The 72,089-nt window shown below is 42.3% G+C and overlaps 1 protein-coding gene and 1 long non-coding RNA gene across 2 annotated transcripts; both read right to left on the reverse strand.

Moving 5' to 3' along the window:
- Positions 1-18,439: 18,439 nt before the first annotated feature.
- GRPR (gastrin releasing peptide receptor) lies at positions 18,440-53,531 on the reverse strand. The gene is made up of 3 exons (XM_034759041.1): positions 53,113-53,531; positions 24,862-25,213; positions 18,440-19,706 (listed from the first exon to the last, which is right to left on the reverse strand). Exons 1-3 carry the CDS (start codon positions 53,529-53,531, stop codon positions 19,314-19,316), a joined length of 1,164 nt encoding a protein of 387 aa, XP_034614932.1. The 3' UTR covers positions 18,440-19,313.
- A 4,619-nt stretch (positions 53,532-58,150) lies between these two features.
- On the reverse strand, positions 58,151-63,576 carry LOC117871253. The gene is made up of 3 exons (XR_004644189.1): positions 63,503-63,576; positions 62,306-62,438; positions 58,151-60,628 (listed from the first exon to the last, which is right to left on the reverse strand). It is a non-coding gene; the product is annotated as an uncharacterized LOC117871253 (long non-coding RNA).
- Positions 63,577-72,089: the final 8,513 nt, after the last annotated feature.

Genomic DNA, 72,089 nt, shown 5'->3' on the forward strand with positions numbered 1-72,089 from the left:
ACACTGGCCTAGGCAGCAACAAAGGATCTGTTGGACTCTTGAGTGAGCCACCCCCCTTCCCTTGGTCAGTCAGGGACTTCAATGAGGTAATGTTCACCTGACCCTGAAGGGCAGGGGGGAAAGCCAAGAGGGAAGAAAGAACATGGTAAAAGGGAGAGTCGTTTGCCATGTTCTTTCCTCTCTCTCTTCCACCTCCATCTACAGACATCACCACCAAGTGTCTGAAGCGTTGATCAAAGGGGAGAGCCTGGCTGAAGGGCAACCAGCCAGCCTATGGTGAGAAGCATTTAAGTTTGTAAGGGCACTGAAACTGTTAAGATCAATTTAGAATGAGCTTTTATTTTATTTCATCTGACCAAATCTGATTTGTTATGCTTTGATTTATAATCAATTAAAATCTATCTTTTGTAGTTAATAAATTTGTTTGTTTATTCTACCTGAAGCAGTGCGTTTGGTTTGAAGTGTGTCACAGACTCCCCTTGGGATAACAAGCCTGGTACATATCAATTTCTTTGTTAAATTGATGAACTCACATAAGCTTGCAGCGTCCAGCGGGTGTAACTGGTCATTGCAAGATGGAGGTTCCTAGCGTTGTGTCTGGGACCGGAGGTATTGGCTAGTGTCATTCAGTTGCACAATCCAAGCAGTTTACACACTAGAGGCTGTGTGTGAACAGCCCAGGAGTGGGGGTTCTCACAGCAGAGCAGGGTAAGGCTGGTTCCCAGAGTGGAGGATTAGAGTGACCTAGCAAATCACTGGTCCAGATAACACAAGGGGAACATCACAGAGGTGCTCTCCCAAGGGCTCATCAGTGAACCAGAACCTGCAGTCCTGTCTTTCTTTGTGACCAATAGCAGATTATTGACCTTCTTCTGGGTCCCAAAATAAATAGGGACGGGGGGAGCATGTTTTCTCTTTTTTAGGAATGGATTCTTTTGACTTTGCCATGGCAGCGTTGTGAAAATTGCAGAAAGGTCAAAATACAATTTATTTTCTATGTTAAATGGCCTAGATCCCTCTGTTCCATGCACTGTGAGGCACTGAAGACAGCAAAACCATGAGCCGAAAGGACCCTGAACCCGAAGAAGAAGGAGAAAGTGGAGCTGCCAAGATATGTTACCATTCCCTTCACTTACAGAAACACCGGTCAGTATCTCTGTATGGATGGGACTCGAGCATATTCAAGGGCTTCTTAGTGGTGAGAAGTGGAGTTGGGGAGCAGACGTTCTGTATGGCATGTTCCCTTCAGATTTCAGCTAGCATACATGTAAATTAATGCTGTTCCAGTCAGCATCAATTTCTGCTCCATAGAGAACAGGCACGTAGGAGTGAGCTGTGCTGCCTGAGAGAAATGGACCTAAGGAGCACTACAGGTGTCAGGGGGAAGAGCCTGCAAAATGGATAGGCTCCACCTCACACTCTCTCCAGAAATCTGCCAACTTTTTCCCATTACGTGCAGAATTCAACTCAGAGTTTCTCAAGTACTTTCCCCCTCCTGCTGTTCTCTCTTTGATTATAGTTAATATCCCTAGAGATTAAATTCCGTGTGAAGCCTTGTGTAGTTTACTTTGCACAACAATTTCAATTGCACTGCTTGCAGCTCCCTCCTTTGGGGCATGGATGAGTGTGCGAGACCATTACTGAGCCACCAGGAGGGCTGCTTCTCATAATCTAACTTGGAGGAGACGACAGGCTGGAGCTGGCAAGAACTCTGTGTCCAGTACTTGTCATGCAGCACTGACCACCTGCCTATGAAATAGAATGTTTTATTAGAACGTTTCTCTCCTATGGTCCGGCTCTCCTAGCTTCCCCTGCTCATAGGAATGCTCAGCGGAGCCACTACTCCCAGATGACAAGCAGGAGTAATTTCAAAACCTTAATAACTTTAATATGGTGCCTTCAGAGAGTCAGATCTGCTGCAGCTAGCAGAAATCCTTCACAGTTCCACTGAAGGCAGCGGCATTATGCCAGTTTACACCAGCTGACCCATAATTTGCATTCACTGAATTGCGCTGATGCAGCTCTACCCCCTGCCACTGCAGAGGCTGCGCAAGCCAATTTGCTACCCTCAGCAACGCTTCAGTGTGCTACCCCCCATTCCACTCAATGTGGTCCAGCTATCTCCGCCAGGCCAAATGCGAGCTAGTGGCATTGCAACCTGCTGCACAGGGTCTCAGCCCCATGCAGCTTTCGCCCAACTGCCTCTCCGGCATGGCTGAGGAGTGGCTGGGCCAAATCTGCTGCCCAGAAATCTGCCAGCCGAGGTTAACATTATTTTGTTGTTACGTCACTGATCAATTAGAGAACATGCTTGTTTAAAGTTGTGCAATGCTCCCTTATAACATTGGTTGGCAGCTGCCTGCTTTGTCCACTGCTTGCAGAAAGAGCAGCCCATTGGAGCTAGCTGGTGGGTGCTTGGAACCAGGGTGGACTGGCAGCCCCCCATCAGCTCCCCGCTCCCCTAAGTTCCCTGTGCGACAGCCGCCCAGCAGGCTGTCAATTGCCTGCAGGCAGTTCAGCTGTCCTTCCCCTCACTGCCATGTGCTGCTCCTGCTCTTTGCCTTGGAGCTGCTCCCGGGAGCCTCCTGCTTGCTGTGCAGGGAGTGGGGGGGAAGAGGGGTGTTGATGTCAGGGTATTCCCCTCCCCCCACTCCTGCCCCCTGCTCCTGTACCCCATCTCCACAAAGCAGTGGGGGAGAAGGGGGAACAGGGCTCAGGACTGAAGGAGCTTGCTGGTAGCAGCTGCTGTCTCAACAGGGAGGAGGGATAGCTGAGTGGTTTGAGCATTGGTCTGCTAAACCTGGGGTTGTAAGCTCAATCCTTGAGGGGACTGTTTAGGGATCTGGGTCAGAAATCTGACTGGGGATTTTGTCTTGCTTTAAGCAAGGGGTTACTGTATTTCCTAGTAATCATTATTGTAAAAAGAATAGAAACAGAGCACATTCTCAATACATTTGAAGATTAAAATCTTGTACTGTCCTAGGATGAGGTGCTATTGAATTGTGGATGGGTAGTGAGTTTTTCTAATGGTATTTATAGCAAAGCGTGTGTTCATAGAAGCACTGAAAACATTTTAATGTTTTCAATTTGTTTTGATTGTTCCTTTCAGAATTCTGATCTCTCCATCAGGTTTTCCGGTATTAGCTGCTGTTTTAAAGAAATCATTACTGCCTCTGATAAAGAAAACTGTTTATACCCCTTCTAAATTGGATTATCTTGTATCAATACAGTAAGATCTATTATGTTGAAGAAACTACTTAACTTTCCTACTAATTCACAGTTATTGCTGCCCCTAGCTATCTCAATAACTAATTTTGTAATTATTTTGCCATGGCGATGCACACTAATGAAGTAGTTATGGAGAGATAATTAACACGTCTCTGAAAACTCCAACCATCACTCAGCACTGGTTTGACGGAGCACAGCTTATTGCTAGATTTTGCAAGAAACTATGGGTCTGATCCAAAAGGGATTTTTTCATTAGCTACAATGGGTTTTGGATCAGGCTTCTATGGTCTGATTCAATTCCCTTTGAAGCTGTTGAGAAGATTCCTATTGATTTCAGTGGGAGCTGGATTCAGGCTTAAATGGAGAAAACCTCATTGGAAAATAAGTCACCCATGTAAAAAGGATCCCTTGTTAGTATGGAGAATTTTGCCAGGATGTAAAATGTATTGCATGTAAAATGTAGTAGCTTGTAGGCTCTTCCATGGGCTTCTGCACCAAGTAAAACATTAAAAATACGGCAGTCATTCCAACGTACAGCAGAATGTAAACATTGCAATCAATTTGCCAAATCAGAGGTTGCTAGAGACCTTGTTATAGGATTCATTCTAGCTCATCCTGCATGGATAAAAAACACAGCACTGTGTCATGTATGGTGAATTAAACCTTACTTCATGGATGTTAGAGCCATTTTCATTGATGTTTTGCAAAGACATTAATTCCATTGTCTGATTTCCCAAAGGGTGGGTGGGACTAGAGAAAAGTATGTTTTGCTTTTGCTGGCCCTCCATCTGTGAGACTGGAACGTTGACTCGACCCTTCCATCATTTGCCATTAGTAACGACTGAACCCAAGATCCGATAAACAAAAACAGAACACAAGTGATTAACTCCCACTTCTGCCTGAACCACAGAGTTCACTGATGATTAGTACACCTGCAGAGATGTCAGCACAGCAGATAATTAAGATAATGAACAGCAATCCTAAATGTTTTTCTTACAATTATATCAGTCAAGGATTCCAGCTCATTATCCTGGCTCAGGTCCTCGCTTCTGCTGCAGCATACTGCATTCCAGCCTCATCTCCTGCATCCACGTGGATACATTTTACCTATGAAGTATAGATTAAAATTTTATTTAATGAAATCTTTATGTCTGGGGAGCTAAAATCTCCCGCAGACTTTCCAGAATAAAATGAAACCTATGTAGTTTTTAACCAATCAAAAAGAGTAGCAAGCCAAAAATATAATTTGTCTCTGGAGAGATTCAAAATGACATGATGAAGAGTTCTGGAAAGACACAGGAGACGGATGTACAATAGGTGTGCCGTTCAAATCTGAGTAATGAGCAACTCAGAAATCCTTGGTGAGTTTTATTTACGCAGACATGTCGGAAGGCGGTACCCAGTGCTTGTGACATGCATGAATGTTTTTTTCTCATCTCACGGTCTCACAATAGATACATGGCAGCATGCCTTATCACAGTTATCCATTTAATCTAGTGGAAATAGCAAGCATTGGAGTTTACACACTAAGAACAGTTATGCAAAGTGCAATGAGAGATCAGTTAATTAAGGTTGAAATAGACCTGTATTATCATAGGAATTTTAGCCTACACACAGTGCTGGCTCTAACAGGATTTATCTATAAGTCTTAGATGGATGCGTTCATTAGTTAAGGGATCTTTCAAAAGTGCCCCTCACTGCTCCATTGTGTCTGCTAAGCAGCTCAGTGAGAGGCCGGCACCTTTGCAAATGGGTTGGGTCCTTTGGCATGTGCCGAGGTAGGCTAGGATTAGCCATTGCCTATTCATCTTGGAGTGCTATGCTGCAAGCAGGACAGAAGAAGTAGCATGCAAATGGGAAAAGTTATGTGGCAAAGCAGATAAGTGCACCTGGGGAACTAAATAGTGAGCCTCTAGATGCAATATGGACATATACTACAAAGCCAGGTCATGGGCAAAATGCATATTGAGAGGCACGTAAAGGACATTAGAAAGGCAGAACTGTAGCTAACCAGTGTAAATGGTCAAGTGTAGACTATACAACAGAGTAGCTAAGCAGGAGTTCTGCCCCCCTGCTCAATAAACATGAACAAAAAGACACAAATACACACCACACATTTGTTGAAAAGGACAGAGATTTGAACCTGGGAACACATATTACACTAGAACCTCAGAGTTACGAATGGAGATCGTTAATAATTCTGGAGATCGTTCATAACTCTGAAGTGTTTGTAACTCTGAACAAAATGTTATGATTGTTCTTGCAAAAGTTCACAACTGAACACTGACTTAATACAGCTTTGAAACTTTATTATGAAGAAGACAAATGCTGCTTTTAACCATCTTAATGCAAATGAAACAAGCACAGAAACAGTTTCCTTACCTGGTCAAATCTTATTTTTAACTTTCCCTTTATTTTTTTAGTGGTTTACGTTTAACACAGTACTGTACTGTATTTGCTTTTTTTTGGTTTCTCCTGCCTCATTGCATACTTCTGGTTCCAAATGAGGTGTGTGGTTGATTGATCAGTTAATAACAGGTTCTACTGTTGTGAGCTGGCTAGAGAGCCTAGTCACAAAGAGGAAGCTGCAGCTCCTGGAGCAAGAGAGTGGCTGCAGCATGAGAAAGAGGAGGATGGGGGTGGAGGAGGGAAGAGACTGCAAGGGGAGGTGTTAGACCAGGAAGACACATAATCCTCAGAACAGCCAGGAGGAGGCACCACCTGTGGTGAGTGAGTACCCCATGACACCGCTACTTTCCCTTCTTCACTTTTCTTCTTAAGACCCATTTTTTTATGTAGCACCTACAAGAAATCAGCCAACGACTGACTGATGATAGACTGACAAGCAGCCAGGGAGAGCTGATATTTTAATTTTAAGATAAACTTTCAAATGATTTGGAGCGATCAAGCTGTACACACATGGAATCTCTTGATCTTATTGTGCTCATTTTCCCTTGGCTGTTCCCTGCCATTATTTGTTATTCACTTGTTTCAAATTAGATTGGAAGCTCTACGTGGCAGGGACAATTTCTACTTGTGTGTTTGGACAGCTCAGAGCACAATGGGGCCCTGCTCTACAAAGTAAGCATAAAATAATAAAATTAATAATAAGTACATTGGTACATTATAGGCTCCTGGGCCCAGCTCTTCAAAGGTATTTAGGTGCCTAACTGTCACTAAAATCAAAGGGATTTAAGTATCAGAGGGGTAGCCGTGTTAGTCTGAATCTGTAAAATGCAACAGAGGGTCCTGTGGCACCTTTGAGACTAACAGAAGTACTGGGAGCATAAGCTTTCGTGGGTAAGAACCTCACTTCTTCAGATGCAAGTAATGGAAATCTCCAGAGGCAGGTATATATCAGTGTGGAGTTAACGAGGTTAGTTCAATCAGGGAGGGTGAGTTGCTCTGCTAGCAGTTGAGGTGTGAACACCAAGGGAGGAGAAACTGTTTCTGTAGTTGGATAGCCATTCACAGTCTTTGTTTAATCCTGATCTGATGGTGTCAAATTTGCAAATGAACTGGAGCTCAGCAGTTTCTCTTTGGAGTCTGGTCCTGAAGTTTTTTTGCTGTAAGATGGCTACCTTAACATCTGCTATTGTGTGGCCAGGGAGGTTGAAGTGTTCTCCTACAGGTTTTTGTATATTGCCATTCCTGATATCTGACTTGTGTCCATTTATCCTCTTGCGTAGTGACTGTCCAGTTTGGCCAATGTACATAGCAGAGGGGCATTGCTGGCATATGATGGCATATATAACATTGGTGGACGTGCAGGTGAATGAGCCGGTGATGTTGTAGCTGATCTGGTTAGGTCCAGTGATGGTGTTGCTGGTGTAGATATGTGGGCAGAGTTGGCATCGAGGTTTGTTGCATGGGTTGGTTCCTGAGTTAGAGTTGTTATGGTGCGGTGCGTGGTTGCTGGTGAGAATATGCTTAAGGTTGGCAGGTTGTCTGTGGGCGAGGACTGGCCTGCCTCCCAAGGGATTTAGGCTCCTAAATGCCTTTGAGGATCTGGGCCCTAACCTGTTGCCAAGTGTGGGCCCAGCTCCAATTGACTCTATTGGGAAAAGGATCAGAGCCTACGTGAGCAATGCAATAACAGTGGTTAGTGCTTCCGTTTATGTTTTTACTCAGATTTTTGCTTGCGCCATTTTACGTTGAACTGAAAAATAATTAAGTGCATTGTTCTTTCCCAAAGTCTTTTAATCACTGGTCTGCTGCTGCAGCCCTGGTCTTGACAAGAAGGTGATTGATGGGTTATTTTAAATGAGATTAGATTTAGTTATTGTTGAAGGTTTTTTTCATTAGCTCTTTTTAAGAGTGAATGTTCCTTACCTATTGACAATTGAAATGTGCTGGTACACTGCAACCTGCTGTAATGACACTCATTTAGTCATTGCCATGTAAGACTACTATGTTGGTCAAAAGAAAGTACTATTTATAAGTCAGTCTTTGTGCAATTTTATTATAAACCCTATTTGGAAAGATTAAAATAACATCTTTCTGGGCTGAAAAATTGAATGTAGAGAAAATTTCTAGTGATATCTGTTAAAACTGATTTAATCATTTTGGCTAGAAACAGCTAATTTCCTGTATTTTGAAAAAATAATTATTTTAACTAAAATGTTACTGGATAATGGGGGTCAGCTCATGTCTATGCATCTAATCTATTTTAGGTATTTCTAGATTGCCTGTCACCACAATGTCTAAGTGCTAAATCCAGTGGTTTTGTTTGGTACAGGAAGATGTTAGTGGAATTTGCTTTTTGCTCCTCTCATGTTCTTGGAAGCTTTGTTTCCGTAAGGAGCTTATTTTATTTTTGTGTGCCAGGGCTTTTTTCCAAAGGTTTTTACTTTCAATGGATGAAAGACCCAATTCCAGTTTTACTGGAGTTGCTCATGGGATTTCAATAGTTTTAGACACAGTCTCTGTTAATAAATTCATATTTTTGTGGAGGAAAATAATCTCTCTAGGTAGAAGCCCAGTTCTGCAAACTGTCCAGTGCTCTCCTCTCAGTTCACACAGAATTCAGCAGAAGTTGAGGGGACATAGTACTTTACAGGACCATGCCTTATACTAAGGGGGATTTAGGAAAACATAAGGATCCGATCTAGATCATATACATGAAATAGAATTGATTAACTAGCCTGAAGCATCGTAGTATAACTCCTAGGAAAAAATTAATGCAGCCATTATTAAAGTAGCCATGAATCAGGGCCCTGTTAGTACTAATTAATCAAGAGCTTAATGCAAACCGTGTTGAAAAATAAATATAATTAGATCTAGACTCTACTTAGTATTTGTTTTAAGCTTTTGGCAGAAATCTAATCCGAGGAGCTGCTAGATTGACATTTTAAATATCAAATCCAATCCCATCAACTAAAATCATAATATATCCCAAATTTTGTTGCAGAAAATACCTATATTTAACAAATTATTTTAGCTTTGAATCCAGGCCTTGGTACCTGGAAAGAGTTCACAACACCTATCATACTGAAATAAATGCATGTGTACTTCTAACTAATGTTAACTGAACTCCAACATATTCACCAGTAGATCAGCTGCACATCAGTGTTCAGTAATGCTTAGTGAATAAGGTATTAAGTGTTCTGCTTTTAGTGTCAATTCCCTAACTTCTGTGCATTTCTAATGTCACAAAGTAATTTAACCTGACCTCAGGCAATTCTTATTTTATTTATTATCTATATAGATACATTAATTCCAGAACAATTTACCTATGTTATGGCTCAAAGACTTTTTGTGAGATTGTTCGTCAGTCTAATTTTATCTGCTGTAATCTATCAGCAGGGCCGGCTCCAGGCACCAGCCTGGCAAGCAGGTGCTTGGGGTGGCCACTCCGGAGAGGGGCGGCACGTCCAGCTATTCGGCGGCAATTCGGCGAACGGTCCCTCACTCCCGCTCGGAACAAAGGACCTCCCGCCGAATTGCCGCCGCAGATCGTGATCGCGACTTTTTTTTTTTTTTTTTTGGCTGCTTGGTGTGGCCAAAACCCTGGAGCCGGCCCTGTCTATCAGGACCTTTCTAATGGACCAATCATCGCAGTATCTAGGGGCCAGCTTTCAATGACTCCAATAGATGTTAGGTACCTAGATGCTTTTAAAAATCCCACTAGGCACCTATCTGCACCTTTAGGCATCTAAATATCTGTTTAAAAATCTAGCCCTAGGTGACTGGGTGAAAATATCTGTTCATTTAATTCCAAGTAGATAGTTGTTCACCAAAACACCGTCATAATGACACAACTTTTGCTTGTCTCAGTTGAAAGGAACAGGATGGAATAAGCTTAGAATCTGATCTTCCCCTACAGTTCTAAAGATCGACCGTCTTAAAGTGTTGTGCTATGAGTAAGCTTGCAACACCTCTGTGCAGACATTAAGTGTTCCATGGAGTAAAAGGAGCTTTCCCTTTTGTGCAATCCACTGAATGAAATTTGCATTTAAAAAGATACTGGAATCTGTGACTATCAAGTTTCATATTCCCTCACATCACACACACATTGAAATATCTTAGTTTGGGTGCATATGCTGTCTGAAAACTCCACTCCAAATATAGTACTCTTCTTACCTATTATAGCACTTATTAATCTGAAAGTACCCCTGATTTGTATCAAAATGCAGTGCAGGGAGAGTAGCAAAACAGCGCACACAACAGTAATGCTCACCGTTCAAAGGTAAAAAATTAGGCAAACTAGTTAGTATGAATACTGCATTGAAGAGAATTCCTTCAATAAACAGACCTGGTATCTGGATACTGTATATGATACAAATGGAATTACTAGGTTAGAAATGGAACAAAGAGTATGAGCTGGAATATAAACATGAATCAAACCATGTCAAAGAGAAGGGACTGAAATATGCAGGATTTGAACGAACAGTATTGTTACTTTGATATTCTACTGCCATACAGCTTCCTTCACTCTTTATTTCTGAGTCCAGTTGACAGTGTTGTTTTGTATCAGGTGTGGGAAATGTTTAGTGAAGGACATTATTGCATCCTGGATCATAAATGCTCCACGGGGACTCTTTTAAACACAATCTGCCATTGAGACTACAAAAGCCGAAATTGCTATGCAATGGATGGTCAGTCAAAGCAGAATAAAAGTTAAACCAAGGCTGATCAATTTCTTTCAGTAGACCTGATCCAAAGCCCACTGCAGTCAATGTAAAGACTCCCATCGGTATAGCTGCTGACAATTTCCCTGACATAGAATCATGCCTTGTCCATTAATCAATCAGACTAATTCAGTTGAACTCTGTAACTGATAATCGTGGAAATTCAATTGTTCTAATGAATGCCATTCTTCTGGCTACAGATGCCGGCCACAGCTGTCAGAGATTTAGCAGCCAACTGGTCCTCACCTAAGGAACACTTTCCTGCTTAGTTTTAATAATTCTTAAAACAGCATATTATTTTTACTGCCAGCAAAGTAAAACATTAAGGGCCAGATCCTCGGCTGCTATAAATCAGCATCATAGATAAAATGGACAAATGGACCAAATTCACCCCCGATGTAAGAACTCCCAGTGACAAAGAAAAGCTCAAGGATTTTATGTGACACCACCTTTAAGTTCCACATTTGATCAATACTGGAAAAGCTGCTGAAATGCTTGACAGCTGATGCAAATTGAACAGAATACACACTTAGCAAACAGGAGATTTGTTCTAAACCAAGAAGATACATTTTTATTTCATCGGTCATGCTTTATTAGCTACAGGGATGCTGTTCAGTCAAAACTTCATGTCATTCAATATTTATCTTTTGATAGTGCATTTGATTTGAGTCCACATTTATGTATAGGCTGTTCATGAGCATTTAAAAGCACATTGAAAACTAGAAAATATTTCAGAAACGTACAAATGAAACTAAGGACACATACTTTAGCATTTTAAGTTTTTCCTATAAATTGGCTTCTGAGTCTTAATGCAAGTTTTCATTTTATAAGAAAAATAATTGATCAACAGATTTCACATCTAAACTACACAGCATTCTGGAAAAGAGAAAGCAATGCATGTTTCAAATAAAATAAACTTCATTATCTCTGTACATAATAACTAAAATAGGTAATCCTAGCCAGATGGTTTAATAATGCATATATTACTTTATAAGGCAATACATATTCAGAGTAGATATTAAAATCATACACACCTGGAGATTGGTACAGGTTTTGTTCAGCACTTGTACATCTAAACTCAGAAAATAACATGAAGGAAGGTTGTATCTTTGAACCACCTAAGTGTGAAGTGTTAATAAATCCAGTCTAGAAGGACTAACTGATCACCACCACCATAATACTTCTGTAGAAACACAAATACTAAATGGTCTTTTTAAGAGACAATTTTAAAGTGCATGGATTGCCATCCTTCCTGAAGAGATTCCAAACTAATTCTATATTGTAAACAAGTGGTCCCAAATGCACATCCAGAGCACTTATAGTAACACATTTATTTTTCCTCTATGGGTGGGAAGGTGGCTCTGGATTACTGTTGGAGCCCTGCTTTCAATCACCATCTCAAGGCCCTGCCTTGTGTCCACTAGATGAAATCCTCTTTGAAGCTTATTGGTGCTGCTTATAAATGGGACAGAGGGGATGCATTGCTGTTGAACTATGTGAGGAACCCTCCCCCCCCCCCTCCAACACAATCTCTACACCTCAACTAAAATACCAAGCTTTTGCAGCAATCCCAGTTCCTGCCTGTATCAGGAGTAGGACACCCAGACTGAGAATAAATTCAGATTTACCACAGTGCAGAACATTCCCTATAGGCCACCAACCTGGTCCAGCCTCCTTTGTCCATGCACAACTAATATACACCGGATTAAGGGCCATATTTAGCCACTGGCCTGAGGCAAGATGTTGCAGCCCGCTTTTCACCCCAGCTTTTGGTGCAGAGGGCAAAGATATAAGCACTGTGGGGCTGAGGTAGGCATGTAACTCACCAGAGTTGTCTAGCCTCATGTTTCTGATCCCCTCAATGTGTCTGTAGGAATAATGAGTGCTCACTCCAGAGTTCTCCCCTACCCAACCTTTCTTTAGGTGGCTGCAGCCCTGGCAGACCGGGGGTGGGTCCATAAGCCTTCCACTCGAGGGCCATAGCAAAGGAGTTGCCTCTTTGAGCACAGGCTGAACCTGACAGGCCCTCACATAGACAGCTGAAGGGTGAGGGAAGCTCCTTGCTCAATCCCTCCTCCTCACACCTGGTTAAGGGGCAGTCACAAACTGGCCACAACATGGCTTTAGGAAAGTTACAAGGCATAGCTGGCTTTGTGGTTAACAAATTCATTTTACACATGTGGTCTCTGAACTTTGATGGTGGCCTTTGAGATCAATGGTAATCTTAGGCAAGTGATTTCACCTGTCGGTGCCTCAGTTTTACCAAGTGTAAAATGAGAACAATGAAAACTTCCTTTGTGCTCTAAGGAGAAATAGTGCTTCATAAGAGCTGAATATTCTGATCATTCTTAGGGCTTATCTACACAGTTGGAAAAGGCGCACTACATGAGGGGTGATTTCTAAAGCTCCTTAACATGTTGCACATTCATTGGTCTGTATAAACCCTGCTGGTATGCACTAAAGGCTCCTTAGTACGCTTTAATGTAGTCCACTAAAGTGCACTAGGGAATCTTTAGTGCGCACCTGCAGGATCTACACAGACCAATTAATGCACATCATGTTAATGAGCTTTAGAAATCACATCCCCATTGTGCACATTACCCCACTGTGTAGACACGCCATCAGTCTGCCTCTCGGTGCATGGATTTCTCACATTCACTTTCCAGTAAAAAGCAACAATAAGAGAAAACACGTCCCTGTAACTGAATGCTTATGTCCAGTGATGGTCTGGTTATCAATAGCCCTCTTATCTGCCTCCAGGGGGAAAAGTGCTCACAAATATACAAAATTCATTCAAATCAATATACTGTGCGGGCCCTAGAGTCTGACTTGTCTTGCAAACAAACAGCAACACTTCTCAGCAAGAGGATATTCATCATTAATTAGCCTGAAGTATAATTAATTCATTTATACTAAAATAGATTTAATCCATAATTCCACAGGAATTCTACCATCATGGCTCCACTTATTGTAAATATTCAAGCAAACTAATCACATGCATTATATAAAGTAGCTATTTCCAGAAACAAGCAACTATATACTTTAAAATAATGAGAGGTTTTGAATGTGATTTTATTAAAAAAGTCTCTTTGCTAACTGTGGCACAACACAGACTTATAATTCCCAGTGAACTAATCATTATGAAATGTAACATAGAAAGATTAACACTGATCTATCAAATTGTTCTACAAATGGTGGTATATGTTCTGATTCAATACAGTATCATTTCTAAGGTCCTGATCCTGCAAACACTTGTGCATGTGCCTTAAGTTAAACGTGTGAACACCTTTGTAGAATTGGGGGCTTAAAACGATACTAAATTTCTATATCTCAGATTCCACATCTAGTTCTAGTAATTTAAAGGCCAGGTGTTTTCTGTTAGTATGATTGGCACTGATTAATGTAACTGAGGCTGGTCAGTCTTATAAATCCCGGGCCAGCTCAGTTATATTGACATGACAGAAAGCAAAATCTGGTCTAGAGTATATAGCCCTGAACCAGCCTTAATTACATTTGTGTGACTAGTACTGGTGTAACCAAAAGCAGAAACTGACCCATAAACCAAAATACAAATACTTGGCCAACCACATCCTCACAGTAATGGCAAATTGTGTATTTTTCTGATTCTAAATACAGATTTAAATGACCCTCAAATCAACTACCTTTTTAACTGCAATCTCTTATGGCTCTCTTGGCTAAGTAATAAGTAAATCTCTCTTGGCTAAATAATATGTGTTTTATCATGAGAGATTATATACAGTGGTACCATTAGAAACTGGATGAAGTGGAGGGTTTATCACAGATACTGCCGTAGAGGTGCGGTAAGCATTCAATTTTTAAATGATGTCCTCTGTATATTCATCTGCATCCCAGAACAGTTGCCTCTTTTCTCTTGACCATTACTATATATGGGTTAAACAACGTTTTAAAAAATTATATAGGCACATTTTATGTGGCTCCACAGAACCTGTACTCTAAGCCTCACTGTGATAATGATGGATAACACTGGCAATAATAACAAAACATTCAACATTCAATGGCTTGCTTATTGCTCAGATAGGCAGTAATGAATTTCATGCCTTTAGAGGCCAAACCTGAGCTAGATTGAAAGACAGTTTTTTCTCATGGAATAAACACGGATTTTCTGCTCTAAAATGGGATTTTTTTGTCAGAGGGACAGAGGCACAAGCAATAATGGAAGTATCTTTTGCCAAATCATGCATGGAAAATGTCATCTTTCTATTCTTTGGCCGTAGCTTGACTTCCATGCTGATCAAATTAATTATGAAAAATGCCTATATGTTTATCAATATGCCATATTTCCTGTTTCCTTGCTAGGTTAAAAAACTTCCTTTAAATGAAAAATTAGAAGTCACTGCTCAGAGTAAATGGCAATCTTTTCTGCTCAAAATAAATATTTGGGTTCAACAATATCACATTTATATTCCACCATATGCTTGTTTAGTTATTGTTGCCATGCAGCATAAATATTTGAGGGTCTATAATTACATATTTGACCTAATACAATATTTAGAAACACTGGGTTACATTGCACTATTGGTGCAGAGCTGCATGGTGAATGAGAGAGCTGGATTTGTATCTTTCAATTGCAGAGGTTTTCTTGACTTTTTAGATTGTTTCTGGTGTTTTTCTTATGAACAATTCTAAAAGAATAATTCTAAGCCAATGCAATTTTAAGCTGAAATCCTGGCCCTGGCCCCACTGAAGTCAAAGGCAAAACTCCTCTGCTGTGTAAAGCATTACAGTCTGATTAAGCAATAGTTCGGCCTGATGTATGCTATTTAGTGCTGATTGTTTCTAAAGTCCCATTTGTTTTTAAAAAAGCAAAACAAAAAACAAAAACAAATTTCCTGAGACTACATCTTGGGCCAAATCCATGGTCTTACTGAAATCAACAGTAAAATTGCTATTGATTTCAATGAGATCAGGATTCAAACCTTTGTAGTTCTGTGACAAATTGCATCATGTTTTTGAAACTGGTGTAATGAGACAAGTAATAGACTATAAAAAGTACAACCCCAAATATTTCATCGTCCTTAAAAACAAACAAACAAACCCTCTCAAAGTCTGTGTCCTTCCTGATGTCCTAGGTTGTGTTTTTCTGCTACTTTAGTGAAGTGATGGGCCAAAAACAAATGCCAGTTTCAGACTGGCAAGAAGGCTGCAGAGAAAATTTGTTCTTTGTCTGCTATATAAAAAAAATTCTTTGCAAATTTCCAAGAAAACACATTTGAGAAATCTGTCTGGGCCAGCCCAATTCAATTCTTTGCGATCTGAAAATTTTCCATCAAAGCTTTTTTCAATGGAAAACTGGATTTTTGACTAAAGGAGACTATTTTGAGGAAAATAGATGCTTTCTGAAATATTTTTGGCGGAAAATCAAAGACTGATTTTTTTTCTACCAAACCTTTTCAGTTTTTAGCCAAAATATTTTGGTTTTCGGTTGCAAAAAAACAAACACTTTTTAAGGTTTTCAGATTTTTGATGAAAAGTTGAAATTTTCAGCAGAAACACACACACACACACACCTTTGACCAGCTTTAGAAGTGAAGAACAAAATTGAGTCATCAGGAGAATACAGTAACAGACTGTCATACATGAATTTGTAACTAGAAAGAACTCTCTTCTTTCTCTGTACTATCCCATCTATCTGGTGCACCAAAATTAGCGCCTTTGCTTTTGAAGAACAAACTGTTAGCTGCTATTTGCATTTTGAGGAAAGCACTTTTAAAATCAGAACAGCAAATCTCTCCACTGCCGCCCTCATAGATCTCAGTACTTGTACTTGCAGTAGAAAGGTGAAAACTAACAATAGTCAGTTAGTACCAGACTCTAATGGGTTATTCACATTAAGGGCTTGTCTACACTTACCGGGCGATCGACGCGTGGCGATCGATGCATCGGCAGTCAATTTAGCGTGTCTAGTGAAGGCCTGCTAAATCGACCCCAGATCACTCTCCCGTCGACTCCTGTTCTCCACCTGAATGAGAAACGCAAGGGGAATCGATGGGAGAGCGTCTCTAGTCGACATCGCAGTAAGCAGATCTAAGGACATCAACTTTAGCTACGTTATTCACATAGCTGAAGTTGCATAACTTAGATCGATCTCCCTCCGTAGTGTAGACAAGTAGTACCCTGATCTACAAGTAGGTCCATCTGATGTCAGTGGGACTACTTATGCTGCAAAGTACTACTCAACATCAGTTAAGCCCTAAACAGTTTAATCATCATGTTTACTAATTCACATTGGTTGAATTTACTTAATTACTAGAGCAGTGGTGGGCAACCTGCAGCCCATGGGCCGCACTCACTCCATCAGGGTAATCCGCTGGCGGGCCACAAGACAGTGTTTACATTGACTGTCCACAGGCATGGCTGCCCACGGCTCCCAGTGGCCAGGAACAGCAAACCAGAGTCACTGTGAGCTGTGGGTGGCCTTGCCTGTGGATGGTTATCCCATCAGGGTAAACCGCTGGCAGACCGTGAGATGGTGTTTACATTGACCATCCACAGGCATGGCCACCCGCAGCTCCCAGTGGCTCTGGTTTGCTGCAGCCCGCGGGCCACAGGTTGCCCACCATTGTACTAGAGCATGGAAAATATTCATTGCAAAATCCAAAACCACATATATTCCTCTCATTTGGGATTTTCTGAACTGCTTGAAATGCAACCCAAAGTATCTCAAAGGCTCCCAAACCTGGGTCCAATCTCATGAGTAGGGCCCTACAAATTCACGGTTCATTTTAGTCAATTTCATAGTCATAGGATTTTAAAAATAATACATTTCATGATTTCAGCTATTTAAATCTGAAATTTCACAGTGTTGTAATTGTAGGAGTCCTACAACCCAAAAAGGAGTTGGGGGGGAGGGGTCGCAAGGTTATTGTAGGGAGGGTTGAGGTACTGCTACCCTTACTTCTGTGCTGCTACTAGCGGCAGTGCTGCCTTCGGAGCAGGGCAGCTGGAGAGTGGCGGCTGCTGGTCAGGAGCCACCGCCAGCAGCAGCGCAGAAGTAAGGATGACATGGTATGCTATTGCCACCCTTACTTCTGCACTGCTGCTAGTGGGGAGCTGCCTTCAGAGCTGGCTGCCCAGCCAATAGCTGCCATTCTCTGGCTGCCCAGCTCTGAAGGCAGTGCAGAAATAAGGGTGGCAATACCATGACCCCCCTAAGCTAACCTTGTGACCTCTCTACAACTCCCTTTTGGGTCAGGACCCTCAAATTGAGCAACACTGATCTCTCCTGTGAAATAGGTATAGTATAGGGTAAAAGCAAACAAAAGACCAGATTTCACGGGGGGAGATCAGATTTCGTGGTCTGTGATGCGTTTTTCATGGCCATGAATTTGGTAGGCCCCTAGTCATGAAACCCTAGTCATGAGATCCCAGGACAATTTATGGTTTCACATCTAAACCAGGCAAACTAGTTTCTACAGCTGTGAATGCTGAGTTAATATAACCCACTAACTAAAATGCAGAGGACACACACTCACGTAGACTGAAACAGAAGGAAACCAACAGAAGGAAACCAACCCGTGAACTGCTGAACATCCAATGTCTGCCCTTGGAGGCAGGCAGGCACCTCCTACTGAATTCAGTGGGCACTGGGAGGTTTTGGTCTGATTATATCCCAACTAATACATTATATTTTTGCATTTTCAATACAAATTTACCACCAAGTTTTGCTGGTTTCATTCTCTCTTTGTCTTTGATACCCCCCGCCCCAACAAGGTGCACCATTAACTCAGCATTCACTGTTCCAAGGGTCAAATTCTGCTCTCATTTGCACCAGTTTGCTTTAAGAGGTTTATAACTGTACAGCTCGATCCGTATCACAGTTATTTCAATGGGAATTGGATTTTGCCTTATGTTAAAGCAGGATTTGGAATCTGCAGTGACTGTGGCACATTATCTTCCTATTCTGAGAATAATGGATGCCATGGTGCCACAACCACTAGGCAGAGGAAAATACTGAAGGCCTGATTCTCCACCAGTTTTATGATTTCAGTGGAGATACAGGTATAAAGCTGCTGTAATTGGTTTGAGGCCAGGCCCTGAGTTTTTAATGGCATTCACTGTACACCCCCATATTACAATACATCCCCATGAAGAACTTCTGTGCTTCATTTGACATTTGTTGTTCATGTTTAATCAAACACAACTAAAATTCTGTATTACACATTTAATAATGTAACTCCCCATTATTTTGCACCCCAAAGAGAAGAGCAGAGTAGTCAGTAACTCTCAAAGTGCTGTGCTTTTTCCTCTGCAATATGGCAAAATGCACACACTCAAACTGTAAACATCTTCTAACTCACATTTATTCAAATATTACTGCTTTCACATTGATAGTGTACAAGATACTACTCATTTCAGATGGGGCCAGCACACCCCAGTAAACACTGTTAAAATCTTTTTACACTATGAATACTGTATTCAAAACATTTATAAATATTTGACAGTTCTAGGAAATGATCAACACTTAACTTTTTTAAAAAGGGTCACTCTCATTTAGATGAGTTTACTTCAGCCAAAAAACAAGACAGAAAAACCAAAAACCCATGAAGCTGTTTCTGCAAACAATGGGACAAATCTTGAATCCCTTAGACTGTTTTTATGTGACTGTGGTTGGAGTCTGCCTGAGTCAGAACTGAGGCAAAACTATGGACCTCAAGATTTGACTCCAAGCCAATGAAGGCCTGATCTTATAGGGGCTGAGTGCACTCAACTCTTGTTAAATCGGTGGACAATAAAGGCATTCAGCACATCACATGAGTTCACTACGACAGTGTCAGGCCCTAAAGTACCTGGAAGTTCTTGTATGCAGTTGCTTTCTCTATACATGTATGGTACTCACTATCCCCGCAAAGCAGAGCAGGCAGCCATGCTATCTACACTGCGCAACCATTTCCAAAGCTGTCTCTGCCATGTACCCTATACACAGCCTTCGTTACAGATGTGGTTGCCATTGATGAGGCTGAACGTGGCCACTGAATGGTTGGTGCTCTTGAGGGAAGTCATTCGAGTGGTACTTCTGCCCATGCTTTGGGACCTGATGAGGAGACGGGTTCTGCAGCACAACAGCTGGTTGTTGAACTGTTTCCTAAAACTTTTGCTGAGCAAGTAGAGCGCGAAAGGGTTTACGCAAGAGTTAGCAAAGGCCAGGATTCGAGCACAGATGCTGGTGATGAAGTGCAGCACTGAGGTGTCTACCTCTGAATAATGGTAGGACCGGTATAAATAGATGATGTGATTTGGAAGCCAGCAGAAAGCAAAGAGGCACACAAACACCAGCACTGTCTTGGCCAGACGCTTCCGTGAATCGATCTGAAAAGAAAAAAGAGAAAAGTAGATAAGCAAATGTTCCTCACTTTGGCAACAGATGGGAAATTGGAAGCTAATTACTTTTCCTGTCACAAGGGAGTGGATGGGGAGGGGGGAATGAGGCAGTGAATGCAGGGGAGTCTGGACTGGATGGGACTTTAGCTGAGCGAGTCAGCTGCCCAAAAAGTAACAACTAAATTATCTCCTCTATCCTAAAGATAAAACTCAGGTCAACTAATGCTCAGTGACTGAGTATCACTAACCCCAGCATGATCTATAGAAGCCCAAGAATCAGCAACTTATTAGCCATGGTAGGGGCTACCTAGCACACTGCACAGAGTGCAAATGTTACCACTTGGGGCCACGTGGTATACATACACATATATAATGCCAGCAGGCGGGATCATTGTTTCTCCTTCATAGAGTCTTCTTCCCCAGCTCCTGTAGCCTTCCTTTCTCCTCCTCCAGGCTTTTTGTATATTTCCTTATTTAAACCCCTCCTACTCACCTGAGTTTCTTTGTTCTATGCTTGGTAACTTTTCTCCAGAAAAACCCTCCCCTCAGAGAAGATGGATAAAAATGGCTTTCCCCTAAGTTACAGTCACCCTTTAGGTTAACTTTTGTATGCTCAAACAACCATCATTAATGTTAAGTATTCCCCATTGTCCTTCATCTAGTGAGTACCAGCTCCATGTTCTGTCAGCATTGATGGATCCACATACATATAGGCTTTCTGGGACACAGAAATGTCATGATACAATTTAATAATATTATCCACCATTTGTAAATTGCACAGACAGAACCCACAACTTGTCACAGGGCCCATCTCAGAAATGACTGTCCCAATCTTCCAGCTCAGACCATGATGGGAGAAGGCCGAGGTGCGATGAAAGGACAAATGCCCTGAGGCCTGGCCTACACTAGGAAAAGCTGTATTTTTACCATATGATAGTTAACGTGTTACACAGACAGGGCAAGCTGTGGTTTTACATTGATTTAGAGAGTGAAGATGAACCTTAAGGGGAAATCCTGAGGGGGACCCTAGGGTTCACCTCAAGAAGCTAAATCGAAGTAAAGCTACAACCTGCCCAGTCTGCACTAGGGTGATACAATGTGTTCTCTCGCTCTCTCTCATTGTACAAACATATCTATCTTCCTAGAGTAGACAAGACCTTAGGGACCCACCATCCAAAAGAGGAAGACACAGCTGCTCCACCCAGGGAACCTCTAGACAGTATTGCATCATGGGAGAGGCAATGCCTCCTGGAACTTGCTGGCACAGACAATGCACTACCACTTGCCTTAAGAGGCTGCTGTGTGCACACTGCTTTGTGGGCATGTCCTACCTCCTCCCCACCCTGCTTAGAGTGGCTCTTGCCGCTAGCTCCACTTGCTCTGCATGTAAGTCTTGAAGTTGTGAACACCACTTGTGGCCACCCCGCTCTTCCATATTCGTGCAGCAGCTGGGCACATGCAGGCCCTTGCAGAGTAATGGGCTCGGTTCTGATTGCTTCAGTTGAGAAGGGTGAGAGCTCAAACTGTGGGTATGCCTACATAGCAAAAGCTGTGCATGGGCTCAATTATCCATGCCTGACTCCAGCTGGCGTAGGCAACAATATCAATGAAGACAGCACAGCATGGGCTAGCAAGCTGGTTACATACCCGGGGTCCATGCTGGGCTCTCACTACCTGCTCTCAAATTGTTGCTGAGGTGTCCTCACTGCTTTTGTTACCTGCTAGCTTGGATAGACTAGTGGTCCCCAATCTTTCTAGACTACTGTACCCTTTTCAGGCATCTGATTTGTCTTGCGTACCCCCAAGTTTCATCACACTTTAAAACTACTTGCTTACAAAATCAGACATAAAAATACAAAAGTATCACAGCACACTATTACTGAAAAATTGTTTACTTTCTCATTTTGCCATATAATTCTAAAATAAATCAATTAGAATATAGATATTGTACTTACATTTCAGTGTATAGCATACAGAGCAGTATAAACAAGTCATTGTCTGTATGAAATTTTAGTTTGTACTGACTTCACCAATGCTTTTTATGTAGCCTGTTGTAAAACTAGACAAATATCTAGATGAGTTGATGTACCCCCTGGAAGTCCTCTGCGTACCCCCAAGGGCAGGGGAGGGCAAACTTTTTGGCCCTAGGGCCACATCTGGGTGAAATTGTATGCAGGGCCATGAATGTAGGGCTGGGGCAGGGGGTTGGAGTGCGAGAGGGAGTGCAGGTTGTAGGGGAAGAGGGCGCGGTGTGCAGGAAGGGGCTCAGGGCAGGGAGTTGGGGTGCAGGAGGGGTGTGGAGTACAGGGTGCAGCGGGGGCTCAGGGCAGGGAGTTGGGGTGCAGGAGGGGTGCAGAGTAGAGGGTGCGGTGGGGGCTCAGGGCAGGGGGTTGGGATGCAGGAGGGGTGCGGCAGGGGGTTGGGGTGGAGGGTGCAGAGTGCAGGGTGAAGGAGGTGTTTGGGGTGCTGGCTCCGGCCCAGCACCGCTTATCTCAAGTGGCTCCATGGTGGCAGTGGTGTGCAGTGGGGCTAAGTCAGGCTCCCTGCCTGCCCTGGCCCTGCGCTGCTCCTGGAAGTAGCCAGCATGTCCGGCATTGGCTCCTGGGGGTGGGGTGGGGCAGGTGCTCTGCCGCGTGCTGCCTTTGCCTGCAGGTACACCCCCAAAGCTCCCATTGGCCGTGGTTCCCCGTTCCTAGCCAATGGGATCTGCGGAGGGCGGTGCCTGCAGGTGAGGGCAGCACACGGAGCCCTCTGCCCCCTAACTCAGGGACGTGGTGCCGGCCGCTTCCAGGACCGGGATGGGGCCAGGGCAGGCAGGGAGCCTGCCTTAGCTCCGCTGTGCCACGGGGCTGGTAATCCCATGGGCCAGATTGAAAGCCCTGATGGGCCAGATCTGGCCCACGGGCCGTAGTTTGCCCTCCCCTGCCCAATGGTATACGTACCCCTGGTTGAGAAACACTGGTATAGACTAGCCCGTGCACAGTTTTTGCTGAGTAGTCATATTCAGAATCCCAGCTCTCATCCTCGTAAAATTGAAGGAGAGTTAGATAGGTCTCATTTGAGGTATAAATGTTTAGAAAGTGTATCAAAGTCTGATCAGCCACTCCTTTTCAGACCCCTTATGTATAGCACTGAACAATCATTATGTACTGTTTGCCACTACTTGAGGCAAGATTTGAGACTTTTTGTGCTCTGTTCCAATGTGGCAAATGCTATATTCTCATTACTCACATGGAAGATTTGAGTCAGATAGTCAAATCCCAAAGCACTATAAGTAAATTGAGAATTAAGCTGGTCACAAAAAGCAGATCTTTTCCCATGATAGAAGCAAGCACGAAGCAGGCAACAGAACATTGGCATAGCACGTCATGACTTTATTTTGTGTTCCTTTAATTGCATAAGCTGAAAATTAGCTATTGAATTCAGAAAAGATTGACATGTACCAGATGACAGTCAAATGTCCCCAAAGATCTAACTGTAAATTAAACCCTGTGGGATAAATCTCTCCATGAGTGAACTGTACATATATATTTTAATGTATCTTTAATTTGATACTGAAGCTATTGTGGCCCACATCTGCACTGGGAAGAAAGGAAACAATGCAATAAAGAAATCAATATCACTTATCTAAGACAGAGACCTATCACTATTGAATGCACTGCAGGAGTGAAATCATTGACTGACTGCTGGAGCAGACTTACTTTTTGCTATCTTTATAATGCTGTATACGAACCTTTAGGGGAAAGGACAGACGAGAAGTGACTCTTCATACTTCTAGTGCACTTTAGTGGGTAATCAAATCAGTCATCAAACAGGCAGAAAGGTGGGAGTGGTGGGAGAAAGACTTATAAACATTCAAAGCACGAAGCACGAATGTAAGAGAAGTTCTTTTTAATATGCTGAAAGCACATCTTTCCACCCATGTGGTGCTACCTGATAACTAGTGATGGGAAAAATTTCTAAAGGTTCAAGAAATTCAGTTCAGATATGTTACTGACAGAGGGTAAAGTCATTGTTTGTACAACTGACCGCACTCAGGCTACCAGCAGACTTAGAGCCTAAAACATAAAAGCGTGGGCCTCTACTGATTGAGCTAAAGTAGCACGGGCTTACCTACATGAGAAAGTTGCACCAGCTCAATTTAAGATGAGGATTTAAACTGATTTATTTAAACTGGTGCAAACCCCTGTATTGACACTTATTTCAGTTTAATCATGGCTTACGTTAGTTTACTTGAAATAAAGCAGGAATCAGTTTAAGGCAGACTGAAATAATCCACATGTAAACTGAAATAGGAAAGTCCACACGGGGGTTGTACTAATTTAAAACAGTTTAAAAGCAATTCAAGTTAAAGAAGTGTAACTTTCTCATTTAGACAAGATCTAAGGGTAGCAGCATACTGGAGCTGGAAGGGTATTTCCAGCTCGAGGAGACATACCTGTGCTTGCTCTGATCAACCTAGTGTGCTAAAAATAGGAGTGGAGCCACACTGGTGCAAGCAACTAGTCCCCCAAGTACATGTCAAGGGTTTCAGACAGGATTGTTCTTGGGGCAGCTAGCCCAGCTCACTGTTTGTGCCCCCATGGATACTGTTATTTTTAGTCCTCTATCTTGATCAAAGCTATGAAGGGTATGTCTACCTGAGCTGGTCGTCCATCTCCAGTATAAACATACCTTAAGTGGATACCTTAGCTGGAAGCAATAGTAGATTCACACATTTCCAGCCACTAAATGGAAACAGAGATCCACACTCTCCCAGTGTAAGGGTACGTCCAGACTACCTGCCGTATCGGCGGGTAGCGATAGATTTATCTGGGATCGATATATCGCGTCTCGTTAAGACGCAATATATCGATTCCCGAATGCACTCCCTGTCGACTCCGGAACTCCACCGGAGCAAGCAGCAGTAGTGGAGTCGATGGGAGAGCCGCGGCCGTCAATCCCGCGCTGTGAGGACGGGAGGTAAGTCGGAATAAGATATGTCGACTTCAGCTACGGTATTCCCATAGCTGAAGTTGCGTATCTTACATCGACACCCCCCCTAGTGTAGACCAGGCCTAAGTTTCTCTATACATGGTACAAACTTCATGTCATTCCAACATCCACGAGGGTAATGTACTTTCAAATAAAAATAAATTCATACCTGTTTCTGAACATGTATGTTTCCTTCCACAGGTATGTTGTAAGCACTCCGGATCAAATTTTTAGCAATGAAGTAGTAATACACTGAAATGACCGATAGAGGAATGATGTAAAAGATCAGAAATGATGCCATTGAATGAATTTTTGGATGTAGCCCATCAGAATGTGGGTAAGGGGCACAGCTGATGAATGTTTTGTTAGTGTCTCTGTCATAGAAAGGGTGCAAGTCAGAAAACACAACTTCAGGAATGGCAAGCAGCATGGATAAAATCCAGATCATAGCAGCTTTCATACAAATCTTCATCAGCGCATGAGGGGCTTGGATATCCATTGGCCTCACTATCGCTTTATACCTAAGAGCAAAGAGAAAGAATTGTTAATAACTATGACGTTGAACAATCAGTCATACTGAGTCATACTGGGTCAAATTTATCTTTGTCCAATCTTTCACTGATTTCCCTTTTCATTTCCAAAAATCCCAACAACGGTTTTCAACTGGTGCTGGTTGAAGTTTTTAACATTTCTGAAATTTTGCAATCAGCTCAACTTGTCACCAGTTAATTCAATTTCAGGTGTACTGATTTTGAACATGTACGGAGATATTCTGAAATCCATGTATGTGTACAAATGGCATTAAGAGAAAGTAAAATAAATGAGTGTACTTTTAAAGCATAAACACCATGATACTACTACTGCAAGTATAAAACTTCATTCAGTATTGTTCAAGGAAACTAGACTAGATATTGCTTAAAGAGTTTGTAAAAGCTGCTGGTGACTTCTTTTGGAGTTGAGGGTACACAGCACTTCTGAAACTCAGACCTTGTGTTTTCAAAATTGTAACAGACATTCTACTTCTTTTAATTACTTAGGTGTGATCTAGGACACAATTTCCATTTGTCCATAATTAATTGTATCTAGATTAAATAGAATGTGGTGATTTATAGAAGACAAGTTATGAAGAAAGAAATTGTATGCTACATTATGTAAATATGCAAAACAGCTTTTGTGTTTCTGTACACTTTTTCCTTCCAGAATTTCAAACTTTTTTAAAAGTGTGAATTTCCAATTCAGCACACAAGCAAAATATATTTGAAGCTCATATGTAGAATGAAAAACCCATATAACAAAATAGCCACATGTAAAAAGAACTCCAGATTGAAATCGGTGCATTTAAAAATTCACAGTTCATAAATATATTTAAAGTATAAATTAGAAGTAAGAGATGACATTTAGGAAATAATATCTATAGGTTTTATACAGTATTATTCTATTAATCAGACTCATGATAATGGAATTTATATTCCATTCTATACTTAAAATCTAGATATTTTTATTTGCCCAATCCCCTTTTAAAAGATTATATGGAAAATGAATCCTTACGGAGCTAGGGGCTAAGTGGTCATCATAGAATAAAACATAAATGGCGACTCACTTTCTCATAACTGTTCTTCGAGGTGTGTTGTATATGTCCATTACACTTTAGGTGCCTGTGTATCACATGCACTGGTGCTGGAGAGTTTTCCTTACTGGTACCCATATGAGTGGCTCTGCCCACTGATGGGCTCCTCATACTCTGAAGCAAGGCTATAATGGGTGGAGTTGCTCCCTCCCCCCTTCAGTTCCTTCACACCGGAACCGATAGTAGGCTCTGATGCATCAGGAAAGGAGGGTGGGTCGTGTAATGGACACATGCCTACAAACATCCTGAAGAACAACAATTATGAGAAGATGAGTAACCATTTTTTTCTTCAAGTGCTTGCATATGCCTGTTATACTTTAGGTAACTCTCAAGATATTACCCCAAGAGGCAGGGCAGGGAGTCTCATCAGAAGAGGGACTGCTTCCCAACATTGGCATGCTCCTATGATGCAGCATACAGTGTTTGGTGAGTGTATGAATTGAAGACCATGTCGCTGCTCTACAGATGCCCATAACTGGGATTGTGCCACAAATGCTGCTGAGTTCGAATGAGCTCTTGTTGAGTGCACTGTGCGTTTCTCAGGAGGCATTGCTCCATGATAGCACATTGTAATGCAGCTGGTGATCCATTTCGAGTGTCTGAGTTGTAATGGGGTGGTCTTTCATATGTTCAATAAAAGAGGCAAAGCTGGGAAGAGACACCAAAAGGCTTTGTTCTGTCTAGGTAAAATGCCAATGTTTGCTGAATGTCCAAAGTACGGAGCCTCCGCTTGTCTTTATGTGTATGTGGTTCAGGAAGGAAACTGGCAGGTGAATAAACCGATTCAAATGGAAATTGGCCACCACCTTTGAGAGGAACCTGGGGTATATTCTCAGCTGAACCTTGTCTTTGTAGAAAACCGTGGATGGTGGATCTGTGACAAATGCATTCTGTTCTCTCATCCTTGTGACAGAGGTAATGGCCTCTAAGAAGGCTACCTGTGCTGACAGATTCTAAATGAGTATGATGGTAAAGGCTCACAAGGAGGGTCAATAAGCGCAGAAAACAGCAGATTTAAATCCCAAGAAGGTGTTGGGTCTCTACAATCTATCAAGACCCTAAAGGAACCTGGTAGTGATTGGGCAAGTGAAAACAGTCTAATCATCTGTGCAAGAGTGAAATGCCAAGATAGCTGACAGATGCTCCCTGATGGAGCTAAGGGCTAGATCTGACTCCTAAAGGTACACAAAATGGTCCAGAATTATGGGAGGTGGCCCAGATGGAAATACACTTCCATTTACTCAAGTAAGTAGCTCTTGTGGATGGCTTTCTGCTATTAAGGAGCACTTTCTGACCTGCTACTGAGCAATGTGACTCCTCTGTATTCAGCCACTGATGAACCATGCCATAACGTGTAGCACCCTGTGTCAGGAGATCTCTGGCTATTGGTAACAATAAAGGTTCATGAGTGGACAATTTGCAGAACTCTGTGTGCCACATCTGTCTCAGCCAGGCTGGAGCTATAAGGATCATCTTGCCCTGATCTTGCTTGAGCTTGAGAATCAGGGAGCTCTTTGTTCCATGGAAACAGGAAAGTGTCTGACATTGATCCTGAGGTGTGTCCCGCTCTGAAACAGAAGTGGGGATACTTCCTGTTCTGTCAAGTTGCAACCAGATCTACAGATGGGAAACCCCCTACACTGAATACCATGCTAGAACATTTGTGTTGAGGGACCATTCATTGTCCAAACTGAAGGACCTGCTCATACAATCCGCCAGGCTATTTCGAACCCTTGGCAGTGTGTTGCCTAGAGACTGACCAAGCTCTGAATGCACCAGTTCTACAACTTGGCTGCCTCCTGACAAGGCTGTCTGACCTGGTGCCCCCTTGCTTGTTCAGCTAAAATGCCACTGTGGTAGTGGTGTTCAGCCCCTGGATAGTCTTGCCTCAAATGTGAGGCAGGAACTGCTGAATGTACAGAATATTGAGCTCAATTTGAGGACTTCTATGTGTAATCTGGCCTCGTGGATAGTCCACAAACTCTGGGCTCAAAGGTTGCCCAGATGCACTTCCCAACCCATAGCTGAGACATCAATTACCAGTCATGGTAGGGAGAGGGTGGAGGATGAGAGAATGGAACTCCCCTGCACAAATTGTCTTGACTCATCCACCAGGTCAGAGATGATAGTATGCTATCCAGGATGCACACTAGCTTGTCTGGATGATGAATATGAGGGTGATAAACCTACTTGAGCCATACCTGCAAAGCTCTGATGTACAGCCTGGTGTGTGGGGTGACATACTACCACATGACCTGAGTCTGGGAGAATTCTTCACAGTGGTCTGAGGACGGTTTTTGAGGGATGCACAGAGATCTGATATAGTGTGAAATCTGGAAAGAGGCAGGAAAGCCTTGGCCAAGGTCAAATCCAGGACTGCCCTGATGAGCTCTAGCATCTGAATATGCACTAAAGATTGCTCGGTTTCAGGCCCAGGATACTGAGAAGACAGAGCGTCTGACAAACAGTGGCCTATACCTGAATCGTCGGAATGGAATCTGATATTTATGTGCCATTCTTTTTGGCCACGAGCAGAATGGAGGAAGGTATTTGCCAAATTGTTTTGCCCAATTGTGACACTTATGGACAGGGACCACCTTCCCTGCTGTTGTGGGATGGAGAATATCAAAAAGTTTGTGAGTATTCTCTTCCACAATCTCCAGTTGAATCCCCAAGGAGATTGCCCAGGAGCTCCTGGTGTACCTTAAGGTAATCCGGTACCAGGGAGAATGTTTCCAGTACCAGGGCCTCATCAGGAGATGAGGATGATGCCTGCCAGGAAGGTAAAGCTTGACAATTTCCAAGATTGCTTATGTGGTACCAGGGCAGATTGTTGCTCCAGAACCAGTTCAGGCAAGTCCTGAGTTTTGAAAGTCCAAAGGCTGATCAGTACTGACCATGACTGGTTTGTTGGTATGGGCTGGAGAAAGCTCCCTCCTGAAAGTTCTATTTGTACAGGGGAGTGGTGAAGTAGATCTAGCTGCAGGAGGCATCCCCGAGGGCAACCAGTGAAGCCACTGCGGGCACTGGGCCCCAAGAATGCCTGACCAAAGTGGCCCAATCCCTGGCTGAAGCCCTCTCAGAATCCCAGTGGTGAGTATGGGAACAGGACTGAGCTCTAGACTGTCAGTACAGGGATATCCTACTCTACCTCAAATTCCAGTGAGGAATCTGAGTAATCTAATAGCCAGGGTGGTGCATGGCCAGGATGGGATTCTTGGTGATTCATCTGGATCTGCGTCAAGCATGCGGTACCAGAGGAAGCATAGACAGCTTCCCAGCTACCAGCAGCATGCAGTGTAGAGAAACTGGTACTGAACCAGACAAGTGAGTAAGTACTGGGCCTGAGGACGGTGGTGCCCAACTAGAGTACTCTGGTACCGATGGCTGCACTGAGCCCTGACAAGGGTCCTGGGCCCAGAGCAAGGGTGAAGGTGGTACTGACAGGCACAACAAGCCTCTGGCTGTAGCACAGGCCACTGGGTATTGGAATAGACATGGGCTACTGACCTGCTGGAATAAGGGATGATGGAGCCATTGCAGATGATGTGGTAGCCAGTCTCAACAGTCCCCGAGAGGACACTGGAGTTGATGGCTCAGGTGTGTCCATGTGAGTTGGAACTGGAGAGTGCAAAGCTGAAGGGTGCACTTTACCACAGGTACTGGACCAACCTTCTGTAGAGGAGTCCCATCTTCTGGACTTTGAAGAACTGGATACCAATTTCTTCCTAAGCTTCTGAGTCTGGGGCTGTTCCAGAGTCCTGGGACTCAAAGAAGATGGTCCGGGTGGTGGGGATCTCCTCTGGCTCTGGTCTGCTGCCAGGGCTGGGGAAGCAATATGGGAAGGAATCGCCAAGGAACAACCTTTCAATGACTGAAGGGTTCGGATGCTGGTCTAAGGGTGACCTCCAAAAGGATATAATGAGACATTCCTCTCTGCTTTTTTGACCTGATATTAAAATCATGACAATGGAGAATCTATCTCCAAAGTGAGCATCACCCAAGCACTTGCGGTAGCGTGAATGAGGGTCACTAATAGGCATAGCCTCTCTGCAGCTCAGACAAGGTTTAGACCCCAGGGACCTTGGCATAGGCTCCCTCTGTACTGGGAGGGGCCCAGAGGCCCTCCTGACAGAAAAAAACAAAGTAGAATTAAAAAAATTAAAAGTAAAGAAGCAACATATGATTTTTTTTGAATGTCAAACAATGGGAAAAAAAACCCACTACATCAAAGAGAACTTTGTTTGTGAGGAACCCCAGTGCTCTGACCATGGATGGTAAGAAGGAACAGAAGGAAGGGCAGGGTGACGCTGCCCTTTATACCCTCATTTCAGAGCACAAGGAGCATGCCAGTGGGTGGGGCACCCCCATGTGTATCACTAGGGAAAACTCTCCAGCACATTGTGTATGACATGCATACACTTACAGTTTCATGTAGAAATGCAAGCACTCAAAGCAGAATTGTTCTATATAGGAAGCTATTCTATACATGAGGTAATACAAGCCTGTATTCATATTGTTATATGTCAGGCTTGTAGTAGTTAATTGGTGCATTGTGCTACGACTACACCATTCGTAATGTGATGCAGAGTATGTTACGATATTTGTGTGGTCTGTGAGCACAAAGTTTTTAGAGAATGAAATAGCATGACTTCTCATTTGATTTTGAGCTTGAATCAGCTCTTCCACCCCCCGCCCTCCTCACTTTCTCCCTCCACTTCTCTTTAGAGATTTCTGCTGAGGATGTTTAATCAATCATGTGGTTTATAATTAATTAAAAAACCTCTTGTCTCCATCTCAAGATCTGCCTCAGGATATCTGTGACTTCAATGGCAATTAGTTCTGCTCTTCTACTTAGTCATTTTTATATGAGGGGTCAAATGGTATTTCAGGCATGGTAGGGATTTGTCTAATGTCCACCTGCTAGATTATGAATTTATCTTTTCCTCCCTCTGTCAGTAGCAAATATATCAACTTTTTTCCAACTAACCGAGAGGCTGGCATGTGCAGTCCCTTGTGATGCGTATTATTAATGATTGTACTGAATGGCACATACTGCAGAGCTCATGCTACTCCCCTGCAGGCAAAACTCATCCCCTCAGGCTTTGTCATCATCGCCAGGACATTTTATTGTGTTTGCAGACAGTTGTGAAAAATCAAGTTAAGCTTACACCAGGCGAAACACAATTTTCCCGATGCACAAGCAGATCAGCTATGATCAGCATCACATCGACTGACCACAATAACATTCATTTTGTAATAAAGGCCAACCTCTTGTGGCATAACTGGTAGCAGCATTTGGATGCAATTTCTACCCCTAAAAGACAAATTCAGTGAAGTTTCTTGAAGGCTTTTTCTAAATCTTTCATTGTCACTCAGCATTATAGCATCCTGTTTGTTGGGCCACCTGTTCAACAGGTAAACATTCTTCAGAGCTGAGTACTAGGTTCAAAATGGTCTCTACCCAAAAATATCTGCAGACACATCCACATTGACTGCTGTGCAGCCAGTGATATACTGCCCCAAAGCACTTTTATACAATATTGAATGTCCAGAAATAATACTGAAAACCACGGTCGGGCTCCTTTTGTCCCTAACTTAATGCACAATTAAGCCAACGGGAGGCTGCCTGCTGAAATCAGTGGGAAGACATTGGATCAGACCCATGGATGGGTAAAAGTACAGGAATCAACGTATTTGCTTCCCGTGGCTACTAATACCACATATTTTGGGGGATGTAGTAGAAAGAGAGCGCCTGAGACATGATTAGCATGGAGCAGTCTTCTCTGTGCCTGCTGCGGATCAGCTCTCTGGCAGCACAAGCACTGCCTACCAGTCTCCACAGGCCTTGCCTTCTCTGGACAGGTAGCAATAGGCACACACCAACCTCTGAGTCCTCAGAACATTCCCTGCAATGCTCCGCCCCTTATCCACTGGACACTCGCCTAATTATCAGGTCAGCATGTTCCCAAAGTCACAATACACCCAGGATCGCCAGGTTTATTGTAAAACAAAATCATAACATGCTTTCTTTCTAGAGACTAAACCTAATTAACAGGTTAGGTTAACCTCCTGTCTAAAGAAGTTTCTCCCCTAAAGGTCTCTCCAGCTGAGTTGAGATCAATGTTCCCTCTAATTTTTTACATCCATGTGCAGAATGACTTTTGTTATGTGTACCAATATGGAGGTGATATGTGGCGGGGGTGGGGCTGAGGGGTTCGGAGTGTAGGAGGGGGCTCAGGGCTGGGGCAGAGGGTTGGGGTGCCGGGGGTGAGGGCTTTGGCAGGGGGGTGAGCGCTTTGGAGTGAGGCCAGGGATGAGGGGTTTGGGGTGCAGCGGGGGGCTCAGGGCTAGGGCAGAAGATTCCTGTAACCCACATGCACCCCCTCTGTGCCCCTTGCCAGTTGGCACTAAGAAATTCCTGGGTCACAGTAGTCTCATTCGCTTCAAATAGAACTTCAGTGGTAATACTGACAGCTAGCCATGAGCTTAAGTACCCTGCTGAAGCAGGGCCTAACTGAAGCTCTTAAGACAATGTGCTCTCTGCTATCCATGCAGTGAAACTAAGGGCCTGTCATCAAACACACACACACTCTCTCTCTCTCTCTCAGGGCCTGATCCTGCCATTATATACATACATACACAAGCACACAAACCCCCTAAACTCAATGGCAGCTTGAAGTGTCCATCGTACAGCACCATTCAGCTCTCAGTAACAAACCTAGCCACCACCTTGCTGGCGCTGCTACCCTAATTTACTCTCAAATTCAATATCCCTAATTATTGTGTGATACTGACATTTTTCAATTGAAAAACGCCTAAAGAAATTCCCACAAAGGATTAAAAAGCAAGAGATGATTCATGGGCTGTAATAAAGGCCAACATTTAGAAAGGAGAACATGCCTTTTGAAGACTCAATCACATAAAATTTGATGCTAGTCGAGAACCACTGTCAGTGCCAAGCACTCCAAGTTGTCAATTTGCACAGAGGAAAAAGCCTGGATTGCTGATTCAGTTGGAACTATGAATGAGACTGACCTGTGCTACTGTTCAGACTTTGAACTGTTCTGTACCCATTGTACGTATAAAACAGAGAATCACAGAGATGCCACTAATGACCTCATATGCAGGATGCCTGCCTGAGTTCTATGTGTCTTGGATCCTATTCTCTGCCAGGACAAAGAAATCATAGATGAGGTTTTAAACAAAATCAATTACTCTTTTAAAACCCATTCTTAAGGCACCATACGTAGTCTAAGCCGGGAAAGCAGTAAAAACATAGGGCTGGATGCTCAGCCAGTGCTGCAGCAGTACACAGCTGCCCTAAAGCCAGCTCAGCCAGCCATTTCCCAATTCCCCCTCCCTAGGGCACCTCATTGGGTGGCAAAGAGCTGCTACAACAGCTTCAACACTAATCCTTTTATCTGGACTTTTCAAAGGGGGCCTGGCCAGAATGTCCCTACCTGTGGCAATCTTTGGCTGCTAGAACAGCCCGGGAGGGTCACAGGCAGCCAGCATAGTTCAGAACACGGCTACTAAAATCTGTGCCAGGGGACTGGCCTAGTGTTGAAGTGACTAGCCACTGGGAAGATCCAAATGATCCATCTTCTCCTGTGAGCTGCATCCATCTTCTCCTGTGAGCTCTCCCCAGCCCACTGCCTCTAAATGCCAATAAACTTCTGTCCAACTGAATTATGTACGATGAAATTTTCTCAAATTTGAACAAGGCAAGAATCTGGCTAATGAAACCTGACCCAGTGTAGTCCCTGCCGTAGCCTTAGAAGCAGGATAATAGCTACACGTACAATACTCCGTCGTGTTTCACCGAGAGCACTTCCTAGTCTCACCCCTTTTCATGAGCAGTGGCTAACTGACTTCCTCCAATGCGCCGTCTGATTGATTTAAATTTTGCTCTTGTGAATTTGTTATAACTGCCAGAATTAAAAACCATGGCCGAGATGAATAGAAGACAGGCTGTTGAGGACACTACACTACTTAGATCTCTCTAAGTATGTGTCTCCTCACTAGAGTTGCCAGTTTTGATTGGACATATTCCTGGAGGTTTCATATAATGACATAATCTTTAATTAAAGATGAATCTTTAATTCCTGAAGACTTCAGGACTCCTGGAGGGTTGGCAACCCTAGTAGTCTTGACTGAATCCCAGCAGGCCTCTGTTTACGTGGATCTGGCTGGATCTGTATTGTGATCATTGGATAATTATTTCCTGCTGCTACAATCATTGAAACCACTCTACCTTTCTAATAAATGCCACAGACAAGGGATATATATGGTTAGGTGTTTTCCTACTGAGGTTAATATGTCATGGAAAATGTTGGGAAATTGTATTATTATTCCTATATATAATAATACTACCAATAATAATACCACCATTAATGTACTTTACAGCTTCAGCTACACAAACATTAGTTAGTGCCATACAAACAGCACTAATGCCACATCTACAAACATAAACAGACTAATATTTGTACCATAAGAAAAAAGAACTGCACACCTATTCTCTAAAAGCACTCGTTATAACAAATCTCCACACCAGCTGGAGTAAATTGGCTTAGCTCCATTGTGCTCCTCTACAAAGTTAAGACAATTTACACCGGCCGAGGATCTGCCCCCCGTGTATTATTGCTCAGTCACCCCTAACTGTAGAGATTTGAGGGGCAGGTTTTATTCCACAGCAGAGAGTGGGACATTCTGTCCCTGCTACAGCAGTCTAAGTCCCTACTGTTTTTTTCCTCACTACTTACAGCTGAGGAGCTACCTATGACTGTTGCATCCACTGCAAAATAACTTAAAATGACTAAATCTGGGGAAAGATGTGATGTTTTTCCTCAAGGTTTAAATCCATTTAGCCATATTTGTCTCTTTTTCTGTCATTTGTTTAAAGGGAGGTAGTTCTGCACTATGTGAGGAAGCTGGTGCTCCAGGCAGCCTTATCTTTCTTTTCTGTTTCATGCCTCTTTTGAATTGATGACTCATATTCTCTTTTTTTTTCTCCCTCTTTCAGGTCATCAGTTGAAGCAAGTGTAGAAGAAGTGTGCTTTACTGTGAGGCCCTTTGATGGGGGTCCCTGTGGTATTTCTGATTGTCACACTCCCCTGGAGGAGTTGATGTTGATGGGGCAGACAATGGAGCTGGGTGAATAACTGACTTTTTCAGTTTTCTGGCAGTTCTGAAAAAAAAATCTGTTTTGCCCTGAACTGAAACCGACATTTTTCCGAATTTTGGGTAAATCAAAAGTTTAAAAAAATTGTTTTGGGTCAAATGAAACATTTTGGTTTTGGTCGGTTTTCACCTCTTTAAACAGAGGCAAAGGAAATGAAGGGCTAGTGTTACAAAAAGCCGAGGCGTTCCCCTCCTTATATCTAATAGTCCAGCGGTCAGGGCACTTACTCAGAATGTGGGGGAGACCAGGTCAAATGCCTCTTTCTGGAACAGGGATCTGAACACAGCTCTTCCCCCTCCCAGGTGTACACTCTAGCCAATGAGCTATTGGGCATAAGGGGACCACTACTACCTTCTCCTTGGTTTTTGTGAAGCTAGCTCCAAACAATCAAAATGTTTTATTTTCGCTAATGTTGAAAGAAAAATTCATTTCAACCCAGCCAATTTGCTGAAATGGATATGAACTTGTGAAATGTTTCCATTGATCTGAAAATGCATTTTTGGGGGGCAAAAACTAAATTTTGTCCAAAATATTTTGGCTCAGCTCTCACAGAGAATGATTGCCCACTGATCTAGAAGTGGAAATTTTGGGCTACGTGCACAGAATGATAGAACAAACCATGGGAACCCTTGACTAAACAATGTCAGCTCTTTGAAGAGTCTGGCTGTCTCATCTCTGAGAAGCTGAAGTCACCTGAGTCCATCTTAAACTACCCAAAGTCACTGTCCCTTGGGACACTGCTCTCCATTTCTGAGTGTGCAGATAACTAAAGGTGTAATTTTGTAGTGCAATTATTTTTGTTCACAATTTAGGTCTGAATTTCTTATTTGTGGATGGAACCAAAGACTTAGACTTCCAAACAACCTAAATTGTGGGTACAAATGAGCCTGGCAACAAAAGGGGACTTACAACTATTTACACACCGACTTCCAAAATTGAGGCCTGGGTAGGCCCTAGTTTAAAAACTCAGAGTGCATAGGAGCCATACAGCCATTCCAAAGCCTCCTTCCCAATATAGATGTATAAGATATCATGGATTCACAAATATCAAATTACCCATAGCCCTGGGTTATCTCCATAAACAACTGAACAGCTTCCCTGATAAACATGACTTGTCATGAAGCTTTATATGAATTTAAAAAGCACATATTTCCCAAAGTTAGTAGTTTCCAATAAAGGACATGCAATGGAAGGTGAGCCAGATGTTCAACAGTATATCTCAGAATGATGCCTATTTAGTGTACTAAAAACGCATTTTACTGATCAGAAGTCACACCAACTTTCAATTTGACAATCAGACGGAGATCTTCCTCTAACATGCACTGACTTGGTGGCAACCAGAAGAATTTTCTCATTCTGCTTATTCAAAGGGCAGTATCTAAGATTGCATCTGCCCTCTGATATGATAGGCTTTCGGAGATCTATCTCAGGAAATTATCGTTACTCAGAATAGATGATCAGAACATGTAGTATACTGTCCCCTAGCCTGCTGCATTTCACAGCCCCCTTCCAGAACCTCTGTTCCACCTACTTCCTGCACCAGTCCCCTATCAGCCATGCATAGTAATGTCCCCCTTCTCAGGCATTACATATCTGCCTTACTAAGTGTGACCGCTAGGTCACACTGCACTTGTTCCAACACTCCACCAGATTTTGGGTACATGTGCCCTTACAGACTCCTGGTCTCTTGTCTCCCAATGCCTCCAGAGACCTTTGGTTTTTCCATCAGAGCACCGCTCCACTGGCCTTTCCCCTCTCACCACAGACAGGGTTGAAGCCTTGCTCCAATATGGCAGGGTTCTGAGGCTCTGCATGCATCTTGGGGAGAGACAGGAGGAGAAAACTCTGCATCACATCTGCTAGATCATTCCTCTGGGCTGGGTCTGTAGGAAGGTGTTAGAACAAGGCCCAAATATTATCAACTAAAAAGACTCCTATTGCTGCTAGGTTTTGGACCATCTATAAAACAAAACCTTAGACCATCCTCTACAATTTATAAATTGGACAGAAAACTCAGGTACATTAGTGGGGAAAAAGTCCGGACTCCTGGGCAAAATGTTCACTACAAAATTCCAGAAAATTTGCCTGGCCTCTGTTTTAATACAAACTCAACATTCAGACTACACCAGATTTGCTGTATACTTTGTGAACTTTTCAGGCTGAGTTGGAGCCAATTTCATGCTAGTGTCAGGTTTTGCATTGAAATCATGAGTCTTTTTATTTTTTAATGTTGACTCACACAGTTTGAGTTTTACTTTGAGATGCTGGGTTCATTTCATCCTGAAATGTAAAGAAAAAACTCAGGTGGTAGGGTATTAATTCAGGGTGAACTGAAGTGTTCTCAAATGTTGAGGTGAATTTCTGAGAAGTGAAACTGCTGAGTTCTGCACAGATCTAGAAAACAAACTCCCATAAAGTATCTAGTGTGTCCTGCTGTAATGAAGCAAAAAACAACTTTTATTACTGTCTTCCCATATTTGAGCTCCCAGTTGAAAAGAACAGAAAAACATGAACAATTTAAAAAAATCAACTGTTCCAAAGGTCAAAAAGGCTCAAGTTCAATGTATTTATAAAATTTCACCTGAACTGATTCGTCTGTCCCTTTTGTCAAACATAATATGTGCACCCCAGTCTGAGCTCTGGCAAATAAAGGGAAAATTTGAAAATTATTAAAGATATGTAACTATAGTTTTCTATTGTCACAGTGCAAGAGTTCCCCAGACAACATGAAAGGTAACATATTGGCATGATTCCAGCTACCTTAATTAATATATAAAAGCCCTTAAGCCTTGGGGAAAGAAGTTTAATCTTATTACATGTGTGAATTATTATATTAAACAAACATAAGAAGGAGTCCTGTTGATAGTAAAGTAGCATTTCATAGGAGAAATTATAAAGAAATCTGACTGGACATCTGCAGCAGCAGTGAGCAGAACAATGCCATAAACCTTGGGTTTTGTGGTTTTTTTCTTTTTTTTTCAGGAATGAGCAGTATGAATATTTATACATCTGTAGATAAGTAAATCAGCAAATCTATTAAATCGATATATTTCCACACAAGGTTGCTGGACTGTGCAACTCACCAAGACACTCCTGACAGCTGCCCAGCCATTCATAGTGGGCCTGTTTTATAAATAAATGGAGCTATCCCATCTCCTAGAACTGGAAGGGACCTTGAAAGGTCATCAAGTCCAGCCCCCTGCCTTCACTAGCAGGACCAAGTACTGATTTTGCCCCAGATCCCTAAGTGGACCCCTCAAGGATTGAACTTACAACCCTGGGTTTAGCAGGCCAATGCTCAAACCACTGAGCTATCCCTCCCCCAAAATGGAGCTTTGCTTCAGATTGTGGTTATGATGTTTGATTCTGGGGTGGACTTTTGTTGTTGAAATCCATATTTGAAGCTTGTTGATTTTAATAAATTGTACATCTATATTGGGAAACGCGAATACATAGGCAGCTAGTGTTTGGAATGTCAATCACTTCCTCTTCCTTTTCCAGTAACTTGACATTTCAATGGCAGAATTAGCATAGTAGGTACTTCTTGAAACTTGAATGCAAATCCTACTCCTCACTTGTGCCCATTACAAAATCACCATACAATCTGGATGAATTGCAATTTCAGTTTAGGAATGGCTCAGCAAAAGGGATTAGAGAAGAATTACATTCCATTGGTATTTTGGGAAGGAGAGCTTAATAGTGACTGTTTAACAGTGACTGCACTATTCCTGGCTAACATCATTGCTATAGATCCTTCCTGAAATCTATCCCAAATTAATTTAAAAAATAGAAAACAAAACTGTAGAAGAAGTGACATAGTTTATTGCACAGAAATAATGGCAGCTCTAGGGACAGTCTATTCCTTGGCAAACAGTTCAATAGTTCTCTACCAGGGGCATCATTTCAGATTTTGGTAGGGGGGGCAACTCTAACTGTGATTCCAGCGGCTACTTCCTAATAACTTAGAAACTAGCTGACAGGATCACAGTATCTAATTCCTACATAAAGAAAGAAAATTTAATAAATATTAGACCCACTCAGCTCTAATACTAACATGTTCTGACATCTTGTTTCAAGTCACTTAAGGGACACTGGTTAGGTTTAAAATTTTAATGTATATTCTTACTTTGTTATTAACTTGAATACAACAATTGAAACAATTGTAGAAAAATCTCCATTACTTTCTATCATTTCTTTGCAGTTCACCAAGCTTGGAATAGATCATTTAACTTTTGGAAACATCCTGCTAGGGCAAGGCCCCATGAGTTTATATTGCAACTGCCTGGGGCTCTATGGGTTTTACTCCACTACAAATAATAGACAAGATACTGACTTTAAACAGGAGTGAAACTGACACTTTCAAGTCACTTTCACAGTATGGCCAATGCCAAATGTTCAAAAATCATTAATCAGGCTCACCAAAAATCAAGAGATTGGCTTTAAAACCTGAGATTATGTAAAAATAATCAATTTGATGTTTTTTTTTATTTCCCTTCTACTTTTTGAGCTTTCAGGTTGCACTAGGGTAACATTTTGAAGCTTTTTCTATAGCCACAAGGGCTAGAAACTTCATTTTTCTTTAAGAATGGAGGCTGAAATCATCACATCTCCACTTAACTCCAGAAGCTGGGGCTGTAAGGAAAATAATAATTATCATGAGACTCATGAAAAAATCATGAGAGTTGGCAACACTGCTTTCACTTCTGTTTAAAGGCTAGTTACTTTCCAGAAGGCTCTTAAACACAACACTACAGTGGTTGAGATGCAGTTCTCACAGGAGAATATTTAAAACCAAACATCAAGAACATTCCATATTTTAAAGTTGAGAAAAAAATTGAGACTTGTGAGGCATCTCAGGACCACTGCAGGCAGGAAAGGAAAATAAACAGGCACAGGAGCTCTGGGCAGCTCTTCCTCTTGAAAGAAAGTTGGAGGGTCAAATCTTCTAGTCCTTAATCAAGTAAAACTATTGCCATCAGTGCCTCCACTCATAGAGATTAACACGTGCTCAATAACTATACATTTCAGACTTAAATATCTGAGCCATCTTATCCAGAGTTACGTATCTTATATGCATTGGCTCAGGGGCTACATTTTCTGGCATATGCTGAAAAGTGCTGAGCACACAGATGGTGCTCAGCGAATAATACAAATCATGACAATAATCGTCGACTTTATGGACTCTGTGATGCAATTTCTGTTCTTTGTTCTGGAATTGGCCTGGATACAGCTGAAACCCTAAGAATTTGAGGCGTAAACACATCTGATATTCATATGACACTTTCTCATTCCTTTCTTTTCTCAAACTCAGAACAAAAAATGACAAAACAAAATGGTTTTCAGTTAAAATGTAAAATTGCACAGCAGCCATTGCTCTACAACCCAGCCTAGGGCAGAACCTGCCACCCCTTGGGGGTTGTGATCTCCTTTCATCTGACTCTTGTTCTCTTTCTTTCTTCAACCTTCCTGACCTCTGTGCTGCTTTTCATGGTGTCAACCATGACAGCCTTCCAAATTGCTTGGGACTGATTGCTGGGGTCTCAGAGAACTGGCCTTCTTGGTTTTGCTCCCATCTATCAGTCTTCTTTTTTTACAGCCTACAGCAGAAAGCTAGGCTGGTCCAGTGGATAGGGAGCTACATAGGTGCCAACTCCATGGGTGCTCTGGGGCTGGAGCACCCACAGAAAAAAAATAGCGGGTGCTCAGCGCCCACCAGTCACCTGCCAATCAGCTGTTCAGTGGCAGGTGAGAGGTGCTGGGGGGTAGGGCCAGAGCAGAGATGGGAAGAGGTGGAGTGAGGGTGGGGCCTTGGGGGAAAGGGTGGGGTGAGGATGGAGCACCCTCCTCCCCCCGGAAAGAAGAAAGTCAGCACTTGTGGGGAGTTAGCCTTGAGAGACTTGAGTTGGGGTCTACTTCTCCCAGGGACTTCCTGTATGACCTCAGGCTGGTGCCTTAGGGATAGAGTTTCAAAGGTTTTTAGGCACCCAAAATGAAGCTAAACATCTAGTGGGGTTTACAAAGCACCTAACCTGCTAGGTGCTTTTGAAAATCCCATTAGGTGCCTAAATACTTTTGAAAATCTGGGCCTTAGTCTCTCTGTGCCTCAGTGGCTCATTTGAACAATAGGGATAACAGCACTGTTCTACCTTAGAGGGGCTGTGAGGAGAAATAGGTTAGACATTGTGAAGCATTCAGACCCTATGGTGATGGGACCACATATGTACCACAGGTAGAGGGGAACTTCTCTATACACTGCTAGCTGTTCTCTGAGTTTTGGCCCCTTCTTTTCACCTACACCCCTCAAATCTCCCTCTTTTCTGAATGTAACCTTGGTGCAGAGGGCTTGGCTGCATTTCTTCGAAGTCCCCTGCACTTTGTCTTCAAAATCTTCCACCCACTGTAGAGGGATTCCTGTTTTACAGGCTCATCTAAGGTCTTCCAGATCCTTAATTTAATTACCAGCCCTTTCTTATCTTAATCACCCTACCTGTTTGTAAACAAAATACTGACTCCCTGCCCCAGGGACACAAGCTGGGAGCAGCACCTCTCCTCTGCAAATTCACATTCCACATACATGCAGTGCTGTTGTTAAGAGTTCTGCCTGGGAGCACACTACTTGTACGAAACTCGGGGTTGGGGTGGGGTGACAGAAGCCCCTCCCTGTCCCCCCTACATGGTGCCCCTCTTCTTTACTTGTGATTATCAATCAAAAGTCCTCGTGTGAAAAAGAAGAAGAAGAAGAAGAGAAAAGAGCTTTTTGTTCAGCTAACAGCCTAATTAAGCCTGAAGAATCTTTTTTACTAGTGATGATAAATGAGAAGGAAAATACAGGTTAATTTAAAATCCCAGACTGAGTTTGCAAGGATCACATTTAGAAAGAGCCCATCATTTTACTTGTAAAATAAGCACATCTGATATGGAATCAGTGAAAAGCAGCCCAATGGAACCCCCATAATACCATTTTTAAAGTCACTTTTCAGCGAGAAAACACAATTTAAAACAATGGTGCCCATCCATTGTTCAGAATGTGTCAATATGTTTGATGCAAGTTCATTTTTCATGATTGCATGCTTATGATTTTCTGCTAAACTCTGTTCTATTTCAGGTAGGTTCTTATGCCTCCCTCATCACAGTAGTATCTAAGGCTCTCATCCACAAGTCTCACTTTTAGGTTCCTAAATCTAAGTTTACGGTTCCAGTGTGAGCAACAAAACTCCCACTGAACTGTGTAGGTGCCTACACTCACTCAGCACTTAAGTTTTCATGGGTAAAAGCTCCCTCAGCACCAAACTTTCTGCCTCTGTGCATGTGACCTGGTGCCTCACTCTAGGCGTCTGGATGCCTACCTCCTGCCTAAGCCCCAGAGTTATGTTATCCATGAACTGGGGGAAGATAGGTGCTCATCTACCTACCTCCTGTGCTTTAGGTGTGCTCAGAGGCTACCCGCTGGATTGGGTCTCATTCAAAATCTGTCTGGAAAAGGCAGAATCCCATTCACAATCCAGCTGGAGGAGGTGGTGCCCATCTTGTAACTTTTAGCCCAGTGGTTAGAGCCATCTCTGGGAATGCGGGAGATCCAGATTCAGTTCCCCCCATCTCTGGAAGTGGGGTAAGAAAGGATTTGAACAAGGGGGTCTCCAACCTCTGAAGGGAGTGCTCTAACCACTGAACTACAAGATATTCCGATGTGGGAGCTCCCTCAGTCTCTTCTTTTGAAGCTGTTCTGCTGGATAAATAATGAAAGAGTGATTGGCGCAGAGGGACTGGACCCTATGTGGGTGCTCTAACCACAAAGCTATGGAATCACTCACTCTCTCGCTCCCACTCTTTCTGGCCCATAGACTACTGTAAGTATTTATCCACAGTGGAACAGTTGTCTTGTGTAGTGCGAAGCAGCCACCTAAGTCATTCCTACAAGAAACTACTTAGGTGCTGAAACTGTCAGACTCTAGGAGAGGGGTTCTGCTTTATGGAACACTAAGCAGAGAAAGGCACCTCCCTGCAGCCTGGACGTAGGCACATCACTCTGAGAGAGGCGCAGGGTTTAGGACACACCCTTTCTCTTGGCATCTCCCATTGGATAGGTAGCTCCTTGCTTTGTATGCTGGCTTCTGTGGATCACATTCTACAGTGCCTCTCTCTCCCCATTTGTTGTATAGGGAGCCTAGCTCAGACTTGTGGGTCATAGTGTTGTCCCTGTGATTTTCTAGGTGCTGTGCTGCTGAGCATTGCAATGCCTCCATCTTTTTGTGGATCCAGGCATAAGTGCCTTCCAGTAATAAATTGATGGCCATGACTAATATCTGTCACAAACACTTGTTCCCTTTACAGAAAGCTCACCCTCCCAATTCACTTACATCCTATTTTTCTGTTTTATCCCTTGCTGTGTTCCATCTCATATATAGATTGTGAGATCCCTCGGACAGAAACAGAGCTCTTTTTTGTTAATTGTCTGGACAGTGCCTAGCGAAATGGAGCAAGGGTTCCTGACTCTGTTACAGTAATGCCTAACAACATCAAATACTAAATAATAACCCACCTATACCCCACTGTTGCTTAAATATTGACACACACTGGCCCATTAGCACTAATTCTGCCCTCCGATTTTCATCCATAGGTCCCATTGACTGAAAAGGGACTTGTATGTGTTTCTGATAATGGAATTCGCTCCACCATGTTTAAGCCATCTGGTGTAACTGGAAGTGTAATCAAAATATTAAGAAAGTTCATGCTGTTTGCACTGTTTTTCTTGGTGCAGGTGGACAAGGGAGCTGAGCTAATGCAAACTCAGGCTGTTATAAGGGTTTGTATTGTGTTGACACAGTGGAAAGCAAAACAGGATGTAAAATTTTGTACATCAAGCAAAAGAGATATGCATATCTACATGTATACCGTGCATGCAGCACAATAAGAACTATTCAAAAGCAATCATGAGGAAACAATTCATTAAGGGCCCTATGCAACTTCCACTGTAGTCAATGGAGACTTTCCATTGAATTAAATGGGTGTTGGATCAAACCCAAGCCATTCAGCCCATTCAGATTTTCTTATCTGAACTGGAAGTATTAACATTCAGGTTCAGAGCTCTCGTATCTGAATCCAGAAAGTAATTGTGAGGGAACCATTCAGTAAATTTTCATAGGCTTGAACAGGCAATCTTTTGTTTTTCCGGAAAATGGTTTACTCAGCCCTTACTCAAAAGCTTCCCGTTACTACACAGAAAATTATAGCACAACAAGCAGATTATCTGAAAACAGTACTTTAGTGCCCTGGAAGCAATACATAACTTATGAAGTGTTATTGCTAGATTGCCTGGAATACATTCACAACCCAGATGCACATTGAAGTTTTACAACCCATGCTAAATATGATTTCAAGCTTTTGTCAGCCACAAAAAATCACACCTTTAAAACAATAGCATGGAAATCCAATCTGGGTAGAAAAGCAAGCCACATTGTGGTTTTATTTCACTGTGGCATGTTTTATTTAATCCCACTATAGACATTATAGTCCGCTAGTAATAAAATTGGACAGCTGAACAGATCTACAGGCATTATCTTTTCTTCTGGGATTATATATATAGTTACAAAAGTGTGCTGTATGTCTACAGGGAACAGGAGAGGTTAATTCAACAGGTAAGGAGACTGGCTTCTCTAATTTTAAGTCCTTGGAAATATCTTCCCAAAGGGTTTGGATTTCTTTTCCTTCCATGGCTTTCTTAGGATCAATACACTGCAATAACAGTACATAGGAGAAGCATACATTATTTGTATAGTCACACTTACTGTAAGGGACACAACATAGTCTAAGCACAGGACAGAGAGTCAGTTGTGTCTGAGTTTTAATTCCATTTCTGCAGCTGTCCAAGACAATACAAAGTCAAATGTTAGGGCCAATGTTTTCAAAATTGGCCTCAATTTTTGAGTACCCAACTTTAGACACCTCAAGCCTGATTTTCAAAGCCCTGAACTACTGCAGCTACCACTGTCTTCAACTGTTGTTTACAGTTGAGGTCTAGATCCACACAGGGATTTAGGTGCCTAACTACCATTTTAGGCACCTAAGTCCAAAATTTCGATCCTCAAAATTCCCACTCAGCTGCCTCCTAACCCAGGAGGCAGCTGTACTCCCATCACTGCCTGAGTTTCTACCAGAAAAGTCCCCTAGGTACTTACATGTCTGCCAGTGTGACAGCTACATGCCCAAGTGCATGCCCAAGTCCCAGCAGGCTCCTAAAACTAGCCATTTCCCCACCTATCTTGCCTGCAGAGCCCAATCTGGGAGGACTGCTCAGGGGCCACCATAGAGCATGCCTACCAGATCAGACACACCCCACCACAAAATACACATGTTGTTCAGCTCTCGGCTCTGAATCAGGCAGAGTAGGGACTTGAACCCAGGTCTCTTAGAGCCTGGAATAAAGTCCAACCACTAGGCTATTGCGGGGGGAAGGAGGGGGTCTACCTCCACATTTTTTGTGAAAAAGGGCTGGTATGGCTTAGGCACCTAACTTCAGGAGAGGGCTCACAGCTGTAAATCCCAAGCAAAGAAAGCTGCCCAAGTACTTTTGAGGGATGGGGCTTAGGCCACACCCCTCACCTTCCTATTGGTTAGCTTAGACAGCTCCCCACTTAGTATGCTGGGTTTTGTGAATTCGGAGTCTTAGGTGCCTAACTCTCCCATGGATTGTATACAGAACCTGGGCACCTAACTCAGGGCTGTGGATTCCACTAGGTGTCAGGGCACCTAATGTTAGACATTGCAGTGGTGACCCTGAGTCCCATTTGTGATCTAGCCCCTCACTGTATGCTCATAACTCCTGCACATAAGTTTATCAAATGCTGTTGTATTCTATAACTATGCAGCTTTCTGCAAGAGCTGAGTGGCACACAACCCTGCAGTCTGCCAGTATTAACACCTTGATAATCTAGAAGAGTGTTTTTCAACCTGTGGTCTGTGGACCCCTGGGGGACCGCAGACTATGTCTAAGATTCCCAAAGGGATCCACACCTACATTTGAAATTGTCCTACAATGCTAACAATAAATATGCCATTTGCAAACTCACTGCAACTACATTTCTTCCTCCTGTGTTTTGTGAAAACAAGATTATGTTGGGAAGAGGACAGGCTTGTAACTCACTGCATGAAAACTTTGACCTTTGTTTTAACAATCTCTGTGAAAAATTGAGAGTGAGTGTTCAGTGCATGACAGCCCAGCTCATTTAAATAAAAAAAACGTCAAATGCCTGTCAGCCTCATGCTCTGAGGGAAAACTCAGTTACAAACCAACAGAGAAATCTCCAGTGACAGGGACAATTAAATGAATTGGCTTTTTTCTTAGTTCACAAAGCATCACCTACACAGCCAGTTTTGACTTTTCTGGATGGGTTAGTTAGTGTCAGATGTGTGTGCTTTCGCCACATAGCTGTGTCCAGCATACACCCAAGCAGACAAAGTCGGTCCTTGTGTGGGAATTAATAAACACTACCACAAAAACTCCTGTCCTTTGTCAGGATAGAACAATACCCAGATGAACAGCCTTCCTCCAGCAGGGTTTACCCATAAACTTTAGAAAACATACACACTCTCTCTTCAAGGACTCATCAAGCCTCTCTCCCACCACACAGCCACTACTTATTTTCCTGTTCTTTCATATCCAGCAATGGTGCCTGATAGGCCATGGAGCACAGCTTCAAATAAAATACCCCACACCCTTTAGCACTTTCCTATCTACCTCCACACCCCTGAAGAGCTCACAGGAAGCCAGCAGCCACCCAGGTGGATACAAAGCCAAACTGCACAGGATACAACCTTCCTTGCTCATACCCAACACAGCTGAGCAGATGTATGCACAATGTAGCCAACCTGAAAACACATTCATATTATTGTTACCTCTTCCTTGTGCCCCCTCCCTCACTTGTTGTCTCATTCAAATGTTGTGTCTTTTCTTTAAACAGTCTATGCACTAAAGAATTTATTGTTGGTTTGTACAGACCTAGCACAATGGGGATGCGACCCTGATTGGGGCCTCTGGGCTTTACTGGAACATACAGTAAATAAACATTCAAGAGTCAGTAGCATGCCCCATCGCATCCAGCAAAACAGCTTTCCCACATCCTATAATTTAACTGATTCCTGTCTACTATGATCACACTATTATTCACAGGTTGGGCTTAAGAGTTTAGCGAATAGTTTGTGAGATGATTCTTTAGGGCAGCGGTTCTCAACCGGGGCTCCACGACCCACTGGGAGACCACGAGCTCTTTCAGGGGGTCCACCAAGCAGGGCTGCTTAGAATTCTGAGCCCTGGTTGCTGACGCTCGGAGTCCTGAGCCCCAGCACCCTGTGGGGTGGAAGCCCCGAGCCCCAACCTGCAGCGCTAAAACCCAGAGTCCCAAGCCCCAGCACCCTGTGGGTCTGAAGCCCAGAGCCCCGTCACCCTGAGCCCTGACAGAAGTCGCCCCACAGGGCAGAAGCCCCAAGCCCCAGCGCCCCACGGGGCAGAATCCTTGAGCCCAGAGACCCAAGCCCAGCAGAAGCTCCCCACAGGACAGATACCCAGACCCTCCGACCCCATGGGGATAAAGTCCCAAGCCCCCCTCCTTGCAGACCTAAGGCCCTGAGCCCCCCCCAGCCCGATGGGGCATAAGCCCCCCTTCCCAAAGCTGAAGCCCAGAGCCCTCCCCCAACTGGATCGTGGAGTTTTTATAGCATGTTGGGGGCCTCCAAAAGAAAAAGGTTGAGAACCCCTGTTTTAGGGTACATCCACTTTTAACCAATCAATGGGCGGGTTAGAGGCTTTTCAGCCCCCATCCTAGTCTCCTACTGTAGGAGAAATAGAGCTCAGAAGTTTGTCCTGGTGCTTGTGTATAGCTGCTAACAATGACAGAAGTTTTGTAAGTGATAGTTCAATTGTCTAAATAAGTTATAGGTTCCTGCAGGGCAAATCATTGGAGGGGTTTGTGTGTATATTAGTGAAGTTTAGCATTCAGACAGTAGTTTGCAAACACTCTGTGTGGTGGGATGGTGGTCATATCCCTATTGTACAGATGGGAAAACTACAACAGAAAGATTAAGTGACTTAATTATGTCAATAGAGGAAGTTCACCTCAGGTCTACGATTAGAAAGCAAGAATTCATTGCTCCTAATTCTGTGCTTATTCCTCTAGAACATTCTGTTTCTAAGGGTATGTCTACAATACCCGCTGAAGTTGCGTAACTTAGATTGATTCCCGCCCCTCCCCCCCGCAAGTCTAGACCAGGCCTTATACTACTGAACTGCGTCTCTTTGTGGTCTGAGATCACAACTGGTGGCTCAACAGAGAAGTTCTGTTCATTCTGTCTAGGGAACGCTAAACAAACAGCTTAAAGATCACAAACTTCATACCATTGTCCCAGTGAACTCATTCTTCCTTATGACAGGCTCAAAGGGAAGAATAAGTGTAAAGAAAATGTCCTGTAAAGGAAATACAAATGTCTCCAAGCCCGTCGAAATGACCTTTCAGGGTAAGATCACCTCATTGAAAGCTCATGATGAGTGGCATCTTTTTGAGTAGGTTGTTTCTTAAAGATTCCAGATCTGACTGGAGACCGGTTGAACGGATTTTTCAACAGCATGGAAAGACATGAGAGCGATCACATGAGGCAATGAAACCACAGATTAATTGATGTTAAAATTAACTTCAGAAAACCAGAGCAGTATGAACATTTGCCCATAAAATACAAACTTTAATTTTTCATTAATGAAAAAAAGTTAGGAAAAGTCACATTTCATTGCTGCAGTTTCCATCATTCTGACTGTCATTAAATAGTCATTTCACTTTGCACTTAGCAAAAAAATCAGAGTGTGTGTGTATGTGTGCAGGGCTGTCTAGGTTAAAGAGTTATTTATTGTCATGTGCTGCAGTAAGCTTGTCATGGACTCTGCTAATTGGGATGCTCTCTTCCTCTGAGCACAGGGTATGTTAAATTGACTTGAATCAACTCATTGAATTATTTTATCTTGAGCTTAAAAATTGCATTCCTTGTACGTTGTATTTTCATTAAACTTTTCCTGGCTGATAAATTCAGTGCATTTGGCAATTAAAAGAAAATCACTAGAGTAAATAAATATATAAAGTTCCCTGTGGCACTCAGTTTGTTTATGTTTTCTGTAGCTCTTCTGGTTTGTCTACCAGAAGCAACTTAAAATAGTGTGGTGACTCAGTGGTTAAAGTGTCATTATGGTCAAACATCTGGGTTTTCCTATTTATTTCTTCTCCCTGATTTCCATACCAAATTAGCTCAATGTAAATACCAGAGCAAGATTGCAGGGAGCAGTTCCCCAGAAAAATCTACAAAGTCACTTCACCCTCCTCTCTCCAATCTCCTTAAAACTCACTTCTGCCATGATGCCTACACAATGGGGTGCTGCAACTACTGTTTATTATACTATCATACTCATCTCACTGCTACCTTGTGAATCCTACCCCCAATCTGTTTGTTGATTCTACCTATTGTTTCTCACCTTGTGCTTAGATTGTAAGATACAACTATAAGCTGTTCGGGCATGGGACTCTATTTTTATTATATGTTCTTACAGCAGCTAATACAATGGCGCTCTGATCCCTAATTGGGGCCTCTAGGCACCACTTCAATAAACAATAACAATAGTATTTTTTCTGTCAACACACTGTGCCACTTTGCTAACGGTGCCTGAGGCACACTAGAATTGAGTTTACTCTTATGCAGAAGATGAATGGGAAAAAAAGCTTGTGATGCTATGATAAGCCCCCTCCACTGGAGACATACAAATGGGCTGTGCAGATATTCACGCTCTCCTGGGCTCCACGGCTTTGGTATAATGGGGCAGTGGGGTTCAGATACTCCTGAGCAAACCCTTAGTGACCATCAGATGCCCTACTGGGCCCCTCAGACGTGGTTCCCTTTAGTGTGCATGGCATGCCCTGCTGGGATCCTTGGGCTATGAACCTCCTTGGTGGGGCTCAGATGCCCAGCTGAGTTCTGTGGACTAAGCTCACTTTTAATGGGGCTTGGATGCCACTCAAAGTAGATTAAGCAGCTCCTCAGAAATATGACCCTCCTTGTCCCTCCTCACATACTTTGATCAACACTGAAATAGTAAACAATGAACTTGTAACCACTGGGTTTAAGTGTCAACACTTTACTGAGAAGAATGACAAAGTTCATACACATTAAAGCTACCATCTCAGCCTGGCTGCTGATTCAGGCAGAGATCACTGCATTGGTTTACAGGTAGTTCACACTTGCATGGCTTTCTTTGTACCCATGAGGGTTAAAGTCTAGAGAGATTTTTTTTAATGATTCTGTAAGTTTTCATTGGATTCTGGAACATAAGCTGACAGTCTCCAGAAAATAAACATTATCGTACCAAGCACCTGGAAACTGGCCAATGGGACCCCCTGTTCTTTTGCATCTATATTGTCCCAGCAGCACTGACAATAACCAAAATAAAAATCTTAGTGAACTAAACAGAAAAGACCCTTAAAGGAACAGTTCCAGTGTGATGCACGGGATTTAAGTTTCTTCACTCTAATTAAGGTTAATAGCTGTTTCATGGATACAGCCTCATACAGTGAGTTCAAAATCTACCTCAGAGAGTAGGCAGATTGTGCCAGAAAGAAGGGTGCCTTAGTTCCTTAAGTCATTTTCCAAAAATGACATTTTAGTGTGGTGCATTTTTCAACTATTAGCGCAGCATGATGGGCAAATGGTTTTGGGTTCAAATGGGGCTGAAATTAAGAGTTTCAGTCTCTGGAAAACAGCTTGCTACAGCTGCAGTTTTCTGTTCAGCTCCCTTGTTCGAGCAGTAGCTTGTGTTCACAGATTGTTCAGTAAAAGCATCTGCACTGTTTGCTTTTACTGGCATGTGATCAGGTAGCAACAAATCTTTCCCTTGGTGTAATTTGTTCTTTACAGTGAACTCTTCTTTTCCCGGCATGTTTTGAGTGATTTATATTAAGCCCATAGAAAGGATTTTCAATGGTTTCTAGAGAAAGAAATACTATCATTACAGATCCCTGCTTTTCGGTAACCTCTCAAGTGAACTGTGCTAGGTGAAGAGCCCACTTGCCTGTCACACAGAAATGAAGAGCACAGGTGGATAAGATCCTGTTCTGGTGCATTTGTATAGCTTTGCTCGTTTTCTAGCCTCTCTTACAGCAAATTGACTGCAAAGTATTGGCTTCATTAAGGTGTATTCTTTATCTAGGGCTGACACTGATAATGGTGTCTTTATATGTGCACTAATATTCAGTCGTTGAATCACTGTGACTACAAAACTGTATTCCATTCCCACTGACATCAAACCACTCTCTGAAGTGTCATGGACTGGTCTTTATTTTTTTGTTTTAAAGCCATATCTAGGAGTCAGTGAAAATATTTGAAGTGATTTTTGAAGGAAAACCCAACCAGACTGACACATGGTTAATTCTATCTATGCAGAGAAGCTTATATTTGATTTCCTTATGAACAGGAAAATACTATCCACAATGTCTTTCTGTGCAGAACAAAACTGACACCATTTTTCTTACTGGAAGAGTTGGTGCCTTTGTGAGGTTTCAGAACTTAAAGCAGGTCTAGAACTATTCAGAACTTAAAGCAGGTGTAGTAACTAATCTGTTACTTCAATTCTACAGCACAGAGTGCAAATAAGACATTCTGGGCTGTTTGAAATAGGCATGCATTTATGTAAGAGCTGTACTGCAAGTGAATTCTTGTAATTTAGCAGAAAAGTAGGCTGTATCCTTAGAAGTAATATTACAATTCAAATGTCTGTTGACTTTTGAAGACTAAAGTTTGTAAAATTGATTCAAAAAACCTTACATGAATCTAAAATGGCTTGATTCCTACACCCACGGCAGTTTTAAGAAGTCAAATGTATATATATATTAGAATGTTATCGCTAAATTGAACACTAACTGGAAAAACATGTTTGCCAGAAATTATAGCACAGATCAGTTTTGGTTAGTTAATGGCAAATCAGTGAACCAGGGCAAATCTTTTGGGGGCAGGATCTCTGAAAATCAGGCCACTTAGGTGTCTGATATGGATTTAGGTCCCTAACGTCAGGCACCTAATTTTGGATATTTTGAACGTACATGATAAACTGTTGCCTCAGATGAAATCAGCTGTGTGAAAGCTGAGCCATCAGAGAGAAATGGTTTCACCGATAGTAAATTGCTACTTCAGTGTCTTCACGCTTCTTGAAATATGACCTGGTGAAGACCTGTGACTAAATCATCTTATTTAAAAAACTTGTAATACTGCCTTAGGACAAATTATCCTTCACTAATGGATACTTTTCTCGCCAGGCTTTAACTTTATCTTCATCTTCTATCATTTTTCTTTGCATTAAAAAAACTGACATTGTTAACGAATCTGTACAAAGACTCAGTGTAGCCTCAGAAAACTTCCCCACTAACATTTGTGTTTGGAGGCATGAACACCAGAAATAAACTGCAATTGCATTAATCTACTATATTAGATTGGCAACAATAGATATTTTACCTATCTGCATTTGTACCTTATATAGCCTGTGGGTCCATAAAAGTCTAGATCACATTTCAGGCTTTCAGTAGGAGGCTCACCTGTCTGCTGAGAGAGCTGTAAGTGTGAAGACTGACACCCCCACTGAAGTGAGTTGTATAAAGGGGATAAGTTTACATCCAACTCGACCAAAGAGCCATTCATCAGCTAGATACCTGCTGGCATCCACAGGGACACAGGTCACTAAGAGGAGTAGATCTCCTAAAGCCAGACTGGAGATGAACAAATTAGGAACATTTCTCATGGACTTCACAGTACAAAAGATCTTAATTAAAGTGATATTGCCAATAAGTCCTATCAAAATGATGATTCCATAAATAGTTGGAATGGCATACAGGAAACCTGGGTAGAACCAATCATCACTCGGGATGGAAAGATTTGCACTTTGATTGATGGAGATGTTGCAAAGAATAAAGTTATCCACTTTCAAGTCTAGAAGAAAATGCTCTTCAGAAGCCATTATCTGAATTCGGTTCTACTGGAAGATAATTTTCTTGTTCAAAAATCCTCACATAAAGCTTCTTGAGTTGAGTTTTCTTGCTGTATGTGTCTTTTAAAGAGACAGAAGAGACTGAAAGTCATATATCACTGTGTAATTTTTTTTTTTAAAGTCACTGAACAGAACTATTTCCATAATCTGGAATCAGTTTGATCCTGGAACTTTTCTCCCTCTCGTTCATTTGGCTTGCGAATAAGTAGTACTCAGTTCTAAAAGGCCATTTACCAAATTAAGAGACAAATAGACACATGGCATTTTCAGAATCCAGGCTAGTTAAATTCTCAGCATCAGCACACTGCTCCTGAGCAGAGTTCAGTCTGAATTACATGAACTACATTTTGCAAAACTTTTGATTGTGGCTGTCAAACTGCATTTCCCAGTCTCTTCCGGTTCTCAGAACCTGCAGCTGTAGGCTGGGTTTAAACGTGAGGGAAGGGAACAGCTCTTTTAAAGACTCTGATCCTATAGGCAGGAACCTCTGGACGTCAACACGCTCCCTGCTTTGCAGGAGGATAGCAAGCTTGCTTAAATGATTACAGTAATAGTATGGAAGCTGCAGGCTTCTGCTGGAGAATGCCAGCCACCTGCTGGACAATTTAATCACTGCTTGATCACAAAAGAAGCTGCTGTTAACTCTTTAAACCAATAAAACGGTGTTATTGTTACCTCTTGTTTTTTTCAGTATTATAAGCGAAAAGAGCTTCATTGTTTCATTTAATTCACTCTTGGATGTGGTTCAGGGAATGCCTTAAAAACACTCTTTTATTAGCCTGCAAATACCCTGGTTTGCCCCGCAATTATACCTTTGCAACTGAGAGTGCTGGCATTCTAACATTCCATCTGCTTCAATAAAATAAAATAAAATCATCCCCCGGGACAACTCCACTGAACTTGACCAATTAAGACAAAATCAATATTATAGTTAGCCTCGTTTATGAAAACTAAGCAACTGCCATAAACCAAGGAGCCTGAAATCTGCACATTATTGGAAACATCGCTATAATTCAGGAATTCCATGCCAACTATGGGAAGTGGTAAATTTTACTATTTAATTCGGGAATTTCTATTTATAAGGTTTCAGAGTAGCAGCTGTGTTAGTCTGTATCCGCAAAAAGAACAGGAGTACTTGTGGCACCTTAGAGACTAACAAATTTATTAGAGCATAAGCTTTCGTGGACTCCACGAAAAAAAGAAAGAGCATGGAGCCATCTTCTCTATCAGACTCTATGTTGCCTTCTCTACTGTTTGAATACACTTTGATTTGAGGGGTAATCCTCAGAAGAATCCACGTCAGAGGGTGACTGGACTACAAAACTGAGAAGCAAAAATAAAAAAGTTTCCAAGGCATCTCTCTTTCTCGTTCACCTAAGAAGACAAAGGAACCAGCCCTTTGACCCTGAGGGAGATCCTGTCCTGAGACTTTGGTCAGCTATGTTGCTGAGAACCTGTGGTAAAGATTTTACCTTGAATCAAGTCTAACTTGTTAAGTTTTCGCTACTAGAAAGTGTTTTATCTTTATTAGTCTAGTGACCAGTTCTGACTTTAATACCTTGTACTTGTACTCACTTAAAATCTATCTCTTTGCAGTTAAATAAACTTGTTTTATTTTTAATCTAAACTAATCCAGTGTTGTGGTTAAACTGGGCTGTGTGGTAACTCCAGTTAAAGTAGCAAACTGTTGAATATCGACCCTTTACAGGGGCAGTGGACCTCTACTATCCAAACTGTCCAGGAGAGGGCTGGACAGTGCAAAACACACATTTTGGGGGAAATCAGAACTGGGAGTGGGTTGGGGTCACCCTGCAAGTAATAACCAAGGCTGCAGGAAGCCAGAATGTGGCTGGTGTTTGCTGACAGGCTCCTGGGATCAGAGATGCTGGACCAGGACTATAGCTATACACAGACACTCAGGGTGTGACCTGCATGCTGTCAGGCTGTTTGTGAGTGGCCCAGGTTGAGAGCTACAGAGCAAAGCATTGTGTGGCACCCAAGGTTATGGGGCACGTGGTGATACAGTCCCCGACTGGTCTGGATTGCACCCTGGTAATTTTGCGAGTAAAACAATAAGCTACCAATTACCAGAAATATTCACAAGAAGGGATGGGTGAATCAAATAATACATTTACTAAAAAGCATAAATACTGACCAATAGACTGAGCTGAATATTTCCAAATATCATTGGACAAACTTTAATTGCCAGATACTCAAGAGTTGCATGCTAAAATGGGGTTAAGGGTCAGAGGGAGCATTGTAGCCTATCGGTAACTGGGTTTTGACTCAACCATGTGATCTACGTAAGCACTCGATGCTAGCTTTGCTGATATCCATTCAGGCCCCAATTCAGCAATGAACTTAAATACATGCTTCACTTTAACCAGGACTACTTACGTGATTAAAGTTAAGCACATGAATGACTGCTTTGTCAAAGCGGGGCCCCAGTGCTTACTGGAAGAGAGTAGGAAAAGAAATAAATTTCACTGTTTCCATTTGAAACAAAAAGGTATGACCAAAGTTTAAGTTTACTCTTAAGAACATACCATGCATTTGGCTCAGAAAAATGGAGACACACACACATGCACGCGTGTGTGCGCGCACACACACACACACACACACACACAGTCTATCAGCCTCTGTTGTTAGTTACTGTAGCAGCCTTTGTTTCCTTTGAGGGTAATGGGGAGCCAAATCATGGGAGTCCAACAGAAATAGGATCATGTGGCTATGTAGAAAAGAAGAGAGGCTCTAATAGTAGCACCTACTACATGGAAGAGGGGACATTGCTGGAGAAAAGAAGAATGGACAACAGCCATGCAACATGGTATGTTTTCAATGGCTACAAGAGGTTGTTAGAAAGCCTTATGCATGGTTTGTCAAAAGGAAAAGATGAAGATTAGAAATGGAGATCCAGAGAATGGCAAGTTCAAGAGACAAAGCAAGAGAAGGAAAAGCTAAATACTGTGAAGCTTGAAACAGTATTTATGTTACAAAAATGTTGAGTTGTTGATGTGACAGGTTGGATCACAGAACCCCCCTTGGGAACTGCCACCTGATGTGCCCAGACTACTTCTACCCCTGCTTTCCCTGCCAGCTCAGGACTCTAGCACCCTGTCTTGCTGAGCCAGACACGCCTGTCGGCTCCAACAAAGACCCAGGGTCTGAATTACTTGCCCCAAAGCTGCAGGCTTCACTGAAAGCAGCTAACAGAAGTGTTCCTGTCTTTAACACTCAGATACCCAATTCCCAATGGGGTCTAAAACCAAATAAATCCGTTTTACTCTGTATAAAGCTTATTACACAGGGTAAATTCATAAATTGTTCGCCCTCTATAACACTGGTAGAGAGATATGCACAGTTGTTTGCTCCCCCAGGTATTAATACATACTCTGAGTTAATTAATAAGTAAAAAGTGATTTTATTAAATACAGAAAGTAGGATTTAAGTGGTTCCAAGTAGTAACAAACAAAACAAAGTAAGTCACCAAGCAAAATAAAATAAAACGTGCAAATCTATGTCTAATCAAACTGAATAGAGATAATCTCACCCTCAGAGATGCTTCAGTAAGTTTTTTCCTCAGATTGGACACTTTCCAGGCCTAGGCACAATTCTTTCCCCTGGTACAGCTCTTGTTCCAGCTCAGGTGGTAGTAGGGGATTCTTCATGATGGCTCCTCTATCCTTCTTTGTTCTGTTCCACCCCTTTATACATCTTTTGCATAAGCTGGGAATCCTTTGTCCCTCTCTGGGTTCCCACCCCCTCCTTCTCAATGGAAAGACACCAGGTTAAAGATGGATTCCAGTTCAGGTGACATGATCACATGTCACTGCAAGACTTCATTGCCCACTTGCCAGCACACACGTATACAGGAAGACTTACAGGTAAAACACAGCCATCTGCAGACAATGGTCCTGGTTAATGGGAGTCATCAAGATTCCAAACCACCATTAATGGCCCACACTTTGCATAATTACAATAGGCCCTCAGAGTTATATTTCATATTTCTAGTTTCAGACACAAGAGTGGTACATTTATACAAATAGGATGATCACACTCAGTAGATTATAAGCTTTGTAATGATACCTTACAAGAGACCTTTTGCATGAAGCATATTCCAGTTACATTATATTCACTCATTAGCATATTTTTTATAAAACCATATGGACTGCAACGTCACAGTTGACATCAAACTTAGTTTGCCATTTCAGTGCACCAATGCATAGAACATTCACTGATAGACCTTATCTAAATATCAACATCTGGCCTTTGTAAATTCAGCAACAATAATTTTGAAAAAATGAAGACATTTCCCAGAGGTCTTTTCATTCTTAACATAAATTGTACATGGTTGGGATATTTCCTTCATCACTAACAACACTCACTCACTATAGTATTTACTCACCATGGGCAGGAAAGGGATTGCACATTTATACAATAGCTAGCTCCTAGATAGTACTTTTCATCTATAGATGTCAAGTCTCTTTACAAAGGAAGGGAAGTACCATTACCTCTGTTATACAGATGGGGAAACTCAGGCACAGAAAAGTGAAGTGACTTGCACAAAGTTACCCAGCAGGCCATTGGCAGAGCTGGGAATAGAATCTGGGTCTCCTGCGTCCTAACCCTGTTCCTATCAACTGCATTACAGTGTCTCTCCATTGGATAATGAGACTAGCCAAAGTCACATACAGGACTTTTTTTTAAAAAGGGTCATAAAGCCAACCACTAATAGACAGCTATAAGGAACAAACCCCTCCTTATTCCATGAATGGCCACAATGGGCCAGACTGTCAGGAGAGCTCAGAGCCAGATAGTCAAGAGCTCAGTGTATAGAATTTTCAGAAGTGTCTAAATCCCATTGAAAGGCAGCGGGACATAGAAACCTAATTCACTTAAGTCCTTTAAAAAACTTCCACAAATGGAGACAGATTTTCATATGAGCTCAGCAGTCCCACTGGGACAGCTAGGGCCAGCACAACAGCCCTGGCAGAGCCCCATGATGGATGGTCACCAGACTCATAATCATACCAACCGTTGGATCATATGTGCATCCAAGCCAACTGGGTCTGGGCAGAGTTCAAGCACTATCTCTGGCTCTAGGTCTCTAGAGCATACTCCCGAGTGCCATCTCTCTGTCTGAAATCCTTCCTTGGGACACAACACTCTGCAGTCCAATTGTCTTAAGCCCCAAGACCAGTGGTGAATCTCCCAAGCCTCACCAGTTGCTCAGGCACGCTCCCCCAGAGCTCCACCCTTGTAGGCACTATGGGTTATAGTTTAACTCTTCAGAGATGCACAGCAGGTAAAGCAGGGAACACGGGCTTTGCACAGGGAGTTCTTAAACAAACACATACTTCACTTTTAGACAGCACAAGAAAGTTACAGATCTAGGCAAGACAATAGAACCTGAATGCAAATCCTCAGTCCTCCCAGCTCCTGAGAGTCCCTGGGTCGTGGTCAGTGTCTCTTTGGTAAGGCAAAGCTCCCTTCTCTCCTCCCACCCAACCCTCTAGCTAGCTCTTGTGTTTCTGGATTGGGATGGCTGACCTTACTCAGAGAGCACGTCTCTTTTTAAAAGCAGTCTGAGACACCTTGACTGTTGCTCCTTTATGCTGGGATTTTTCATGCACCAGTGTGGGACTGCTGGCAGAGAGCCCTTACAAGTCACTGCTTCTGCGGACAGAAATTCAATTGTTCTACTAGGGTAGAGCTATTCAATTGTTGATGGTCGTTGATGGCCAGCTCCCCAGGTATCGTCTGTTCTGTTCACTATGTGCCAGATGGCTGAGTAAATTCACAGTGAGTGTTACAACCATAAATCATATTTCACATACAAAAAAGATTTCATGAGTTGACAGAGACAGAGATATTCCCCAAACTGTCACAGCCAGATTTTCAAAAAGAGCTCAATATCCAACATGCTGAGCTCTTTTGAAAATGTGGCCTCCTGGGATTTCTCACACCTTCCTCTGGGACATAAGATGGAAGCCTACACTAGATGGACTATTGGTCAGAGCCAGTATGTGATGCCTGTGTTCTTAGCCATGAGCCACTGGTACTGGAGTGTAAGCCAGAGTCCATATACATAGAAAGCCAGGCATTTGGGGTTTGTCCTCTGTTAATCCTGTGGATCCTAGATTCTGTTTATTTTACACTGTTTCTTCTCCTAGAACCTTATCACTCAAGCCCTAGTTTCCAGAGGGGACAGTGATGAAAAGACCCCTGAAAGTCCAGAATCTGTGAACTATTTTCACATATGTTCTTCCCTTGCATGTCTTTTTACACAGGAAGGGAAGGATCTGAGCCTAGATGTATAGGAAGTAGGGGAGAGCAGCGTTGGTGAGGGTCAGGAAAACACACACATCAGATGGGCTCGCTAACTCACAAGGAGCATGCTTGAGACCTTGCACTTTAATCAATTCAATCCTGCTACTGCTCTTGGTCATAGACAGAGTAGCAAAATTTAACAATTGTTGGCTGCTGGTGTCAGATTTAAATCTGAATGTATTTAACTGAAGATGCTACCAGCCAAGCCCAGTACAGTGTGACACGTAGCATATATGTTCTAATGTTACGGGGCTCAGGCCAGTAAAAACAATCTCTAGGCTCTTTGGAACCAGGACTTTCCCCTCTTAAGTCTTTGCAGTGCCTAGCACAATGGAGACATGAAATTGACTGGGGCATGTAGTGACTACCTCCATGCTAATTAACAATATTAATAAGTGAGGAGGGAAAACTGGTGTGTGTGTGGGGGTCACCTGAAGTATTGTTTCACTTGCTAGCTTTGTTAATGGCAGCCGGGTGTGTGCTCTTTTGAGCGCAGAAGACAAGAAGAAGCTGTTAAATATAACAAGGTCAGAGCAGCATCAATCCAGGTGAGACGGCAGAGACTGCATTTCAAGTAGCACTATCTCTCCTCCATGTCCCTGGCATGCAGAGGGCGTGCACAGGGCACACGATTCCTTGAGATGGCACAGCCTGCTCCTCCTCCTGCACGGTCAGCTCTGTGGCTCATTAAAGATCATGGCCTCAGGTTTTCTCTGTCCCGTCTCACCTTCTTCAGCCTGGAGCACAAGGACACAGAAGTCAGAGTGATTCCTCTGCCTTGTCAAACAGAGGCTATGTCTGAACTGGAGTGCATACTCAATTACTTGACTGTGTACTTGCTCACACATGTTCCCCATACCCACACTGCATGTCCACATATGGTGTACTGGATATGGGTATAATGTGGAGGACACTGTACTCCAACTACACATTGATCAGCACCCAGGTGTGGTCAGCAGACCAGGCGGCTGCTCTCAGAGCAGGATACACGTTCCCCTGTATTGATCAAAAGAGTGCAGCAGAAAGCTGTTCTGACTTTCGCTACTACCGGTGAAAAATGCGGGGACTGGGAAGTTTATAGCCTGGGTAAGAGTCAGGCAGAAAAGGGTTCAGTGCATTGTGGGAATGCGGGTTGCAGGACTATTGCAACTTGAGATTTGGTACATAAACTTTGCTCCTGATCACAGTTCACGCTGGCATGAGCACGGGGCCGTGCCACAGCCTGAGGCGTGTTCTGACCCACACACATCCCCTCCCAGCTTACTCACTCTGTAACTTCGGAGACATGCTTTCAGGATTTAGATGTGGACAATGGGGAGTTTATAGCACACCCCTGCTTACGGGCACATGGACAGTTACTAGTGTAGATGTTGCCAGAGACTGTGGGGTGTTCAGTGAGAACATAGGAGCAGGCTGAGCTCTGTCCAGTCTCTGGTGGTGCTGATGCCTTTGTTGTCAGATATTTGTCCCTTCCATGAGATTGCAGAGTACTCCTGTGGGTGCCAGTTTTGCCAAGGCTGGAACTGTTTCTCTCCTGGCTGCCAGTGACAGACAATTGTTGCAATAAAATGTTGCAGAAATAAGTTTATAAATCCTTTTCTTCAGCATTAAATTTACTTTTTCTTCTTCAGAGTCAATCATCATGGCCCTCCACAATTCCCCAAGTAATGCAAAGGCAGACAAAAAATGGCAATATGATTAATAATGATAGCACTTAAATTGGGGGGAAACAAGGCAGTTACATACATTCATTTGTCAAATACATATATTTTAAGAAAAATAAATATATGGTACATTGTCAGCTGGGCTGTTTAACCCATTTTTAAATAAAAATATGCAATTACAAAACTAGCTGACACAAGTCACAGAGAAATGTGTTAAAGAAACACCACGATGTCACATTAGGCTTTATGGGTTTTCATATTGTTTTTGAGGGGGTGGAAATCATGTAATATAGCAGAGGTTTTCAATAGTACTAATTTTGAACAAATCATTTTGTTCTATACCTACTAACACCGTTTGTTTTCTATTATTTCCTCATATGTTTGAGTGAGAACAAATCCTGTATAAAGGAAACAATTTGTCTTATAAGATGAGTGCAGAAACACTTGCAGTGTGTAACAGCTGCCTTCTGAATTACCCATGTGTTGCTGTCCCAGTAAAGTGCAACAGACTGCTGTCTACTGCCTATAAATAATTTGGCATAAGTTCCTCAGAAGACAGGATACTGGGCTAGATGGACCTTTGGTCTGGTCCCGTAAGGCCACGCTTATGTCTTAGTAGACACTGGATGTCAGCCGTGTTTTGAGTCCTTATGTAATACCATCTACTTATGCTAAACAATCTATTCCACCTTGTATTTAGCTGTTACACTCTGAGTACCTTTCCCAGACTCGAAGAAGAGCTCTGTGTACCTCAAAAGCTTGTCTCTCTCACAAACAGAAGTTTGTTGCTGGTGTTCACTGAGGCAGGCTCCGGCCCACCAGCTAATTGTCCCTTCAGTCTTAGCCGCTTCTGGGAGTTTTGAGGGGCTAGCTCTGAAATGTTCTACAACAAAAAGCAAATTTAACTCAGTGGTGGGCTCTTCCCAAGTCTTCTGGAGGCATTCCTAGCCTTTCCTTCAGGTTTGTTCTCAATCAGTCTCTGATTCGTGCATTGCTTGCACCTTGGGGTCTAACTGCTCCTCTCCAGTGGTTGCTCTGGCTAGCAGGCCCATCTTTCTGCAGCTCGGCAGGTGAAGCTTCCTTCAAGCTGAGAGGCAGAGCTCTGGCCAGTCAGCCCTGAACTGAGCCCTCCTCTCTCTTTTTATTCGCCATTCAGGCTTGGCAGTTGGTCCAGATACAGTGGAGCAAGTATAGCTGGGCCCATAGGCTTTCCTTAACCCTAGTGTGGGGGCTCTCTGCCTCATCACAGGGACCCTCACACACAAAATCCCACCAGGACCTATCTTGTCATTCCTCTTTATCGATGTGGGCACAGTGCTCTCAAAAGGTCTAAAAGAGGTAGAAATATATACAAATTGACCAAGGATATGGTATAACCAGGTAGAGATTAGGTTTAAGAAAGAGTTAAGGGTTGGCTTTGATGATGTTTGAGACATTTAAGTCAATAACAGTGGAAATCTCATGAGTTCAGTTCTTCTTGTGAGAGTTGGGCCAATCTGAACCAGAAAATAGGATTCCCCCAGTTCCGAATTCAAACTCCTTAGAAATCAAAGGATCCAGTTTTGGCCTATCATCTAGTGTTAAGGATTTACAGTCTATTATAATGCACAACACATGTGTGTGCACAGCATTTTCATTATGTTTCTGGGTTATTTTAATATTCTATATGTTGTTCTATTTCATAATATAAGAGACCACATGCTTGCCAACTGTACTTAACAGGGTACATTTTCAGCTTATCAAGGAAGGGAATTCATCAGAGTGATTTTAATTAAAGTGAATTAATTAATTAATTAAGAGGTGACATCACACAGTTGAAACTGCCTGCTGGATAGTACATGGTAGTACCAAAGAAACATTTGAAAGGCTAATAAAATACAATAATAATTATCCTAAGATGCATGTGCAAAAAGTACAAAAGTGGCAAAACATTTATTGCAGACTTACAGATGTCTTCATTTCTAGAAGCTGAAGGTTTCCAGAAACTCATGGACTATGCAGTCTGAATGGAACAAATATCTAGCAGTTAAATTGAAAGAGTAAATATTTTTTTTAAATCCTGGCAAATTCTGCAAATGAGATAAATAAAAAAGAAGGCTTCTGGAGAAGTAGTGGACATCAGTTGACAACTCTGTTCTCATATAATGCCATATACTATGAAAACATAAATCTCTAGATATATCCTACAAAGCATTAAATGTTTGGACCAAGGTTTAACACTAAAACAAACAAACAAGCTAAAAGCATTATTCAAAGATCCTTTATAGTTTCAAAAGCTTTTTGCTAAAGACAAATATGCACAGTGATCAGGTTATGCTACTGCAAAAGGACATGTTCACAGGTTAAAAATACGGAATGAAATATCACATTACAAACAGAAAAATATTTGTATTGTATCAAAGGCACCATAATATTTATCACAATTGGCAGCCAGTCTCCGATTATTTGTTTTGATTCAATTCAGTTCTAGCCCTCCTCTTGTATTTATGTTGGAATACATTTCTTCTTGTTTGCACAAACATTAACTCTATATAAACGTGCGATATTTATCAAGAATTGTTACTGAACATGTGGAGAGAGTGTTCTATTTAAGGTGAAGCATCAGAAATGTCTATATTAACAATATTAACTTTCTATAGAACAAAATTTTAGTTGACCAATGTAAATATAATTTTTGCTATAGTATGGTATCATTCTCAGCAGTCAGGTGGAGTTTAACCTAAATCACAGAAGTTGTCAGTTCCCCCAAGAGTCAATTGGAGGCTCATCATAAAGTCTAATAGACCCAGATCCACAAAGGGACTTAGCCATTTCAATGCTGAGGCACCTAGAAAAATCACTGGAGCGACAATGGGATCCATGAGGCCTGAGTTAGGGGCCTATACTGCCTTTACAATGAACAGGAAGAGACAGGTGCCTAAGAATGTGATCCCCAAAAGCTAGCATGCTAGGCATTTCCTCACCTAAGCTAGCCAATGGGAGATGCCACCTAGAGATGTGTCCCAATCCCCTCCTCTCTCAGAGACAGGCCTCTATCTCTGCTTGTGATCCACAGCTGCAAAGCCCTTAGGTGCCTACACCATTTCTTGCAGGAATTGCCAGAGGAGGAGGTGGTGGATGTAGATCTTCCTCAGTCTCTCCAGTTGAAGCCATTCTACTTTGGATAAACAATTAAAGAAGCACTGGAGCAGGGGAAAGCCCCTGGGGTTGATAACAAGACTCACTCAGCCATGGCCTTATAAAAGTTTGGAAAAAACATGGCATTTCAAAATGTATGCATGCTCAACTAGTGAAAAGCTTGATTTTTTTCCCCATAGCAACATATGGATGTGAACTGTGGGAAGTGAATTTTGAAAATTCAGAAGAAAATTGAAGCCTTTGAGAGGGAGTGCAAGCAAAGATTCTTGTGTATCCCCTGAGTGGAGAAGAAGATTAATGCTTGTGCTAGAAACATTAATGGGGAGAAGCGGACCTAGCTGATGGAAATCAACAGGTGCAACCTTATGTATTTTGGTCACATCAGGCGTAGAAATGGAAGTAACCTCAAGAAAATTATCATGGAAGGAATGGTGGCAAGTCATCAGAGTAGGGGACAACATGTGAGAAGATGGATAGATGGGAGGTCAGCTGCTGAGAGCTTGAAGCTAGCAGTGGATTGAGAAGGCATCTGAAAATTCTGCTATGATGTCACCAAAATTCATACATGAATGAGTGGATTTTACTTACTTATCAAGAGCACCCAGACATAGTTGGATAAATTATAATCCATGCTTAATTTAAAGTTATGCTTATTCTGTCAATATTCACACTGAAAATCAGAAGCCAGAGACACAGATGCCTTTTGACTTTGTAATCAGTCTCCTAATGACATCTAGAGGAACTAACTATAGTTTCTGCAGTTCAGTTAAATCCAAATTGGCTGCTAAACAGATCACAGTCAAAAAGGCTATATACATTAGAAAAGTCAACAGTTAAAAGTCAACATCTGCCAGTCATTACTACATCGGTACCACATCTCCTAGTGACACAAAAAGACAATGGGAATCTCAGATAGCACTGTGTGGTAACGTAGCAAATACTGACCTTCTAATAGCAACCGCTGCACACAGTATAGCATTTCTCTTCTCTGCATATTGCAGAATCATCACTACAGTCTGTGAGGGGCAAAAGGGGCAGATCCAGAAATGAAGGAAAGCCAAATGATGTAATTAGCTTCCTGTGGGGGGAGGAGGAGGGGAAGCTAAATGGAAACGTTTAAATTAAATGCACAGGCCTTTGAAAAATTGTTATTATCATTGAGTTGAATGTGTGCATTAATGAATTACTTTTTTATCACTTCAGTAGCAATAGGAAGAGATGCTTAGTGATGGCTAAATCATCCCTGTCTGAGCCACAATGGAACTGAAAGCAAAACCTCAAAAGGAATTTACAGCTGAAGAGTACTTGGCTTCAGATGGCTACCTGAACTGGTGAGGACCATAAACTAACAGAAGACAGCAGAATGATTTTTTTTCTGCAAAGTAAATGGTCTCGACTTGAGTTCAGATGGGGTCCCATGAGGAAGTTCAGATTCTAGTGTACAATTTATTTGTATATAACATCATTCAGGGAATCCCAAACTACTGTGCAGAAAGTCAGTTCAAATGCTAACGAGAAAAAAAAGTTTTAAAGGGAGATGTAAAGGGAGGGATGGATTCAGTAGCTTGGAGGCAGGCAGCAGAAAATTCTAGATTGATGAGGTAGTACGAGTGGAAAAATGACTTGCTAATGGGACTGGAAAGGTAAAAAGGGGAGACTGAAAAAACATTGAGGGAAGCAAGGTAGAGAGTTATGATGGCACAAGTCCATGGAGTTTTTTGATAATTGGAGAATAATTTTACACTGGATGTAGAAATAAATGGGCAGCAGGTGAAGGGGACAGGATGGGAATGATAAGGTCTTGCTTTCTGATGTAATTTTCTAACCTACTCACAGCATTCTATATCCTACAGCTTTTACAGAGTTGTGTGCTAAGAAGGCCATGAGGGATGGAAATGATGAACATGTGAACAAGGATTTCAAGATAATGATTAATTTTTTCATATGTGTCAAAAAATCATAGAATCATAGAGTTTAAGGCCAGAACCATTTCATCTAGTCTGACCTCCTGTACATCACAGGGCAACAAATTCCATTTAGCACCTGCACACTAAACCCACAACTGACATTAGACCAAAGTATTAAGCTATTATGACCAAAGGAGATTATGCTGTTATGTGCCGCAGACAGAGAATAGGAGGGACTGAGGTGCACCAGTGCCTGAGGCCCCTGTAATGGCAGGGAATTAAGTGAGATATACCCAGATAATCCGGACAAGTGACCCCATGTCCCAGGCTGCAGTGGAAGACAATACCCCACCCTAGGCCACTGCCAATCTGACCTGGGAGAAAATTCCTTCCCAGGCCTACATAGGGTGATCAGTTAGACCCTGAACATGTGAGCAAGAACCCAGTCAGCTAAGAACCTGAGAGAAAAGAATGCACAGTGCCACCTTAGAGCCCTGGCCCCTGGATAACTTGAAACTAAAGGAGATGTGAGAGAGAAAAGAAAGGTTACAAGCAAGGATGGAGGCAAGATTTCTGGTCTTAGTAGCAAACATAAACTCTGCCCGAGGAGAGTAATGGCAAAGTAAGCCATATTGGAGGGACTGGAGGCAAGGCAAGAGGACTTAACCCAAAACAAGAGCTTCAGTTTATGAAACATTTATTGTAGAAAGTTCCTGTGTAGAAGCAAGCTGACAAAACCCTGGCCGGTAGATGAGATCATTTACAACCTAAGGTAACGTTTTATAATCACATATAATGTCCTTTCTTAAGCAAGAGAGAAAAGGGAAATATTTTAAGTCCAAAAATTACCTAGGCCTCTTTATTTCCTGTGTTTTGCTTTCTTTAAAATTCTTCCCACTCTATCTATAAGAGATTCAGCACCCTATGCGTCATTACTTCAGGTGCTTCTCCTCTTTATAAAGATTAGGCCATCCAATCGGGGAAAAGAAAACATTACCAATTTAAGGGACTGAATCCCAAATTACAGATATCATATACTCAGAGGAGTGCTCCCTATGAGCAGTTTGTGAAAATCTATGGGCTCCAAGATGTCCACAGAAACTGTTCATTGATCAATTATGAATAACCAACAAACGTATAAAACACATGATCAGTTAATGAAGAGTGGAAGAAAGAGAAAAATAAATTGTTTGCAACAAATATTTTGATCAGAATTGGTAAAGCGTGAAAAAGGGTGAATAAAGATTGTGAGATAAAAGTTACAAGGGATATAAGTAGGGCCCTACCAAATTCAAGGCCATGAAAAATGCATCGCGGACCATGAAATCTGGTCCCCTGCTGTGAAATCTGTGTCTTTTGCCCTATACTATTCAGATTTCACAAGGGAGAACAGCATTTATCAAATTGGGGGTCCTGACCCAAAAGGGAGTTGTAAGGGGTTGCAAGGTTATTTTAGGGAGGTCACGGTATTGCCACCCTTACTTCTGTGCTGTCTTCAGAGCTGGGCAGCTGCAGAGTGGTGGCTGTTGGCCGGGCACCCGGCTTTGAAGGCAGCGCCTCATCAGCAGCAGTGCAGAAGTAAGAGTGTCAATACCATACCATGTCATCCTTACTTCTGCACTGCTGCCTTCAGAGCTGGATGGCTGGAGAGTGGTGGCTGCTGACTGAGGGCCCGGCTCTGCAAGCAGCAGCACAGAAGTAAGAGTTGCAATACCATACCATGCCATCCTCACTTCTGTGCTGCTGCTGGTGGCCGCTCTGTCTTTAGAGCTGGGATCCTGGCCAGCAGCTGCCACTCTCCAGCTGCCCAGCTCTGAAGGCAGCACCGCTGCCAGCAGCAGCGCAGAAGGAAGAGTAGCAGTACTGCAACCCCCACTACAATAATCTTGTGACACCCCCCCCCCCCCCACAACTCCTTTTTGGGTCAGGACTCCTACAGTTACAACACCATGACATTTTATATTTAAAATCATGAAGTTTATGATTTTTAAAATCCTGTGACCATGAAATTGACCAAAATGAATCGTTAATTTGGTAGGGCCCTAGATATAAGAGTTTTTTTCCACAGAACAGATACAGCACAGAAGAGAGACAGAAAATGAAATGAGAAATTAAATGGGATGTAGGCCAGGTGAAGAAACTTTGTTGTCCCTATTTGGAATGTGGCTTCATTAACATTGAGACAGTAGGATCCTGAGAGGACATCAATTTTATCATAATGTAACTTAATGGACCTCAATGGAATCACTCCTATAATAATTAATGGAGCTATTGCATCTCCTAGAACTGGAAGGGACCTTGAAAGGTCATTGAGTTCAGCCCCTAGCCTTCACTAGCAGGACCAAGTACTGATTTTGCCCCAGATCCCCAAGTGGCCCCCTCAAGGATTGAACTCACAATGATGGGTTTAGCAGGCCAATGCTCAAACCACTGAGCTATCCCTCCCCACACCTCCTGGTGTACTGTGGTGTAAATAAGCCTGTAATCTGGTCCATTATATGAAGATCAGTCGATATCTCTTGCTTTAGGAGGTGAGGAGACACAAATTAAATCTGTGGGTCAGATTTTCAGAAAAACATATAGACAAGTGTATTCCCCTATTTGATGTATAATTGCAGCAACTCCAAGCACAAGCACAGGAACTACAGAGACAAATTAGATCTGCAGTTATGTATGAACTTTGAAAACCTGGCCTTGAAAGTGAATAATAAAGGTCGTACTTTGCAAATAAGGAAAAACATGGTATATCCACTAAAAGGGGATAAGAGATCATCAATATAGGAATTCATTAATAACAAAAATTCCTAGTTTCTACGGGTAAAGAGATAAAAACAGGTCTGTGGAGAAAGTGCATATGAATTAGGTTTAATGAATAAGACCAGTTTGTCTGAGACTCTGGAAACTTTGGGAAAGATCAACCTCAAATCTGCCCAACCATCTCTTCTCAAATGTGGTTTACCCAAGGTTTAAATTATGTCATTCCACCATGATATAGGCCTTCATTAGGCTTAACTTCCCAGCTTGGGGATACTTTATATATTAAGCAACCAAGATATAAGATCTCTAGAGCTCCAAGAACCAAAATTTTGTCTCATGGAATAGTTGTTGTGACTCCTTCATTATGGCTATTAAAATGAAAAAGGATCGTTCAGTATATGCACACAGTCATTAAGCAGAAGCATTCAAAATCCAATCAATTAAACTCAGATGAAGGCAATTTCTGAGTTTACAGGTTTATTGACAGCTGATAACAGCTCTTCCTAGTTTTCAGCCACACTACAACACATCTCATTTAGCTGAGTAGGAAAGCTAGAAGTTTGCCAATAAACAGACAATGTGGTATATGAAATAACTTATTCTAAATTTTTTCCAGCATATTATCATGCTTAATGAAGCATCCCATTCATACAAATCGCAAATGAGTGGATTCTACCATAGCACAAAAACTGATTAGAAACTAATTCTAATAACTGCTAGAATAATCATTTTCTCTCAGCTTCAAGAGAGACAACGGCTCAGATAAAAGCTTTTAGATCTTGTCTTCAGGGTTTCAGAAGAACTCAGAATAAAGAGATGGACCATAGCTCTCAACAAAATGCTTTGTGGGTTCTCTAGAAAGAGAGATACAATTAAAGCATTGTGCAAAAGCCTTGGTTATTGCTATAACACAACAGTATGACCATCTTATTTGGGATGCGTACACATGGGACGTTTACTTAAGCAGGAAACATTGGGGTATATTTTTTCATATACCAGTTAATCTGGTTTTTGCCATATTTATAGTTTGCCTGCTTGGTTAAATGGGATGTCATGTAATGTGCCTGAAAACTACAAAGCACTGTTAATAGCTGTCCATAAATCAGTGAATACAGAAAGTGCCTCCAACTGAATTTTACTGCTCTGATCTCCATTTGCTGCCAGGTGTTTAAAAGTATATCACTCTAAAAGATCTGTTCCTTTTAGCCATAAAGGAGTTACAATAGCTATTATCAACACACACAATACAGGGCCTCAAGGTGCTAAGGAATCTCCAGGATCCATTTCCTGGCTCAAGAATTTCATATAAAATAAGACGTCCTCACTAATTATACTAATGACTTGGAAACCTGTTGCTATCCAGATCATCCTTCAACAGGGCATGGGAGGGTGTATGGAAATTCCCCTCACCTCACATGTTCTGTGCCACAAAGTTCACCTTTTAAACCAAGACAAGACACAAGTATAACAGAAGGAGAGAAAAGTGAGGGAAACAAAAATAAGATCATATGGTCACATATGGTAGATTACCAGTTACATAATTTGAAGGTTCCTGATGGCTAAAAGTGGGTTTTTTAAATTAAATACATAAAGGCAGATATCCTTGACTGACACAACCAAACTATCATTGGTTGACTGATTTGCTAGAGGCGTTATATATTCGCTTGTAATTAGGCAAAGCTCACCCTCAAGCATCTGGGTTTCAAAGGAGATTAAATCCAATTCTAATGAACAACATGGAACTTTCCTGAATGATACAAAGATCACGAAGAGCATTTTAACTCCTAACTGCCTCCTTTTGACGTATCTTACCATAAATATGAGATCTGCTAGGTATAGTGCTTACACCTGGAAAAAAATGATTGGCTAGTTTTTCAAGGAAACCATCAAGGAAAATGATCCAAAGTCACTAGAAAGTATAGCCACCCTAGACATAACATTTATTCTATTAGGGCTGGTCTACACTGGGGTGGGGGAGGGGATCGATCCAAGCTATGCAACTTCAGCTACTCGAATAGCGTAGCTGAAGTCAAAGTATCTTGGATCAAATTACCTGGGGTCTAGATGGCATGGGATCGATGACTGCGGCTCCCCCGTCGACTGCGCTACCGCCACTCGCTCTAGTGGAGTTCCGGAGTCGACGGTGAGAGCTTTCGGGGATCGATATATCGCTTCTTAACGAGACGCCATATATCGATCCCGGATAGATTGATTGCTACCCGCCGATACGGTGGGTAGTGAAGACGTACCCTTAGAGACATCTATCAGGAAGAAAGCAAGCCAGGGGAATCTGGGTTGCCAAAATTTCCAATATACTTGTTATCATGTTGTCACACTTAGTCAAATCCTTGCTAGGAACTTCAAGTGTGATTGACAAAGAGAGAGGCATTTTTTATTCTTCTAGTATGCGGTTAAAAGCTTTAGTCAAATCCAGTTTGATCTCATGATCTTGCCAGAATGTAGAGAACTGCCAAATGTGATCAAATACTTTGGAAGGCTAGGAAGCGACTATTTGATCTGAAAATAGTTAAATGTTTCTCCTCAGTGTCTGAAACCCATTCAATCACCTGGAAGAAAGAATGGATAGAGCAGAGAATTTATGTTTTACAGCATCTCTATGACAAAATACTGTAATTTCTAATGCAAATTACCCACTTGACGTGAGATGCTTAGATGCTGTTGTAATTAGACCATGTCCACAATGTTGTCTGAAACAGTTTTCAAAGACAATT

This window comes from Trachemys scripta, chromosome 1, assembly GCF_013100865.1.
Source record: "Trachemys scripta elegans isolate TJP31775 chromosome 1, CAS_Tse_1.0, whole genome shotgun sequence".
Lineage (NCBI taxonomy): Eukaryota > Metazoa > Chordata > Testudines > Emydidae > Trachemys > Trachemys scripta.

Excerpts from the sequence above, each read along its gene's own strand:
- GRPR (XM_034759041.1), bottom strand. The coding sequence starts at position 53,531 with ATGGCTTCTGAAGAGCATTTTCTTCTAGACTTGAAAGTGGATAACTTT. Across the intron at positions 25,214-53,112 it reads ACAGCTCTCTCAGCAGACAG|GTATAAAGCGATAGTGAGGC; the intron begins GTGAGCCTCCTA and ends CTTTGCTCTTAG. Across the intron at positions 19,707-24,861 it reads ACATACATGTTCAGAAACAG|ATCGATTCACGGAAGCGTCT; the intron begins GTATGAATTTAT and ends TTTTCTTTTCAG.